Source organism: Prunus persica, chromosome G2 (genome assembly GCF_000346465.2).
Source record: "Prunus persica cultivar Lovell chromosome G2, Prunus_persica_NCBIv2, whole genome shotgun sequence".
NCBI lineage: Eukaryota > Viridiplantae > Streptophyta > Magnoliopsida > Rosales > Rosaceae > Prunus > Prunus persica.
Window position 1 is genome coordinate 8,708,744 of NC_034010.1, and position 72,089 is coordinate 8,780,832.

At 36.4% G+C, this 72,089-nt stretch overlaps 4 protein-coding genes across 5 annotated transcripts; 1 reads left to right on the forward strand and 3 right to left on the reverse strand.

Annotated features, from left to right (window-relative positions):
- On the forward strand, nt 16,087–17,711 carry LOC109947279 (protein FAR1-RELATED SEQUENCE 5-like). Its single transcript, XM_020557210.1, has 2 exons — nt 16,087–17,534; nt 17,618–17,711. Exons 1-2 carry the CDS (start codon nt 16,087–16,089, stop codon nt 17,709–17,711), a joined length of 1,542 nt encoding a protein of 513 aa, XP_020412799.1.
- Nucleotides 29,522–31,548, reverse strand: LOC109947644. The gene is made up of 2 exons (XM_020558304.1): nt 31,335–31,548; nt 29,522–30,080 (listed from the first exon to the last, which is right to left on the reverse strand). Exon 2 carries the CDS (start codon nt 30,075–30,077, stop codon nt 29,688–29,690), a length of 390 nt encoding a protein of 129 aa, XP_020413893.1. The 5' UTR covers nt 30,078–30,080; nt 31,335–31,548; the 3' UTR covers nt 29,522–29,687.
- Nucleotides 33,284–41,197, reverse strand: LOC18786239 (histone-lysine N-methyltransferase, H3 lysine-9 specific SUVH5). Of its 2 annotated transcripts, none has more exons than XR_002270394.1 (2): nt 41,109–41,197; nt 33,284–33,370 (listed from the first exon to the last, which is right to left on the reverse strand). XR_002270394.1 is itself a non-coding variant. In XM_007221127.2 (2 exons), exon 2 carries the CDS (start codon nt 40,349–40,351, stop codon nt 38,813–38,815), a length of 1,539 nt encoding a protein of 512 aa, XP_007221189.2. In that variant the 5' UTR covers nt 40,352–40,386; nt 41,109–41,197; the 3' UTR covers nt 38,766–38,812. The 2 variants fall into 2 exon arrangements, 1 of the variants encoding a protein (XP_007221189.2); XM_007221127.2 differs by lacking the exon at nt 33,284–33,370 and adding an exon at nt 38,766–40,386.
- LOC18787724 lies at nt 47,857–48,252 on the reverse strand. The gene has a single exon (XM_020557211.1). The coding sequence runs from the start codon at nt 48,250–48,252 to the stop codon at nt 47,857–47,859; it is 396 nt and encodes a 131-aa protein (XP_020412800.1).

The following is a 72,089-nucleotide window of genomic DNA, read 5'->3' on the forward strand; positions in this document are numbered from 1 at the left end:
ATTGTTTAACAACGACGGTTATTTAGCGTCGTGGTTTATGAGGGAAAAGATGACGGTGGATTCCACGACCATTGAAAAACCAAATACACGACGGTGATTTACCGTCGTCTTTTTGCTTTTTTGTAGTAGTGAGGGGAAAGAATAGGAGGAGAGTGGGCTGATGCCCTCCTCGTTTTAGATACCTTTTTTAGTTTTTTAGTTTTTTGCGTACAAGGGTATTTTGGAAATTTTTACACATAGGGGTATTTTGGTTATTTTGGCCCAAAATTTAGAAATGATTTCCTACGTGTTCGTTGGGTTGACTACTATCATCCTACCTAAGAATCATACTAGTCTCACTTCAATTTCTTAAATGCCTTTTGAAAAATTCACAAAATGTTACGTAAGAGCATTTTTGTCCAACTTGAAATTAAACACACTTGAATTTATCCAATAGTTTCAATCCAAAATCACTTGTTAAAATACCCATAGTAATTCTTCACAATAATATTATTTTTCACTGAAATATGAAAATCCACCTAGAATTTTTTTCGGGTATTACACTCATAAAGAGAGATTCTATGCGACAAGACAAGAATCGCTATGCATGTTAGATATTTGCCCTAGAAGCCAATATAAAAAAGAATAATTCTAAGGAAATAATATATAATAATCAAAGAGGCAAGAACGTTGCTTTAGATACATAACGTACACAAAGTAACAAGTCGATGGATTAAGATATAAATGAAAAGTTGTATAAAGAAGTTAGATGCACGAGACCTTTCCATACATATGAATATTGTATCCTAAAATGTTCCTGGTCATAGGATCACCAACTGGACAATGGTGACTAGCAAAGACTGGTACACACTATGTCTGCTCAATTGAGAGGATGACTAGTCTCGAGTCATTCATATAGAGACACTGAGACAGATGTGTAGGTGCTCTATAGAAGATGGAGTCCACTGAACCCAATCAACTCTAGAATTCTTGTATGGAAGTCTTACTCACAAGTGTCAAACAAAGAATTCTAAGTTGTGAAAATACAAATTAATTCTTAGACCTAAGACATCATAGTTGTCTTGTGTATATGTTGTTTCTCATTGAGAGCACTATACGGTCGTATCAAAATAATGTGACTCAAAAGTGTTCCTCAGGATTCTTAGTGTCTATGCAAAGACAAGTGAATGTACAACAAGGAATCTCTGCTCTTGGTAAGAAGAGAGAATACTCTAAAGATATGATTCATGAATCTTTGGCCAAAGTATCGGATGTAAATTGAAACAAGAAAGCTTGCAATTTCATCAAATTGAATCATATAATCTAGAGATGTCATATTAGGGATTTTGACATAAGTTTACCATATCCCGAGAATATGACATAGAGTATTGAACTAGAGAAGGATCGAATTGCATTGTAATCACAAACTGACTAGGTTCTCTAAATGAATTCTTTTTAGCTTGGGTAGCCATGACATACTGATAGGTGTCACTCATGGCTTGTGGAAGCCCTGTAAGGACTAATTATAATTAGCCTTCACCAATAGGGAGAATTGTATGGAGGGATACAATTCACACTTGATTCAGAGTGAATCATTCATACCCACTACCTCACTAATTAGAACCTATAAGATCGCACATCGAAAAGGAATTAATTGGGAAATTAAGAAGAGAATGAATGATTTTGTGAATTGGTCAAAGTCAATGTGAAAGTCAAAGGTTGAGGTCAAAAATCAAAGTTTAAAGGTCAAAAGATTGACCCGACACTTGACACGGTCAACTAAGGATGACCAGGACAAACACTCATTAGACAAGTGAGTGATTAAATTAGTTAAGTCACTAAAGTAATTAAATTGATTAGATTAATTTAATTATTCAATTAAAGTTATGAAACTTTAATTAAAAGTCCCATATGACTTGGAAATTCAAAAGGGATTTGACCATATGGACTTAGGCACATATATAACACATTATAGGATTAATGTATTGGACCAAGATAGCACAAAAGATGACACACAAGGGGGGATGCGGCTACACTAGGGCATGAGAGTATTTTTGTCACTCGTATGACAGTTTTTATCCTATAAGTGTGTAGCTATGGTATCCTATCACACTAAAGGGGATTTCAAGTTGGTAAAATTGGAAGAGAGAAAACATCAAGCTCTCTCTCCCTAACCCCTTGAACCGGTCACATCAAGTGAGGGTGCTAGTACCACTCTTCACTTGTTGTCTACTCATTCTCTCATCCTATTCAATCTTTGGTGAGAAGAGCTTTCTGGAGTGCATATCTTTGTACCAATTTGGAGAGCTACAAGGTGGAGAATCAACATCAAAGGGAGAGCCAACAACAAAGGGACCACTCCCTCTACTTGAATACCATTCTTAGTTTCAAGATTCGCTCCAAGGGTATGAACATCTTATCTTTCTCTCAAATAGGATTTAGAGAGTCTTTGGTGCACACCTTCATAGACTTATAAAGATTGGGACTAAATGCGACTTGCATGAATCCATAGTTTATTTAATGCTTCCACTCTCACTTTGATTTCATATTAGATATGGCATGCTAGGAGATTTATACTCTCAAAATTTGGCTGTAGAGTTTTTAGAAATCTCTACACAACACCATTCCCACAATATTCCCTTTAATGCAGGCACCATCAGAAACAAGCATCCCAAGAAAACTGTACCTCTCTTTTTGAGAACTCTGCCCGGCTTAAGTCGTATGCAACTTACATTGATTGCTCTTGTTCACAATTGAACTACTTTCCAGATTTTGCCTATAGGAAAAGTTTACCTACAACACCAATTAAGAAATTATTAAATTTAAAGTCGTTCCTGGACAAGCAAAAAATTAATTTTAAAGTATAGCTATTGGAGGATAAAGCATTGAATTAAAATTATGGATCCTGAGGCTTTGCATCTGAAGAGTATGCATTTTCAAAAGAATCTAACTATTTAGAGGAAGCCACGTCAACTTAAATAATATATTGTGCTTTCGTATTTGTTTTCTCCCAAGCTAATGGTAACAACATTAAAGTCTATACCCTCGCAAGCTCCTCCATCTCCTCTCACATGACATCTCCAAATCAAGGGTGGCGTTGAGGGTGTGGAACTATTGCCACCACACAGGGCCCCTAATTTTTTTTTTTTTTTTACTTATGTATTATTTATATTAATATTTTAAAAGTAGGGTTTTCGACCGAAATGGTCCCCCAACTATTGCTCCAGTATCGTTTTGGTCCATCGTTAAAGTCTCTATTTAGTATAAATAGTCATCCAACTCTCTATTTAGTATCAAGTTGGTCCCACCGTTAAAGTCTGTTAATATGGCCATTAAATTGAGGGGTAAAATGGTCCTCCCACCACCCACCACCCACCACTATCTCTGTCTCCCTCTCTCTTTCCCATCACGAACTTCTCTCCTACCAAAAAATTCTCAAGACCCCACCACCACCTTTCCTCTTTCGGTCTCATTTTTGTCTTCATTTTCTCTTTGTCCCTCGGGAGAAACCCAAAGCCAAAAACCAAAACCAAAACCGGTCCTTGTTTCGTGTCAAATCTCAGCCGTCGGATCCAAGCAAAATCAGTTTCTCTATTTCGATGTTCCCGGCTCGGCTCTTGGCTCTGCTTGCCCTTTTTGCGGTAAGCTTGAGATTCACGGCCATGTAGTTGGCTACGACGGCTGCGAGTACGGCTTTCACCTCACATGCACCGAAATGCACGGTCGCCAAGCCATGAATTTGAAGGAATGGGTATGTAAGGAGTGTACATGCAGTGCTGTTAGGAGCAAGCGTTGGCCGCTTGGAGTTAAGTCCAAGTAGATTCTAGATATCAACGCTTCATTGCTGAATGACATCAACGACATTGAAGAGTTGCGTGATTTGAAGTGGGAAAGAGAGAAAGACCATTTCAATCGCATTTACCTGATCAACGCATCCGTAGTTTTGATCAACGGCCATTAAGAAGGGAGGATATATCTGTTAACAAATTCGTTTGTTAATTTGTAATAATTTTTGCAATATTTTACTTTAATTTTTAATTACTTTTTAACAGAAAAAAAAAACTTTATTAATGTTTTAGTTTATATGGACGGTTTTACCCCTCAATATAGCAACAAAATTGACAGACTTTGACAGTTGGATCAATTTGATTCTAAATGGAGAGTTGGAGGACTATTGAAATGAAAATTTTAGTTCATGGACCAAATTGAGGCTGGAGCAAAAATTGTGGGACCATTTCCGTCAATAACCCTTTAAAAGTATATATATTGAGCACACATGACTTTTACAAAATGTGACGTTTGTTTGTGTTGGTTTGTTGTGTTTGGGTTACATTTAGGGCATGGGTTTGAGGTCCAACTGTGCACATCAATACTTACAATTTTAAGGACAAATCGTCGTCTAATAAAATAAGACGACAATGTTTATGGCTTTCGTCATTTATTTAGTGTCGTCTTGTAATTTATTGTTGTAGTTTATTTAATTTAGTCTTTTTCTGCTAATAAGAGCCTGAGTGTGGAAATACTTAGTATTCTTATCACCTAACTACAACTAGTTAGCCCTTGCCTTTTGAGCATAAAAAGTCTCTTCTTGTTCAAGAAGAAGCTTAAGTTCTTTATTAAGGAAGCTTAAGTTCTTTATTAAGGGAAAGATCTCTATTCAAGAGATAACCAAATCCCCCCTTGGAATCCGTGTCAAATCCCTACTTCCCTTCCGACATCCAAACGACGCCGAGCCCACTAACTAATTTAACCCTCCACCCTGCACAAATAAGAAAAAAGAGGCAAGACATCTAACGAAATTTCGGCAGAGTCTCCCCTAAAAACTGAACATTTTCCAAATTTACTATATAACAACACATTCAATCTTCCCAAATTTTAGCACGCACAAGAAATCCTCTGGCCTTAAAATGTCACCCTTTAATATACGTACCTGCATACATCCATAACAAATTAACCAACTTCTTGCATGCAAGGTCTACACTCCAACCACCGTCAAAAGAAATTCTAAAGTGGCTCAGGCTTCGTTATACATATATAATTCAAACCTCAATCGAGATTCGGGCCCACCAAAACAAAAAAAATTCTAAACCTTATTCTCAAACCACTTCGAGTTTAAGAATCCGTAACCATTAACAAATTCAATGATATATTTTGATGCAATTCAAGCACAACTCACACAGTTTATTCCGTGGTTGCACCTAGGTTAACCTAAGTTCTTACGTACCCTTACTAGGGGATCAAGTCACACATAGTTCTTTTAGTAATGAAATTATTAGCATACAATCCAATAAATCAGTCAAAACCAAGTTTCAAATCGAACCATATTTAAAGATATTAATGCCTATGCAAAGTAGTCTCAATGCACAAACTGAAGAAAATCCCACCGTAAATAACAATATAAAACTCATACTGACTTTCTCCCACCGTTGTTCCCATTATACCTTTATCTTTATACATACACATTTCCCAGATACGCACAACAGAATCCTCAATGCTCGTGCGGCTGGAACTAAATCCCAGGACATGCACGACGGAATCCTCAACGCCCATGCGACTGGAACTAAATCCCCAGACACGCATGACGGAATAAAAATAATCACCAGACACGCCCGTGCGACTAGAACTTAATAAATATAATAAACTCAGATGAACACGTAAGACATTTATAATAATAATCCGATATCTAAATAATCCAATACCAATATCCAAACATCCCTTTTCCACAACCAAATTTGAATTTCAGGCTCGCACAGACAGTAACGTCATTCAATATCAAAACAGGCATCAATTCGCACTATCCTCAAGACCCAATTTATATCACATATAACACTCACCCTTTCCTTTTCCTAATCTTGTACCCATTATCTATATATGTATATATCTACATTACACATCCTACACCATCATCATGTACCAAGGTTAAACAATCTAACACAGGGATCGTTTTAACTGGACCACATGGCAGAATCCTCAATACTCATGTGGCTAGGGAATGAGCAGTCCAACCAAGGGACTATTGCTCCTCAAACATGCAAGGTAGAATCCTCAATACATGTGCGGCTGAATATTCCTTCAATGAGAGCAGACTATCGGTCAAGGCCTTCGGTACACCCGGTCAAGGGTGCCCGGTATCCTGACATACCTCCAAATAGTTACCGCATGTCTAATATATCAAGTATCATTAACAGGGGAGGTATATATCATAGTGCACCTCATGTACCGGGGGAAAACAATCTAACACAGGGATTGTTTTAGTGGACCACATTGCAAAATCCTCAATACTCATGTGCCTAGGGAATGAGCAATCCAACCGGGGGACTATTGCTCCTCAGACACACACGGTAGAATCCTCAATATATATATAGCTGAAACAAGTCTTACTCGAGCAGAATGCCGGTCAAGGCCTACTGCACACCCCGCCAAGGGTGACACGTCGGAAAATCCCTCAACGCACATGTGGTTATCATCCATATCGAACCAAGGAAGGTACATATGATGGTGCAATTCACAAACCCATATTCCAATATTATATATAGCCCCACTTCCCACTCAACATGCAAACCTTTATACATAATAATGATAATGACAATAATAGTAATAAAAACAACAGCAACAAACCATAATAATAATACCAATAATAATAATGACTATATATTCTCTGAAATCCTCATGTCACACTAGAAAAACCGAAACCAATCTGATAACACCTTTTCATAACCTCCTTAACCAAAAAAATTAATTTCCAAATTCATACTAAAATACATATGCCTTATCTTCAGCAATCAATACCAGTAAGATCATATGATACTCTTAAAACCAACATCAAATATGCATACAGTCTCACTAATCCCAATCCGATTAGACCATACTTTCCATAATCTAATAAATAAAAAATAGACCACATTCTCATTCAAATTCATTTATGCATGCAATTTCAATGTTTGGAAATACAATGCTTATTTTATTTTACTTTTTAAACCACGTACCCTCACAATTACAACATACTAAACGACCTCAACCGAGCCGACATAGCCCACTATCCAAGTCAACTAGGCATGCAGGGTCCATGACCTCCAGTTTGCTATCCAACAATTCCTATTGGCCCTTATTAGGAAGTTAAACTCATCATAGGAGTTTCATCACGATCCGACAGTCAGTTTGACCTTGATCGCGGAACTTGGTTAATTAGGCCCACGGGGCCCACGACCTCCAATTACTGATCCGTAAGTTCCTATAAGTCTCACAATGTATATTTAACAAGTTCTGAGTGTTTTCTCGATCGCAGGATTGGACGGTAACCATTTTACATAACCCTAAATTCATTTATCTGGAGTACTCGAGATTTCGATTCTCGATCCACAAGTTCCTACACTATCCTAGAGGTACTGGGAACCATTTATTTTAAAATGGGACCAATCCGACGGTTCGAACCCATCGAACCCAGATATCGCCTCATAGGCATAATATTCGTTCGATAGTCAAATGATATCCAATTTCTAATCTGAGCATACCGTCTTGCTTGGGACAACATGGGGAGTATTTTGGAACTCAATGAACCACCATCAAGTGGCTCATGCGCCGCCACCAGCCACTGGCAATGGTGGGTGGCTTAAGTAAATTTCTGCGATCGGAAAAACTCCAAATCGCAGGCCAATACATATACATTAGAACCACCACACCTAGGGGAACGTGTTTTGGCCTTGGACCCCGGCCAAAAAGTGATCGGAGCTAGCGAAAAAGCACCTCACAATCTGAGAAAAACCTAGGTGTTAGATCAAACTCTAAACACTCCAAATTGATCCTAACCAACCATACCATCAGCTAGAGCACGTTCAGTAGATGAAGAATCATATCTGGATAGGTGAATTTGGCCGCCGGAGTGGCCGGAAATGGCAGAGGAAAATGTCTAAACAACCAGAGCCTTAGAAGCTCCCAGCGCCTCCGTGAGTGGTTGTCGTGGCTGGAAAGTTACCCAAATGACCGCCTGCCCTGGCCAATCATTTTCGTACCGATCCTATCGCCAACGGTGGCCGGACTACACCGATTCCTCGTCAGGAAGTCGAACCAGTCACTGTTTGCACAGTGACTGTATCGAAGGAGGAAGAGAGAGAGAGAGAGAGAGAGAGAGAGAGAGAGAGAGAGAGCTGGGTATTTAAGCGTTTTCAGACCTTTTCTCATTCGTTACAATTCGGTATTAAGCGTGCCGCCAGTCGACGGACTCGTATCGGCGAGCTCTACATAATGGTGCCACTCACTTTCCCAAATTCCTGCCTGAACAAAAAGGGACTAAACTATCTTACTCCCAAGGGCAAAAATGTAATTTCATAATTAAATAATTAAATAAACCCTTAAATTGGATCAGGATGTTACAGTTCTTGAATTGTTTACAACTCATCTTGAACAATCTTAAGTTTATGGAAGAGGTTACCAAAGACCTCTATGTTCCAACCTTTCAAAAGATGTTGAATGGTTCTACAACAAGTACTAATTTTCTGGGCAGAGTTGCGTCAATAGTTTCATCCCAAGCCTTGTTCAATTCGAGGGAATCATGGTAAGATAGCCACATGGCCTCAAAGTTAAAAGCTCTAGGTGTAGAGTTGGAGCTAATAGGGCAAGAGATGCAAATTTGGCCATGATCAGACCGAATGATAGGCAGGTTAGTCAATTCATGATTATGGTAGAGACTTAACCAATTTAGGTTTGCTAAGGTTCAGTCTAATCTCTCATAAATAACATAATTGTCTTTGTGGCCATTGCACGAGGTAAAAGGGACCCCTTGAGCATCTAAAGAGATAACTTCACATATTGATCAATAGCTCCGATTGTATGTAATTTTAATGTATTATTATATTATGTGGGATCCATTTGAAAGAAGCAATAAATATAATTTCTATTTGGAGGTTTTTTTTCACTTCTTTTTGGAGTTGGATAAGTTAGAACAAATATATGGCACATAATAATAAAATAATGGATTGACTTTATTTTACGGATCCCAAGCCGCGACATTTAGTTATTGTGTATTTTGGTACATTTCATAAAATATGGTCTACTCCAATAATCTAATGGTTCATATTATACCACATTAAATTAATAAATTTTGTATTTTTATTCAAAAATTAACGACGTTAACCCTTTTCTGCTTTCAACAACCACCGCATCCATCTTCTCTTTCCTTTTCCTTCTCAAATCTTCTTCTGATGAATGAAAAATTAGAAATCTCCAATCATCACTAAACTCAAATTTCCACCCTCTAAAATACAACTATTCATGTATTTTCAAGACTGAATTTTTTTTTTCCTCCAACCTTGCAGACTCATAATTTGAGTCCACAACTTTATTAAATTGTTTAAGAATGATTAACCCATAATTTTTTTATGTCGTTAATTTTTCCTGACATTATTTTTGTTTCAACATTCGTGATTAATTTTGTGAACATTTTAACCTAAAAAAATTAAAATTCCAAAATATAATAGAATCTCACTTTAAAATAAAAACAAGTAGCTTTTGCAATAAAAAATTAAATTTTTTTTTTTAAAAAAAAACCGCCCAGCTTTTGAAATTCAGCCGTTGGATTCCAACGTCTCTCTCTCTCTCTCTCTCTCTCTCTCTCTCTCTCTCTCTCTCTCTCTCTCTCTCTCTCTCCTGAAGCTGCCATCTATTGCACAAAAGGGATGTTGGCCAGACAGCTTTGTTGTCACGCGGGGCCCACTTCTTTTTCCTCTTCACATGGGCTGAAAAATAGAGCTTTAGGCTCCACACAAATTACCAATTCAAGCAAAACTCGGACTGGAATTCCACCCCAAATTTCACTTTTCTCAAATTTCCACCCCCCAAAAGACTTGAGTTGGAGAAGAATTTTGGACTCAAAACTGAAAATTTGGGTTTCCACCCAAGGTTGGAGATGGTCTTAGAGAAGAAATGTTCAATCTGAGGAGAGCTTTGTGGCTCAGCCCGTGGAAGAGTGGAGCACATGGACCATGAAGAAGGCCTAGGTCGTCACCCATTATAGTTTCATTCTCCTCATCAATGTCATCATTCGCGGAACCTAAGCCACAACTTTCTCAGATTTTCAAACCCATTTGATCTCATTGGGTTGGGTCGGGTGCTTCAAAATCTGAGATGCGTTTTGGGGTATTATCTCTCTAATGACTTATGGCTCAGTACCTATTCATAGAATCTACATATGTATAGGGTTTTGTTCTATATGTTAGGGAGGTATTAGTTTTAGTGATTGGGTTTGTGAAATTTTATGCATACATTGCATAAACTGATGAATGGGTTTGTGGAATTTTCAATGAAGAGTATGCCTTAGTAGTTCAACTACGGAATATATAAAATTTGGGATTTGTGCTTCTTTGTGAACTTCAACGATTGCGACTGTGAGCCTCCACCCAAGTTTAACGATGGCTCTTTGGATATGTACGGAAGCTAGCGGTGGAAGAGGCGGCACCACCGCCTCTAGGTCAGTGCAATGATCACATATAGGCCTATACACCCAACTCTAAAGAACAAAGGGGGGTGTATTCAATTAGGATTTTAGAGCGTTTAAAAAGATTTTGTTTAAATGCCAGCTTTCATAAAACTTGATGGAACTTTATAATTCGTATAGAACTTGATAGACTTTTAGAAGACTTTTGTATAATTTTTTAATAAAACTTTCTTAAGCTTTCATAGAACTTGATAGGCTTTTATTCCAAACTTATGTAGACAGTATATTTCATTTTAAAGAAAGAAACTTGAATTTTTTCAATCAAATTTGTTTTTCAATTAAGCTTTCATAAGAAATATAGTGGCAAATGTATTACAAATTTGAAAGAAAAGTTCAAGAAAAATATTTAACGCTCATTCATTATCCCTGATTCTCATTGTTGTCATTGTGCCCAGCGTCTCTCCATATATCCAAAGCTATACCAACTCTCCATTCATTAGCATTCTGTCGTTGTTGTTCTTGTGTTTGGAAAACTAGTTCAAGATCCCCTTCATTAACCGGTAACGATGAAGATGAAGAAGATTCGTCCTCCAATTCAACAGGAAATTCGTCAGATCTACACTCTTTTCGAAGAAAATTGTGTAGTCCTACACAAGCTAACACTATCTCTGTTTGTGTTGCATATGGGAATGGAGGTGCGGACTTGAAAATTGTAAATCGTGACTTAAATATACCAAATATCCTCTCAATGACATTCCTCAAGGACGAATGACGAAGATTGAACAACTCAACTTCATTTGCAGGTGCACGACCTTGACCACCAAACTCTTGGAAAAGATATCGAACACCTCAAAATGGAGCCAAAAATTGGCGTCGATTTGGAAATCCACAATCCACTAAAAAAAATTTACCTAATAATAGATTACACATATGTTAGTATCCAATGTATGAGCTAATGTAAACTATAAGAAAATTTTGAAAATTTAAAAATACCTTGTGGCACTTTAAGTCCATTCCAATGCTTAACCTAGAGCTGTGACAGAGAAGCTATGAATATTTTTGGTATTCTCTTTTAAAGTACTTTAGCCGACTCTGGTATTGAGAATAGGTTTTGTGACACCTAAGTTTTTTATTAATCTTGGGGAGTATTTTGGTTTCTACAGTTTCCTTGCTTAGCATTCCATTAGCATCACGCCATCCACGGCTTGCAGCATCAACCATGAGTTGCAACAAAATTCTACTCTCTTCCAGAGTCCAAGCATTATAATCTTGTTTGCTCTTCCCTTTTCCATTTACTTGTTGTGTATTTTCAGACATGACACATCTTATGTTGAATGGAAAAAGGACGCAGTAGGAATTTACAGATTTGGCGTCTGAACTCCGATTGGGGTGTATGATACATTTCTAAAAAGGGAATGATACCACGAGTCAAACTCACAGCTATGCTGTGACATATGGTGGATATTGAGCTTTTGAGGTCGTTTAGGCTTCCAAAACAGCATTTAAAAGTTGAAATTTTTGGATTTTCGTTTTTTTAATGTTCTCTATATTTGTCTCAGTTTTTTTGTTCGATTATAGAAAGGTTGTCCATTATTTCAATTTTCTATCTAGTCGTATATAGATATTTCAGAAGAAAAACAAGTAGTAACAAGCATAAACCCAGTAATGAGCATAAACCTAATAACAAGAAAAACACGATGAAGAAAAAATCATGGAAAAAAAAAACCCAATGAGGTATTGATCAAAGAAATAATAGGGAGCATACCTTCACAGATGGAGGAAGGAAGTTGTTCGTCTTCGTAGAGAGAAAAGCTAGGGCAAGAGAAAAACGTCTGATGAAATACTTGGGGGGTAGGTTGGATTTATTTTGGTTTTTGTTATTTATGACTCTCCCCTTAAAACCTACGAAAATTTATCACTTAATGAAATCCTTCAAAATATATGACCTTTTGAATACACCTAGATTTGATTCAACTTTTTTATAATCCTAATTGAATACACCCATATTTGAATGGACTTTTTAAAAGTTCATATAAGTCCGAATTGAATACACCCAGATTTGTAAAACCTCTTTTAAAGTTTGTATAAATCCAAATTGAATACACCTGAATTTTTAAAAGTTCATATAAGTACGAAAAGTTCATATAAGTCCGAATTGAATACACCCAGATTTGTAAAACCTCTTTTAAAGTTTGTATAAATCCAAATTGAATACATCTGAATTTTTAAAATCTTTTTAAACGCTTTATAATCCTAATTGAATACACCCCCCCCCCCAAAAGTTTCACTGGATTCAATCTTTAAGAGCACACTATTTTCTTTGTTTCTGATTCCATCATCTTCGGTTTCTAATTTATTGATCAGTTTCAACATAAGCAAACTTATGAGTTGGGGTAAATTACTCAAATGGTCCTCAAACTTATACTCGATATGCATTTTGGTCCCTCAATTAAATTATTCGTTTAAATGATCCATCAACTCTATATTAATCGCTCTATTGATCATATCGTTACATTATGTTAATGTTGCCATCAAAAGTAAGGTAAAACCGTCCATAACCGTCCTATGTTCCCCAAATAGGTGATAAAGTGGTGATAAAATGGTGAAACATAGGTGATAAAGTGGTGATACATAGGTGATAAAGTGGTGATAAAAGGGTGATACATAGGTCAAAAGTCTTATTTACCCCGACAAATGTAGCATGTGCTGCTCACATGACAAAATTTAACAGAAAATGTAACGGTAGGACCAAAGTGCCGATTAATAAAGAGTTGGTGGACCATTTGAAAGAATAATTTAGTTTAGGGACCAAAATGTAAATCGGGTACAAATTTGAGGACTATTTGAGTAATTTACCCTATGAGTTTTGTGTAAATAAAAGAACTTCTTAGTTCATAAGTGGAGAACGGAATTAAACGAAATTTTGGAAAAGAAAGGCCCAAAACTTATTAATCTTATAAGGTACTAGCCTCTCAGCACGCGCTTCCGCGCTTGCGAGAGGCTTTTTTTTTATTATATAAAATTTAAATTTATTTTAGAATTAAAAAAATAATGAGTAGTTGTGTTCCATAAAAATAGGATCCATTATCTGATTTTAATTTTAATTTTTTTTTTAATATGAAAAGTGTGAATTTACTACACTATCCTCATTTAATTAATAATTTCAATTCTTAATGTTTGCATTAACCAAGGGCATTTTTTGGTATTTTGAATGTTTCACCATTCTTTGCCTTTTGCTTTATATATATAGATATAATATGAATCACTAGATTAATGGAGTGAACTAGATTTTATGAAATGCACCAAAATGCATGATAGCTAAATGCAGAGGCTCATAATCCTCATTTTACAACCTTTAGATTCAGACTCATTAGTAACATGGGCCATAAGGTTTTAATGTAATAAATTTACACTGTAACCCATTAAATTCGAACAATTTACACTAGTTTGACCATTTGTTCTTCAGTTAAATTGATGATGTGGCAAGTGATCTTCAGCTAAATTGATGGTGTGTGATGATGTGTCAAAAAATAGTAAAAAAATTTAAAATTAATATAAAGTCAATTTTTTAAAAATAATTATAAAGAAAAAAAATCCCAAACCCCCACACTACCTCTACTTCTTCTCAGGTTGGTCCATTGATTTTTGACGCCCTGAGCAGATATAAAACTTGAGGCCTTTTATGTTTGAACAAAAATTAAAATAGATAGTTTCAAGCTTAGGTGCTAAGTTTGTTAGTTTATGTAAAAGAGGCCCACTAAATGAAAAGTAAAGAAAAATACACAAAAAGTTTTAGAATAAAGCCCAAAAAGTATGAGTTACACTCAGAAAATGCCTTTTTTTGCTACTATAACTCTTGGGCTAAAATGTTTTATAGGAGGCCCTATTTTTTGGGGGGAGCTTCTATAGTGAGTGGAAAGTTATAAGGGGTGTTTTTGAGGGGTATGTAAGAACCGTTGGATTTCATCCAACGGTGAGTTTTTAAAAGAGGGTGCATGTAGAATCGGGTTGAAATCTAACCCGTTAGAAACCCAACTTCAGTTGAAGATCTTCCCCTCTTTCCCTCCCTGTGAAAAACTCAAGAACACAATCCTCTCTTTTTGAATGTAAAGCAAACCCACAATTAGAAGGATCCAAATCCCCCAAACCTTATAGTCACTCGATTGTCATTAGCTCCTTGGGAGGCCTGCGATCTATGGTATCCTCGGTATTATGAAGAATGGCTCTTACCTAGCTGTTGCCTAGTTTTGATTCTATGGCTCAAGTGAAAACCCCTTCTCTTTTTCATTCAGCTGACAAGATTCCAGATGAAAGCAAAGTAGCATATCTCTTTTTGTAGCTAGACGCTCGAGCAGCAGTTGTTCCTCGATTTTGGTAGAGATGGAGTCTCAAATACCAAAGAGTCTTCTCTAATGTCCACTACATTCTCTCAAGCTGACTGACTTTAGAGCTCCCGATTGATTTTGAGAGGTAAGTTCACTTGCTGGATTGATTTTATTGGGTTTGGTTTATTTTTTGTGAGGGTGGGAAATTCGTCATTTGTGGCATCAATAATGCGTCATTTTTGGAATCAATAATGTGTCATTTCCTTATGAATATTCAATATACTTAGTTGATTGTTTTTGGTGAGGGTGGAAAATTATGAAATGTAGGCAAAAGATCCTAAACTTAGGCTTAATGACATTAGGAGTAAGCATTTGGAGAGGATATTGGATGAAGTTCTGTAATTGGTGGTTTGAATTACATTTGTGTTCTTAGTTGAACATGTTGGTTCTAATGTTATTTTTTCCAGATTATTTCACAAGAGATGACGTAACTATTATTGAATTTTGCTTGCATTTTGTGTAATCAGAAGTTAGGCTATGCGTATTTTGTGTCAATTTGGGCAATGTTTTGTGTAAGTGGAATGCATTGATATGTTGTGATGCAGTAATGGCTGATTAATGAATTAATATTTGCTATACAGTAATATAGAAGTGGATCAATAATATACGTAGATAAAATGTCTGGGGGCTCAGAGAGTGATGAATGTGCAACAGCTAATGGGAGGGTTTATATTCCTGAAGTAAGAAATGAGGAAACACCAGCAGTTGGGATGAAGTTCAACTCGCTTGACCTCGTTTACAATTTCTATAATAGATATGCATTCTTGGCTAGCTTTGGTATTCGACTTCATTCCAGCTTTTGGGGGAAAAATAAGAAAGAGATTTTGAGGAAAGAATTTGTATGTTGCAAACAAGGTGCATACATGAGAGATGAAACTTAGGAGAGAAAAAGACAACGGGGAATAAGTAGATGCAATTGCAAAGCTAAGATTGTGGTTGTGAAGACAAATGGGAGCAAGAAGTATACCATCTCTCTTTTTGCAGAGGGACACAATCATAAGATGACACCCTCAGAAAGAATGCATTTATTGAGATCACACCATCATATTTCAGATTCTACAAAAGTACTCACAAAACAGTTGGGTTCAGTTAATATTCCCATTCATCATAAGGTAAGTATTTTCGAGGTGCAATTCAGAGGAATGGATAAAATTGGTTTTATCAAAAAAGATATCTACAATCTTGAATGTAGTGTGAATGGGAAGCTGAGGAACCACAATGTTGAACTAGTGACCGAGTATTTTATGGCTGAACAGAAAAAAAATGAGGCTTTTTATTTCAAGATTGAGGGAGATGGCCATGACAGGTTTAGTCGATGTTTTTGGGCAGATGCAACTTCTAGACGTTGTTGTATTTGATACCACATTCAACACGAATCGATACGACTTGACATTTGCACCAATGTTGGGAGTTAATAACCATGGTCAGACAATTGTCTTAGCATGCGCATTTTTGAGCAAGGAAACGACTGAGTCGTTTGTTTGGAAGTTTGAGGAGCTTAAGAAAGCCATGCCAGGTGGCGAACCTAAAACGATCATTACAGATCAAGATGCAGCAATGGCCATAGCGATTTCAATAGCCTTCCCGACTACATTTCATCGACTTTGCATATGGCACATCACATCAAAGTTCTCTGTTAAGTTACCACATTCTGCTTATAAGGAGTATTGGCGTGAATTTCAGAAAGCCATATGGGATACTGACAATAAGGATGAGTTTGATGCAAAATGGAATATTGTGGTTACAAAGGCTGGTTTGACTGACCATCCATGGCTAAGCTCAATATTTGATTTAAGGGAATCTTGGGTTCCAGCCTATGCACGACAATTTTTTGCCGCTGGAATGTCAAGCAGCCAAAGAGCAGAAGGTTCTCATGGTTTTTTCAAGCAATACATATCAAGGAGAAATTCGTTGATGGATTTCATAATACGATTTGAGAGGGCACTTTCTCATCAACGTGAAAAAGAGTTAGTTGCTGATCACGTAGATGCATTTGAAGTGGCTCAATGTATTCTACCGATGCCAATGAACAAACAAATGGCTACCTTGTACACAAGGACAATGTTTCAAAAGTTTGAGCAAGAACTAATACAAAGTACAGCATGTTTCCTAGAGCTCAAAACAGAGGATGCTTCTAAAGTTGTCTTTAACGTGAGCGAAAGGAAAAATTGGGAAACAAGAGTGGCAGAAGTCGTATATGTCAAAGATTCTGACCACGCATCGTGTAGCTGCAAAAGATTTGAATTTGTTGGAATTATTTGCAAGCACATCCTAGCATTGTTCAGAAGGGACCAGATTGAATATATGCCCGATAAATATATTTTGAAGAGGTGGAAGAAAACTGCGAAATCTGGATTGGTGTCAGATGCAAATGGCAACGAAATTAAAGACTGTGCAGATCCTGGTCTTTTAATAAAGGGGTGTACAATGTCTCGACTTGCTTCAGATGTGGTTGAGGATGCATTAATGAGTGAAGAAGGATGTGAGCTACTGTCAGAGACTCTAAAAAGTTTGCAGGTGAAGTTGAAGTTGTTGAAGGATGGACCAAGTAATAACGAAGTTGGAGGGTCCAGCTCTCAAACACAATATATGAAAGACCCTAAGAGAGTGAGGTGCAAGGGAAGGTCGAAAGGAGTAACGGGAGCAAAGGAAAAGGCAATGAAGCGAGGGATTAGACACTGTCGAGAGTGTGGACACATTGGTCATGATAGAAGACAATGCCCAAGAAATTTGAACACACCGTAAGATGCTAACACTATTTATAATAACATCTAAAATTTGAATAGGAAAATTTTTTATGTGCTTGTGTTTGATGTTTATGCAGGACATCACCGTCGAACAATGACGAATCAACTCCAATAGATCGTAGTGACCCATTATTCGACGAATTTGACAGGATGCACGGACCAACTGATTGATTTATGTTTCTATTAGACGAAATCAAGTTGTTATGAACATTAATGATCAGGTGAAGTTTTATAGATTCAGTTTTTGATTATTATTGTTTTTTTGTTCATGTCCACCGATGAGGTCTTACTATGTCCACTGGTAATTGAAATGAAAATTTGCTTGGTTTCATTCTTGCATGAAATTTGGACACATGTTAATTTTACGTCTTCTCCCTATTTAGAAATTTTCATAGACATTTGATAAAGTATGAAATTTTGAGTTATGTGAAGAAGCAATGACTTTTACCATGTAAAATGGGTAGTTTAGGGTGAATTATGTTTTAACAGAGATTCATTGATTATACCACAGGCTAATGCAGCATTTCCAGCAGCCAGCAGTTGTTTCCATTAGCAGTAATGATTTCCAGCAGTACCCACTTTTTGGTTCTGGTTATTAGGGGCACGATTTTGTAAACATTTGTAACTGAAGGATACTTGAAGCACTTTGTTGGAACAGAGCGAATAGAAAGCAGCGTGTAAAAAAGAAAAAGTACATTGCAGTTAATTACAATTCAAACGGTTGGAGAATATTAAAGGGTACACTAACTTACATAACTACTCTTAATTCCACACACAAAAGAAAATTTGATTGCAAAACATATTATGTGCTCCCTCTTAGAATACCACGATCTCCCCAACCAACTGAACAACGGTAGCCACAATCACTCGGAAAAAATTGGTCAGCTTCTTCTTAGCAGGTCTCACATGCTTATGGTCACTCATGTCCCTAGTGATATAGACGAAATAAATCTTCAGCAATATTTGGAATTTTATTATATATAAATAAATCATAAACCATTCACTAAACAATGTATAGCACATGTTATGTTACTTATGACTCACGTGTCAGTTTTTTTTGAGAAAAAGTACGCCAGCTCTTTAATGTAAATGGACATGATAATGAGACTTTACTGATTCCCAGCTTGCTGTGATATTCACTGCTTATTGAACAATATTTCAATTTTTGCAAAATTTAATGTTAGACAGAAGGAACACATGATGACTTGCAATACATAGTCCCAATAATTATATATGAAGCAAATGAAACCGATATTTGTGTTTTATTGAAATCAAAATGACATTAAGGGAATATACTTCTAATTTGTGCAATACCACGATCACCCTCAACCAACTGAACAGCGGTAGCCGCAATCACTTAGTCGTATCGGTCGGCTTCTTCCGAGCAGCTTTGACGTGCTTATGCTCATTCATGTCACCACCATCGTCTAGTATCTCTCTCACAGCATCAGGGGACACATAGTTCCAATCATAACTTGTATGAGTAGTTGCCGCAAATGCTCGAAATTTGTCGAATCCTTCGTTGAATGCCAACTTTAGTTCACTATGGTGCTCTTCGCATCGCATATGGTTCATCAAACAACCTTTAATTTCATCATTCATTACTGTATCCAACTCCTCAGCTTTCAGCTTCCTTTTATGACTCAGCTTCAAGTACTTGTTCTTTTGGGAGAACGCTTTATTCACTCTAATGTTAAGATCAGCCAAAATTCCCTCGTCTTCAACACATTTCTCGTGCCATGAATTGATCAGTCTGGAATTATAATCCAGCTTGCCAGTGACTGCATGTATTGCCTCTAATGGATCATCGGAGTCCCCCTCACTCCCAAATGATGTTGAAAAAGGAAGGGGTCGGTGAGTACAATGTGGAAATAGAACCTGCGACTCCAATTTGTCATCTTCGATTGTGTTGTTGGCGCCTGAAGAGGTTGACATGCTTGAATAATCCTCTTTGTTTTGGGAGGATGAGGATTGCATATGCAATTTCGTTTGAGAAAGGGAACATAGGTTTATAGACCAACGTACCAAAGCTTGTGTGTAGTCAACATATGTACTTTTTTTCAATTTTTAAAAAAAGAGGTGTCAGGTTTTGCATTTCAAGCATGTCAACCTCACACTCTCCTTACACCACTGATAGTGGTTGAAAGAACCTCAAGTGAACTCAACCAAACTAGTTAGGATTAAACTTAGATTGTATCAGACCAAAAAATAATTTATACATTGTCAAGCAAATATTTTTTGGCGGGAACCCTTTTATTGGTATTACTATCACCCCTTTCATAGAAATTCTCATTCCACACAAGACTCACTCCTCCACCGAATCTGTCTCCATCTACTAAAACTCTCTCCTCCATAGAAACTCACTCCCCCCATAGAATGGATTTACTAACCAAGTTTGATGTGAGCATAATAAACACCCCTCCAAACAAAGACCGCCTTCGAAACGCAAGTGAGTCACCAGACAAGCAATGTCACATTCCTAGACAGAATGACCATTTTGTTGGAAGTTTTGAGTCAGAAAGAGTTCTTGCTTTTTGGAAGGAGAGGAATCTTCAACTTGGTGATGAAATCCAAAGGGCAAGGGCACGTTTGGAATTTCTTGAAGGCCAAATTGAAGATGACAAAAGGCAGGCCAATCTGGATAGGGCGAAGTTGCAGCGCATGAAGCGTAGACACAAACGACTTCGGAGTGTAGCTGTTCAAAAATACAAGAACTCATCTAATGTAGTGGAGTCAAAGAAGCGTGTGATGCAAGCTGGATTCTACTACTTCCGATCCTATGCAAAACTCGTCGTACCCGGGTTTGATTGGTCATCTATTACCGTTTCCGACGTTAACAAATATACTCAGCAAGGGAAGTAACCATTTTGGTTCTCGTGTTTGAGCAGAGGCAGATCAGTGGAATTGAAATTTTCGTTAAACTCTGCTTCAAACCTATTTTGATGCTTACTACTATGGAAGATTTCAACCTTAATATTTTGATGTCTTTAATTACGATAACACAAGATGCAAAGAGCCCATCTACTTCAGTCATATGTTGCTGCCATGTCCATTTTTTTTTATCACGTATCAGATTTGGACATGGTTGCATCATATGCAATGTTGCCTTTATTTATTATATGTTAGGACAATGTTTATGGAAAAGCATTTGTGTGTGCGTTTGTGACAAGGTTATGGAATTATTATGTACCATTTATATATTGTTTTTTGTACTGGTTCATCTCCTACCATTTATTTCTTTCTTTATATTATATGTTTGTGGAAACCCTCTCAAAGTTAACATATACTGTGAAAAAAAATGCAGACTGAATATATAATCACTCATATACACTAGGACAAATATTCACTAATATTTTAAAATTGCTTCACTTGTGTGAGGTTTTTCAGAAAAAGTATGGCTTTATTTTATTTGATTGGACATGATAGAAAATATATTACTGATTCCCAATGCGGCGTCATATGGACAACTTATTGAATACCTCTGACGTGTTAAAAACTCTAGGTGCAGTTGCATGTAGACAACTTATTGAATACCTCTGACGTGTTGAAAACTCTAGGTGCAGTTGCATGCGGACAGCTTATTGAATACTTCTGAGGTGTTCAAAGCTCTAGGCGTAGTTGCAATGATGGCTTCAAAGCATGTGCAATTATTATATATGTACATTATTATAAGCCACATATTATTTTATATAGGGAAACTAATTCTTGTATTATTACAAATTATATAACGAATATTAAGGAAATATACTTGTTAAAGTGAATTAGGGTTAATAGGAACGTGAGTTATGTAAAAATAATTAGGATTTTTTAATTGCGAAACGGATGATTTATAGGTTCCCCTAGTTTTATAACGTCACAAGGAGGCCGGAGTAATTTTCGGGGCATTTTTAGGATTTTCCTACTATTTATTACCTATTTTCAAAGATTGTTGCACTAAAAAAGCAAAAATAATTGGCAGAGGACACCTGGCGCGATCTGAGCCCATCACCTTTCACCACTTGCACAAGTGTACGTCAATCAACATGGCCACATCCTCGCCTTTTACCCTAAATTATTATTTTATTACTTTTCCTTAGAAAATTCATAACTAAATACAAAAAAATTAGAGAAATGATCCGAAAATTGCTACGAACTCATTGACACTCCATCTCCCTTGCTGAATTCTCCAATTCATTGTTACGCATTTTTAAAAATTATTCCGAACATTAACAGGAGATACTTGTTGAAGTAGTTTATTAAAGTTTAAGTTAACAAACATATATACTTAGGGTTAAGAGGAAAGTGATTTATGTAAAATAATTTAGAATTTTTCATTACGAAACGGATGATTTATAGGTTCCCCTAGTTTTATAACGTCACAAGGAGGCCGGAGTAATTTTCGGGGCATTTTTAGGATTTTTCTACTATTTATTACCTATTTTCAAAGATTTTTGCACTAAAAAAGCAAAAATAATTGGCAGAGGACACCTGGCGCGATCTGAGCCCGTCACCTTTCAGCACTTGCACAAGTGACGTCAGTCAACATGGCCACCTCCTTGCATTTTACCCTAAATTATTATTTTATTACTTTTTCTTGGAAAATTCATAACTAAATACACAAAAATCCCAATAATGTTCCGAAAAGTGCTACAAACTTATTGAGATTTCAGCTTCCTACTGAATTCCCTGTTTCATGGTTATGCTACATTAGTATTTTATTATTATTTATCCTAAATTAATTGAATTATTATGATATTACTTTTTAGGCTGTCCATTTGTTAATTATATTTATTCCAACTTTTGTATTAAATTTTATTCTCCGTGCGAATAGGCCATTTCTGGTGCTAATCGGTTTCTCTCTTCTTCAATTTGTTAATTTTTTAAATTTTTAGGTTGAATGGATGGTTTGAAAAAAAAATGGAAATCTACAAGTCATCCATTGTACAACATCAGGAAAAAATAATTCAACGTCATTCACTCCATATAAGTTTTGCTTAAGAAACGTGTAACCAAATGAGTTGGGATATGGTAAGTGGGAAAATGTCATTCCCAAGCACTGGTGAAAAGACACCTATTTACTCCATGCATGACCTTTTGTTTACCAAATATGAAGATTGCAGTTGTGCAAAATATCTGTGTCAGTAAAATATCATTCCTAGCCGTCTATGATGTCAGTAATAAATCAGCTATATAATATATATTATATATTTATATATAAAACGGTTCATGACAGCACAAACACCAGACAAAATAGATTAAAACCCAACATTTAGACAACATTTGTACAACGTAGCCAACCAACGAGAACTGAAGAGAAGCAAGTCCACAATGCATAAAAATCGCAAACACATACTATAACAAATTAAAAGGGTATGGATTCACTCGCGCAACATACGCACGCATCACCTTGAACCAAAAAATACTCTCACGGTGCTATTTGCATCGATTGCAACAAGTCCAGAAGGCAGGATTTATCTTTTGTTCACTAGGCCAGCCTTAAATAACAAAATACCATTCATTGTTGTTACAAGCGCTGCAGTGATTGAACTTAATCTTCCCATAGTCAAACATATCTACGATATGTCTTGCAACTATTGGTCTGCTTAATCTTCGTGTCAAAGCATCCCTGGTTCCTTTCATATCAATGTTGTTACGTTGATTCAAAGAACACAAGAATTCTAATGCATCCTCTTTTGACTGACCATTTCCGAACATACCAAGTAGTCCAACTACATATGCCGCTTCCATATGGCCTGCCGTGGCTGCAATGCGCATGCCATACAACGCTTCCACGTTACCCTGCCTGAAAAAAACTTGGAATGCTTCTCTACATATCGACTCAGGGTTATCGCAAGCCCTGCATTGTTGCAAGAAATGCTGGACCGCAGGTCTGGCACGATACCAGCTAGGATGGTCTGGGTACTTTGCCATTGAAATGGTGTTCCACACTTGTGGACTGTTTGCCAAACTTTGGAACAATGGGCACACAGATGCCATACGGAAGAGATCTTCCGATGATTGGGTTGCCACGTATAACATCACTTTAAACCAAGCTAACTCCGGGATGAAGGCTTGGGGCATATCCAAATGGAGATGCTTCCTTCTCTTTCCTCCGACTGTAGTGAAATGTTTCGAATTCATTGAAATGTTTTTGGAATGGAACGATTTGAGGAGTGGCAGAGGGGAGAAATCAGAATATTTGGGGTACACGTTTTGTTGTAGCCTCTGTTTATAGTGTTTTGAAAAGGTGTTTTCAGTTGGGGTTTTTTCAAGTTGACCGTTTTTAAAGAAACTAAACCCAACACCCTAAAACTGAATACAAAAGAAGAGAAAACGTCATAACATTGCATAGAGAGTCAGACAGTCAAAAAGTCAATTAATAACCTATTTGCATAGGCATTTTTGGGATTTTCCCGCTATCAAATTCATTGATACAAATGTGATGGATTACTGACTAGTGACAGAAGGTCCCATCATATACTTTTTCATTTTCCCACACCCAACTACCCCTAGTAATGTTATTAAAATGGAACCAATAATGATGGATTCTTATCCAAGTAGTTGCCTTAATGAAATATAAATAAATTAATAAATTTCAAGCTGTGTCCCCTCATTTTTCAGATTAATATTTGGTAGTGAAATATTATATTGCTTTTCAGGGTAAAAGATGTCACAATTTTGACGGTACAGGTGTCCAGATCGTGACCAACCCACCCACACACAGAAAAGAAGGATATAATTCAATTTGGGCAGAGATGAGAGAGAGCTGAGTCAGAAGTTTAGGGTTATGAGTGAAGGGGTATGACTGAGAACTATGATTGAGAAGGTATGAGTCCGAAGAGGTTTCAGTGAGAAGATCTAAGTGAGAAGAGGTACAACTGAGAAGATTGAACATGTCTTCGTCTTCATCTCCCGTTCAGACAAAGAGGTGTCAGTATTGTGGAGCTACAATGGTGCTTCGGGTTTCAAAATCAGACAAAAATCGAGGGAAGCCATTTTGGAAGTGTCTAACCTCCTATGTAAGTTTTCATTTCAAGAATATATATGTGGGTCAAAAAAAACCTATGTCTAACTCTGACAGAATTATTTTGCATATATGATGCCTGCAATTAGGGGGCCACCAGTTGCAATGGATTCGAATGGGTTGATGTAACCTCCGCTGAAGCAGAACATCAAGCTGACACGTATGATGCTACAGTGCTGAATATGCTGAAGTCCATTAAGGACTTGGTAGTAGTTTTATTAGTTGTATCAATTGTCATAATATTTGTTCTTTTAATGAGCAATTAAGTGCACGGTTTCAAAGATTGTGAAAGTTGTCCCGAAAAAGACATGTTGCACGCACCGCCAATGAGTTTTCAAACCCATTTTTTAATATTTGTTCTTGAAATAGGTGGATTGGCATTTAATTTAAACAAAAGCATTTATTTGTTTGAAACCCAGCAAAAACTTTCTGAGACTTACTTTAAAAAAAGAAAATCATACACATACAATAAAATCACAATACAGGGCCAATACGATGCAATAACAAGACAATACAAATTTTTTGAAAATTGCATAATTATTTAGTGTATATAAATTGTTTATTTGCGTATACTTAAAGTTTATTGATTGTTTACTGCATATAAATCGCATGATATGGAATGTTTATTGAAGGTTTATTGATTTTTTACTGCATGTATTTCGCATGTTATTGCTCCGATATTGAATGTTTATTGAAAGTTTATTGATTGTTTACATGTTTATTAAAGGTTTATTGATTATTAAATCCATGTATTTCACATGTTATTGAACCGATATTGAATGTTTATTGATTGTTTACATGTTTATTGATTGTTTACATGTTTATTGATTGTTAACTGTATGTATTTCGCATGTTATTCAACTGATATTGAATGGTGATTGAAGGTTTATTGATTGTTTGCTGCATGTATATCGAATGTTATTGCTCCAATATTGGATGTTTATTGGGGCCACAAGTACCACTCAAGTAAGCTTTAAGGGGGGAAACGGACCTTATTATTCCTTTTAGTAGGAAGAACAACTGTTAAGTTTAATTTCCTATTGAATACCACTTCCTTATGGTTGGTGTAATTGGGTACTGATGTATATTGCATGTCTATTGTCTGTATATTGCATGTCTACTGTGTGTATATTGCATATATATTGTATGTATATTGTTTGTCTGTTGTGTGTATATTGCTTGTGTGTTGCCTGTGTATTGTCGTTTATTTCCTTCGTAAGCAATAAACAATCAATACACATACAATAAATGTAAGATATACACGCAATAGAGAAGCAATATAGATGCAACAGACATGCAATATAGATGCACCAATATACATTACTTTTATGCTACTGAGCTGTCCAAAACCAATATAAAAAAATCAACGAATTTATTAACCAATTATAAAGTAGAGAGGGATTCAAACCCGAAGGGCGGTACGGAACCAATAGGGAGTTTTTTTAGCATTGCACCTGGAGATATTTTTTCGTGTATTTCTATAAAGAGGGCATGGTTGAATAAAACATTGGAGGCGAGGCCATAGCCGCTGATTATGTACCTTATTAAGATGCAACCCATTGCGATTAATGGTGGCTTGCATAAACGATGACATATCACTTTGCAATGATGTCATACACTTAAAAAGCCATTTTTAAATCCCAATTCACATATGCAGTCTTTAAATCCCAATTCAATGCAGTTTGGTTAAGGTTATGTTAATGTCGTGAAGGAGTTAGGCTAATATTACACAGAAGTTTGTTTCATTAAATTTAAAAATACTTTACGGAACCATAGGCACATTCTATGTATGGGAATGACATGTGTTCTAACTTCAAAAACTCATCTGCCTATCCATTTAGATTTGCCTACGTGCAATAGATGTACAGATCCATTTACTTTTCTCCTCACCAAGACTCAGCATCTCCATTTCAGTTTCTTCAATTTTCCTGTCTATGCTCTGCATCCAACTCCATATACATTTTGGACAATATCAGAATAAACGTAGCGTAGTATCACACTAATCAAAATGAAAGCATGCATCCGCTATAATATTTGCCACTATTTTGGTTCTAATTGTTATTGTCCAATAACATAAACCTCAATTTATGTACAAAAATACACTAAGATTGAGAAAGACGAAGAAGAATAGAGGAGCAGAGGTAGAATTCGAAAAGGACCCGTAGGTCTCTATTGTGTATTTACATGAGTTTGAAATTCGACATTCCCAAAACCTATTTAATCATCATGTACCTAAACCAAGTTCAACCCATATCATGGCATGTAAGCATCTCCCCGTGTTATCTCTGCAGCCAATTTCAACCGAAAAAAGGGCATGTTCTGCGAGGTGCAAGTAGCTAACGGAAGCTCAGCGCTCAAAAGCTCAATGTACTTCAACACGAACATGCCACAATCGCCTCTGAAGCAAAACAAGAACTCGATCAATTCAACTAATGACGTTCTAACGTAATTGACAATTTAAAGTAATAAAGTAAAATAACAAGTTGTGCTTACTGATTAGACTGTTGTGGAACATCCACACGCTCTATTGGCCACGGACACCATCAATCTCGGCTGCAATTGTTTGCGTAAACACCTTCTTCATAAAAGTCGATGGTGTTGAGAAGATTTGGAATCGTAATTGAAAGCTGGGCGAGTTCTTCCTTTAAGATCTCATCTGGAATAAGTGAAACCTTTGAATCGTACACATTGATTTCACACAAAACCAGATCAATCATTAGAGCCACCCAATGCTTGTACTTCGTCAACATACAAGGGACATACACCTTATATGCGTTCTGCCAATCCATCCCACACGCCGGAACCTTGCCATTTACAACATTCAGTAAACTGTTTCTAATTTTCCACCCAACCTGCTTTTTTTTATTATTATTATCCGCAAAGCAAGTACGAATGTGATTCTGTCAAATAGAAAACAATGAATGGTTAAACACCTCCACAAAGCAAGTATGGATAATTTGTAATTATTAACAGCACTTGGTGACGGCCCATGACATACCATAAAAAATACATCGGTCATTGTCCAATATTTCTACTTCCTCCAACTCTTGTTGTCGCTTCCGGATGAGATACAACCCCAAATCAATGTGCTGCAACATGTTTTTCTTGTCAATCTCATAATCTATGTACATTAAAACAAATGCATAATCAATTAAACTTACATCTCCTTTCAGCCAACCATCAGCTTTGACGAGGGAAGCGAAGAATTCAATATCAGCTTCCACGTTGCCAAATTGCATCACCAAACTATGAATATAAAAAAGTTTTAGAACACAACAATTAACAAATATATACACTCATGCCTTCTATCTCAAAAAACAAGGGACTTACTTTCGGTTATGGCGCCATTCCCAACAAAGTTTTAGCAATTTCACCAGATCATCATGCGGAATCGCCTTCATTGGGTCTAACGTCTGAAGTCCGGTTGTCTCTGCCAGAGTTTTTGGAACCAATTCACTACCTTCAATGATCTTCCACATAGGAATGATCATCTTCCTCTTCCGTAATTGGACCCCTTGTTCCACACCTTTACCTTTATCATTCAACCAAACGTTCAACTGAGATAGCACAGTTGTAGGTAGATCCAAATCAATGTCCCTGACAGTAAACTCAACATTTGTCCCCTCCGTGCTCTCGCCAATGTCATCGCCAAGCAACATAACTTCATTATCTTCTTTCTCACATTGGTTTCTTTGCACTTCCTTTTCCTCACTTGTTTGTCTTTTCACTTCCTTGCCCTCCCTTCTTTTTCTTTGCGGATCCTCTCCCTCACTGCTTTTTCTTTGCAGTTCCTCTCCCTTACTGCTTTTTCTTTTCACTTCTTCTCCCTCACTGCTCTTTCTTTGCGCTTCCTCTCCCTTGCTGCTTTTTATTTTCACTTGCTCTCCTTCACTTCTTTTCCTTTGAGCTTCCTCTACCTCACTTGGTTTTCCTTGCACTTCACCCCCTTCAATCCCCTCCTCTTCCTTTTCCTCTCCCTCATTTCTATTACTTGGCCCTTCACCCTCTTCAATCCCTTCATCTTCCTTTTCCTCTCCGTCATTTCTGTTACTTGGCCCTTCATCCCATTGAATGTCATCCATTTCCTCAATTCCCTTAAATAATATAAGATGAGAGAACGATTTGTCCTCTCTTTCAATAAAGCTAGGTCCCTCCTTACTTCCTTCTCAAATTGAGGACCTAAACAGTGGTCCAAAAGTTTTTCCATCCGTATGACCTTTAACTCAAGGACGTCTTTTTCCCGCTTTACTTGAAACAACTCGGACCTCAACAAGCTTACCACCTTGTTCAACTCATCAAGGTCAGCACATGAAGAAGGAATTGACTCTGCCGAGACAACAGCAGGGCGATCCTGTGGCCAACTCCAATATGGTTGTCTCATTTCCTCTTCACTCGGACATAGCGCCCGCAACTGAACTGACTGTTTCAGAATACAGACAAGAGTCATATTCAATCATTCTACTTCATAATTTCATTGAATCTTATAAATTGTTCTAAGGGCTGCAAACCAAACCTCTGTGCTCTGAAAAAAATAATTGTTCAACTTTCTCATCTCGGGAACAGACGTAGTAGTTCTCCATCGCAAAATACGCGGGACAGCTGTCGGATCAACAACCTTGCAGTAATTCAGGTCCGCCATTCTAGGAATTAATTCATATACCCAAATCTACACAATTTACAAGACAAAAGTCATTATTTAAGTTTTAAAGTCCACAAAACATAATTGACATGAACATTATTACCATGTACCTGCAAAGCATACGTGAAACCTTTAAAACTCCATCCACCCCTTTGCGTTTCACCATGCTTATCCTTGTTGCCCTTCTCATTTCTCCAACTTGTTCCCGTTACCTTACTTTTCCCCTTCCCTCTTCCCTCTTCATTTTTAGAGCTTTTCACATACTTTGTTGTTGCAGAAAATAGACTGTCTTGGGTTTTGTCAAAGGACACTGAACCCCACGGATACTTGTTGAACGCATCCAAGTCCTCTACAAGGGTCAGGTAATTTAGATTGATGTTCAAATGTTTGTCCCTTCCCAAAACCACTAACTCAGCAAAGTAAACAAGAGCTAGCTTGTAGATGTCATCTTCCTCTGTGCACCTCAGAAATGCTTCTTCTAAGGCATTACATGTAATTCCTTCGTCTATAAAATATCTTTTCTGAAGTCTAATTTCATCACTCTCTCCACTGGAAACTTCAGGCACTTCCCCAAAACGAAGCCTGTGATCAAACAGAAATCCTGACGAGTGAACTGAGCAACGTCACACCCTATTAAGAAACTCAGTCCATCCAAGTCTTTCACACCCTGCCCCGCTACTCTACGCAACACAACCCCATGCACAATCTGCCCGCTAAACTGAATCTTATCTATATTCAGAAGATGGCCAAAGCATGATGTCTTGAATTGTTCTAATTGTTCCGCACTCAACTTCACTCGAATTGCAGCTAGAGATGAATTTGCATGTGAGCAGTTGTTCACCCGTGACGAATATGCCTCTGACTCTGGCCATACCAGCTCCACGTTGGATCCCATTTCCTGAAATACGAGATGAAATAACGTGAACACATATACTACCACGTATTTGCACAATCACATTGGTATTTACACAACTAGTCAACCAGGCACATTACAAATTTTACAAAGTACATGAGCATAGGGATTACTGATCACAAGCTTTAACATCATCAAAGCAATATGACAAATTTTGTGCAAATACCTGTTAATGCAATGATTATGTGAATTACAAACAATTTCATGTGTTTTATTTATGGATCCAAACTCTAATCAATGGTTGATGCATGAGTGAGTGTGAGTGCAATCTAGGCAAGTTCTGCACTTCACACACATGACAATTATTGTCATCTCATACACAACACAAAATAAATAAATCAGAAATATAGTGGAAGGAAGCAAAGCAAAGCATCTATTATGCTATCTGCTTGCTAAGCAATTGCCACAGCCTTCTTTCTTTCTAGCTTTTTCTTCAGTCAGCCACAATCGTCATAGATCAACCTTTATTTCAAATGCTTTGCACTTTTATTCATGAGTTTATTATTATCTGTTCTCATTTCTCATAGGCAAATTTAGTAACAAATGAAATAATATTTATTTCAAAAAATATATAAATTCTAGCGCCAGAGAGGTACTCTGCACTCTGCACTGCTTCAAATGTGGAAGGTTTTCAGGGCCTCCTCCAATTCAACACCATTATCTTATTCATATCATTACTAACATGTTATTCAGATGTTATTGACATGTGATTCACTTGATTTTCATTCGTTTTTTAACTTATACCCAAGCAAAAATTAACATGCAATTGAAGCACAAAGAAGAGATGCCAAATCCAACAACATTGATGATACAAATTGGGGAAAACCGTTACTCTAACCATAAACTCAAATTCCATAAATTACTCATCAAATGCTTTGCACTTCTATTCATGAGTTTATTATTATTATCTGTTCTAATGTTTCTCAGGCAAATTTAGTAACAAAGGAAATCATATTTATTTCAAAAAATATATATATTCTAGCGCCAGAGAGATAATCTGCACTATGCACTGCTTCAAATGTGGAAGGTTTTGAGGGCCTCCTCCAATTCAACACCATTATTGACATGTTATGCACTTGTTATTGACTTGATTTTCATTCTTTTTTTAACATATACCAAAGCAAAAATTAACATGCAACTGAAGCACAAAGAAGAGATGCCAAATCCAACAAAATTGATGGTACAAATTGGGGAAAACCATTACTCTAACCCTAAACTCAAATTCCATAAATTACTCACCAAATGCTGGTTATTGAACAATCGCAAGGTGTCTGTGCGGGGTCTTTGTGTTGCTTTGCTCCACAAATGGAACCTACCACTTCCAACGAATACGGCTTCTCTCCTTCCCCTTCCACTGGTTCGCCCCTTCACTGTTTCGGAATCCACACCTTTGCCCCTTCTACTCAAAATAAATACTTTTTCAGGGTCTGGAGAACGGAGTGGCTTCAACCGTTGCCTTCAACCGTTTCTCAGAGCTATGGGTTTTAGGGAGATGAGTTGTTTCTGTTCAAACTTCGAACTTGCCTCTTCTTCTTCTTTTTCGGACGTGCTTGCCTCTTCTTCTTTTTCGGACGTGCTGGATATTCAATTCGGGTTTGGGTTCCTCACCTACCCGATTTTAAAACTTTATCTCAATTCTCCCCAGCCCTTGGATTGATCTGATGGCTATAAAGTGAACCCCTTATAACTTACCCCTTATAACTTTCCACTCATTATAGTCTGACCTTTTTTTGGGGGCCTTATTTCGTCACCCAACTCGCACACTTCGTGGGCCGGGCCTCTTCTCCCCTCTTCATTCTCTCTCCCTCTTTCTCTCTTGCTCGCCTTCTTTCTCTTCCCTCTCCACCCTCCGATCACTTTCAAACCCATCTGCTCCTCCCTCAAAACCCAAAATACACAAAGCCTCCACCAGTACATACGCCTCTAATCTGTAGTGTCAACTTGTAACGGACAAGACTGATTCCAAATGAAAGTACGAATCTTGAGAGGTACCTTCAGACACCAAATACTCCAGATTGTGGTCCTCCCGAGTGCTGCATTCCCCTTCACCAAGCCATTATTTATGTGCATTAATTTAAAGTGAGTGAAGAATTCCAAGACCTTTTTCTAATATTGGGAAAAGAAATATCACTAGGCTAAGAACAATTTCGGGAACTATACTTTCACCTCTCATTATGATGACTTCCGATTTTATAATTTTTTTTTTTTCTCATGAACATAGATAACTTCAGGCAGGCTGCAAAATGATATATTCTCTTAAATTAGTTCTTTCTAGTTAACGTCCATTTTAAAAAAGAAGAAAAAAAAAACTCTAGATAAATTATTACCATGTTATAAAATAGGACTAACACAACACACGACTGACCCCAAATGCTCAATCCAACGGATCAAAGAACACAAAAACATTGCCCATGCTATAGTGCTGCACCTGGTTTAATTTGAATGTCTCAACTAATAACTCTAACTTCCAATTTTGTTACCCATCTAATTCTTCATATTTTAATATTTCACCTTATTATCAAAATACCCCTGCATTTATCTCTAAACTGAAATATAACACAGCAACAGATCATTAAGCTTTTAAGTACATACCTGCAAAATTCCAACAATAAAAAGGAGCATAACTGAAACCCATCAGTTCCACAGTAAGACCCGTTTGGTTGGCTCGATGGGTTCTGGTTGTGGAATTTTACAAAATAACAGGCCTCCAATTAAGAGGGTTTCTCATAACAGAATCTGGGAAATTTTAGATATTTATTTTCCCCAAACCATATAACTGAAGTATAGGGTTGTCCCAAGCATATCTTATACATATCTGAGGTGGATATGTCTGGAAAAAAAAAAAAAAAAACCATCTGGTGAAATGTTCATTAAATTTGTGTAAACAGAAATAAGTAAATAATTAGAATATGGGGCAGACTCTACACACACTCACCAAAGCAAACTTGAACTTTTTCAATTCATATTCCTCAAACTTCCATTGGCCTTTTACATCTATCATTCCATCGTCTAATCTTTGATAAAATGATCAGAGATCAGACATAACAGCGAAAAAAATACGTCTAGTAAAATTGTTTAAAAGAAACGAAAGATTTTAACCCCAAACTACAACGAAAAACATATGCGCATATGGAACTAATATTTGTCTGCAGAAACTGCTTGCTTCTAGAAAACCAAAATGTCAAAAAACGTCCATCCAAACTATAGCACAAGAGCATTCCTCCAGATGGTTTGTGGAAGAGGAGCTTCTGCGATGGTAGTGCCACTTGAATCACCTGCATCAAGCAGGAGCATTACCGAGTAATAAAAATTTAAGTCAAAAATGGGAGAACCATGTTCCATAATACAACCTATACAGTATAAAAGATAACATCACCTTTCTTTTACACATAAAAAGCTTCTGCTGATGATAAACTCAAAAGATAAAGTTCAAATGATAAATTTATACACAATTAGTTCTATTAATTTGACACCTAACTGAACTAAAATTTTTAACTAACTTTTGAAAATGCATGATCTGGAAGAGAACTATAAATGTCCCACTTGGAGCTCTCGATTCCATGGCGCAGCTCAACAAAGCAACTGCACCGTCCTACCTATTTCAAGTTTGAGATTAGGCCGAGGGCGTTGCGCTCCCGATGCCTCTAATCATTGGCTTTACCCAATAGAACTCGTTCATGGGCTCTAGCTATCCTGAGGGAAACTTCGGAGGGAACCATCTACTAGACTGTTCGATTAATCTTTCGCCCCTATACCCAAGTTAGACAAACGATTTGCACGTCAGTATCGCTACGAGCCTCCACCAAAGTTTTCTCTAGCTTCGCCCGGCTTGATCATAGTTCACCATCTTTCGGGTACCGACATGCATGCTCTCACTCAAACCCTTCTTAGAAGATCAAGGTCAGTCGGCGGTGCAACCCTCAAGGGGATCCTGCCAGGCAGCTTCCTTATGCCTTGCAAGTTTAATCGCCCATTGACTCGCACACATGTCAGACTCCTTAGTCCATGTTTCAAAACAGATCGAATGGGGAGCCCACAGGCCGATGCCAAGAGCACGTAGATGCCGAGGCATGCCAAGACGAAGCATGCTGGCTACCTTGATCACATCGACGGCATCTCCTTGAGCATATCAACAGCCAGACCATTGGCAGCTGCAATCTGCATCGGTAAACGCCCCGAGCCGATCAGTGAACCAACTTGTGACCTTTCCGCATCTTACAGGGGGATATCGCCAGCCCTCATCCGTTTCCCTCCCGATAATTTCAAGTACTCTCTGACTCTCTTTTCAAAGTCTTTTTCATCTTTCTCTCACGGTACTTATTTGATATCGGTCTCTCACCCGTATTTAGCTTTGGAAAAAATTTACAGCCCGATTGGGGCTGCATTCCCAAACAATCTGACTCACTGACAGCACCTCGTTGTGCAACATGGTCCGGGCACAACGAGTCTCTCACCCTATCTCATGCCACCTTCCAGTGGACTTAGGTCTTTTCCACCACTGACGATGCTTCTCCAAACTACAATTTGAACACCATGGCGCCAGATTCTCAAGTTGGCTATTCTCGATTCGCTCGCCGTTACTAGGGGAATCCTTGTAAGTTTTTTTTTTCCTCCGCTTATTGATATGCTTAAATTCAGCGGATACTGGCTGACCTGGGGTCGAGTTGAAAACAAAGCCAGAGCCAAGCATTTTTTCGAGCCCTCAATGCACAATGACCGCACAAGGCAGGCAACCGAAGTTTCACAACCACCAATTATTGTGGCATGTGTCGTTGAGGACTTTGTATTTATGCCAACCGCGCAACGAAGTGTACGGGAGGCCATCATCCACCCCTTGCAATCCCGAGGGAGTAGTGGGAGGGGGGTAATGACATGTGATGACTAGGCAGGCGTGCCCTCGGCCCAATGGCTTCGGGCTCAACTTACGTTCAAAGACACGATGGTTCAAGGAGTTCTGCAATTCACACCAAGTATCGCATTTCTCTATGTTCTTCATTGATGCGAGGGCCGAGATATTCGCTGTCAAGAGTCATTTTGACATATTTGCAGATGATGATGCCGCTCGTGCACACCATTTCTGGGGCAACAGTGACGCGCTCTCTCATTCAAGTTCCTTGGTGCAATTCTTTTGACATCATCCTCTAGTTGCTTTTGAAAGCTGCTTTCACAAGAAGGGGAGAAGAGCCTTTAAGGAATATTTTCAGTTCCCATAATTCCATCATTAATTTTTTTAAATGACATCGTCTACCACCATAACCATCACCTCCACCTCCACCACCAATACCACCACCACAACCACCATCACCACTCACTTCCACCACCCACATGTCACCCCTTGATCCGAATTTAAGAACATTTACGAATAAGGCTGTGTCATATCGTAGTAATAAGAGTAAATTCCTATAACCATGATATGATGAGAAATAGAGCCAAACATCATATCTATTTATTCATTGTCCACAATTACAATAGTTTTACATTAAAATGTACCAAATAGTTTTGACACTGCTTTTTATACTAACACCACTTTTAAAATATTATTTACCAAACATGGATAGCAATCCCAAACAGGCTCAAAGGGCCCGTTGGGACTCCTTCTATAGAAAACACTTATGCTGAAGAACATGCTATAGGTGATTCTCCAAAAAGTATTTTTGAGGCCCATGTTAACTTTAAAATTGTTATGCCAAACATAATTAGCAACACTTTTAGAACTTTCAAAAGCACTCCCAACTACACCTTAAATATTGTTTAATTTCTCTAATATTTTGCAAGGGTGATATTTGAATGATGACCTAACAGATGAACAATTCGTATCAAAATATGACATTCTTGAGTGGGCCCAAACCAGTAGTCCGCCTCATTAACTTATTACTAATTGTTTAGTACCTGAGCACTTCTAATATATATAAAATATGTATAAATATATACACATAAATTTCTTTCAATAATACAAGCCTTCGCAACATTTGACAGGACCCGCCCCGAATTCCTCAGAATCAGTGATGAATCCTGTAATATTTCAGACATCAGTTTGATGTCGGGCCCACTTACTAACCTCATAGCCTCTTTTCCAAAATAAGGAAAAGAGGGACGAGTCTTTCTGCTGGAATTTCAGCAGAGTTGTCCCTGAAAAATGGACATTTTCCAAATTTTTCAACCTGTTAAAACACAATTATAAACCCAACCAGCAGCATGCAGAACAAAAAATTGTGAGTAGGGTCTCGGCTTGGCCGCTCAATTTCAAGTCTATCTACTGCCTAGGGGGCGCAAGGCAGAAAATTGTGAGTAGACAAAAATAAAGTTTTGTTATAATTGAAAACAACATATAATAACCCCACCGTTTGGAAAACGATGCATAAAACGTGCATTCATAACCGATATAGATATATATAACAAAATCAAAACCAAGGTGAAATCCATATCTTGTAATGATATACTAATATCCATCCCATTCAAAACCTTTCCCATTTTCCCCCAACCACTCTCTTGAAACGCACACCCGTTGGCACGGCAAGCGAGGAAAGATCCTCACCGACAAATAAGAATGAAAATATAGGTACACATGTATATATATATATATATAAGTATGACCACTACCAAACTTGTATCGGAAAAACAATCCAACCGGGGGATTGTTTGAAGAATCCTCAATTGACCATGTGGCTAAGGAATGAGCCGTCCAATTTGGGGACTGGGCTCACCAGCACGTACAACAGAATCCTCAATACTCATATGCCTGTGACAAGTCCTACTCGCTCAGACTAACCCCACTAAGGGTCTACAAAACACCCCGTCAAGGGTGCCCAGGGTCTGACATATTCAAGTATCCCAAAACCATACATTCCAAAACCGGGGAGATACATAGGGTTGTGCTAATAGCACTCTAAACTAACATAAACCACAACCCACTCTCATTCCATAATCTCTTTCCTAACAATCCCATATACCCAACACATGTTCGAGTATAGATAATATTTTTTTATTTTTTAAAAAAAGCATATATCCATTCAACATAAATCACAATCCACAAATATTCGAATATAATTCCAACACTTTCATAATCATCTTATATTTCAACTTCAAAATATATAATAACTCAAAATCAAAGGACTCAATATGCATATTTTTCCATCCTTGAAAATAATGAATGTTATTTAAAAACAAAGTCCATTCACAGATAATCCCAAGCTACTTGACCCTGAGAGGGTCCGGCCTGTTGAGCACGGGGTGCTTGAGTACCTATTTAAAAATAAGAGGGCTAGATTAAAATAAAATACTTCGAACGAGAACTTTAAAATAAATTCCTAGTTTTTCCTGGGATTCCAAGTGTGTGAACGACGAACGAGAAGTTCCTAAGGTCCAACGTGTTTCGAATGGTGGAATAACTTGAAAGATGCTCAGTCAACCGAGCAGTTAAACTTCCCAAATTTGGTCAATCGGGCAATCGGGGCCCACGACCTACAATTTCCGATCCGAAACGGTTCAAAGAAACTTAGCAAGTTTGGTCCAGATCATGCAGTCGGATCACTCTCGATCGTACGATCGGACGGTCACCGTTTTACGCAAACTTTAAGTTATTAAATTAGAGCATCCGGGACTCCGATTATTGATCCATAATTCCTACACGATCCAAGAGGTACTTATATTGACATATTTGAAAATGGAGTCGATCCAACGGTCCGAATATATCGAACTCGAATAATGCCTAATATGCATAAATCCAATCGATCGTCAAACGATAACCAAATTCAAATCCGAGCATACTGTCATGCTCAGGAAGACATGGGGATCATTTTAGGACCAAATGGGCCACTTAAACATGGGCCACGCACCACCACACTTGCCAGCAACACATGGGTGTCCTGAGAAAATTCCTGCGACCAGAAAATTCTCGAATCACCCAACAATACATCTACCTACGTGATCAGGAAAACGAGTGGAGCAACTTTTGTTCTTAGGCCACAGCCAAAAAGTGACCGGAACTTATCGAAAACTGGAGCCGAAAATCAACTGAAGCTTTAAGTTGTAAAACGAGTTTCAAAACTTCAAAATCAATCCTAACCAACCCAACCATCATCTAGATCACGTTGAAAGGATGAGAAAGCATACCTAGATCGACAAAAATGGTGGCCGAAATCGTCGGAAAAGACGACGGAAATATTGGGTAAAAACCGGCAGTTTTTCTGTGTTTTTCGAAGGCTTGGCTATCGGCTGTGGTGGGGGATGGGGTGGGATGAAGAGAGGGAAGTGAGGTCATCATTTTGGTGCCAGACTCGTCACTTGGGGTGGCCAGATGTGGTGTTTGCCGACTAAAACGTGGCCAGCTATAAAGAAAGGGGGTTTCGCGAGAGAGAGAGAGGGAGTTATCGAGGAGAGAGAGAGAGAGAGAGTGAGAGATCTAAGTTTTAAAAATCCAACTTTGAAATATTTACGATTGTGCCACTATACTTCCGTTGATCTTAACTTTTTCGTTACAACTCCGATTTGAGCCCAATACGTGTTTACGAACTTATATCGACGCGCTCTATGCAACGGTGTAATTAATTTCTCCAAAATCCTACCGAATTAAAAAGTGACCAAAATGACCCTACTCCGAGGACAAAATTGTAATTTCATAATTAAATAAATTTATTAATAAATGAATAAAGAAAAATTGGGTTAGGATGTTACAACATCCCATCATGATAACAAACTTTCATCTTGAAATTGCCATCTTATGGGACAATCTTACGTACTCTAGAACTATAATCATAAGTTAGCTCTTGATTAGGTGGAATGCTCTTCTTAGCGAATAACATCATGTGTGGGATTCTCACATCATCATGATCACAAAGGATACTTTGGGCAAACAAATTAGGAGAACAACTATGATTGACAAATCTTCCCACATTCCCATGTTGTGTGGCATCAATGACAAAACCATCCCCGAAGAAATTTGGTAACATAGGAAAAGAGACATGTTGAGAAGCATCTCGCAAAGCATGGTCAACAAATTTACCGTTTGTCCAAAAGATATTCTCATCACTTCCCCTTCTTTGTTTAACTTCTTTCTCTTGAAGAATTTCTCCTACGTACTCACATATGAAACTTCCACATGGAATATATGATCGTGGTCTAACACCCCATCCTTTTGATTTAGTCCTAAAGACTTCAAGTTTAAACTGAATCCCATGTTGACAAATTCTATTTTTGCAAGAAGAAGACTTACATGTAGTACTGCAGTTGTAAATAAGGGATTTCCTATCTGTTATTGTGTTGTTGGATGAAAAAACCCCTCCAGTGTTCATTACACAAGGATATGACTTGCATTCTAAGCATCCATGAAGGCAATCACAACCCCTTTGTTTTGTTGCCTTGAAGAAATTTGGATAAATCACATAGCTCGTGTACTTGAAAGCTGGATGACTCTCGCTATCTATTGCATTGACCACACGAATAGGCATCATCTCTTTCCCTTCAGAGATATCATTTTTACAAACAATATCCTTTGACACCATAGGCTTTTTCAACTGTTTTGAAACTTTTTCCCATGTGATTATTGGTTGCCTCGGTATCCTTTTCAACAAATATTTAAACACAAGTTTGCCGAATTCCCCTCTTTCTTGCCAAAAATGCTCGACTTTGTAGAGACCATCGTAAACATAAGTTGTGAAAGAGCGTTTCTTAGCACATGTACCCACCTCAAAATGTTTAACGGCGCGAATTACCCTTACATGAGTTCGTACTTCCATGCTATTCTTTAGTGCAAGGTTTCCACGTTCAAGTGTTTGATCCTTTGGCTTTTTACATTCAACCCTAGGATTTCCACCTTCTCCTGAATAAGTCAAGATATCAGGAGATCCTACATGGTTAGCGTAACGGCCAGAATTAACAATGCTTGTTGCCAAAATTTTCCCATCCTTCTTCATATACTCAATACCACTCCGAAAGTTATGATGGAGGCCAGCAACAGTTAGTTCAGCCCTGTTACGAAACTTGTCACCAACCTCAACTCCTAGAATCGGTCCTAATTGTTTCCTCATGTTAACCAATTTTCCTTTCTTTCTCAGATGCATTACTGCTTCAATATCAGGCCTCCAACAATCTAGTTTGTTGTCTTCACTACCATGTTTTTGACGGAGCTTAGTTAATGTCTCTCGATATTCATCCAAAGCCTCCTTGACATTATGAATGATTCCATCTCTGTCATCAACTCTCGTCCTCTTTTTGTTGGGAAGAAGGCCGACTTTTCGTATCTCAAGTGTTTTGTCCATAAAGAGCTAAGATTCAAAAGTATTGCAGGAACGCCCTACATAGAAAGTATAAAGTAGAAACGGACCCAACATCAACTATGCTAATCTAAAAAGCATTGCATATGCACCATAACTGGTGGAACACGTAATTGAAAATTTTACTTCCAAGCAAAGTAATTAAAGTGCTCTCTGGAAATTAACAATCGGAAACCAAGGTCCACAAGGAAACAAATTACCACATTTGTTCCTCTTTCTTAATTGAGAGGCAACCGCTTATTAATTATTCTTTATGAGTGCTCAATTTACATAAATTTTGAACCACAAAAATATCAAGATACATAGATGACCAATTACTCTTTTATTTCCCTAACAGTTTGTAAAGATAACCCTTGACCTGAGTCCGATACAATTAGATAGTTCAGATCAGAGAGACGATTCTCAAGTCAAGTGAAGACCTAAACTTACGGATTTGTTTAAAACCTTCATCAATATTATAATATTTACCAGTCACAATGATATATTTTAAACCCCCAAATTACCCGTCACAAGCAGAGTCATATACGAAAATCCAGAAGAAACAAACCACTTTTGGTTTGAAACCCAAGTTTAAATAAGTGATTTATGATACGAAACAAAAGAAAAACTATACCTCTGCAAATTTATAATGCAAGAATATCACAAACTTTGACAGCAAAATAAATACCTATATTTCACATCTAAAAAGAACATATGAAGAAGAAATAGTGGTACAAATATAACTTCGAAAGAATAAAAATACCTGGTAAAGTAGAAACTAGAAATCGTGGTGCAGTCTCTCGTTCTCTCTCCTTGTTTATGTTTTGAAAGTCTTGGTAACTCTATGTCTTTTTCTGGTTTTGTGCTCCTCTGTTTCGTCTGTTCCGCTTCTGTTTGCCTCGGTTTATATATTGGCCTTCGAAGAGTGTAGGGTTTCTTAATTCCCAAGTTTAGAAGGATTCCTTGGAACTCACGACTTTCCTGAATTTACCACTAGGAAAAGTTTACCAGCAAATTGCCACGTGGATATTTCTGATCTAGTCAAATTCTACAGGAATTAGGCATCATATAGATCCTGTTTAATTTTAAAAAAATAATAAAATAATATGAAATTTGTCATTTTGGTGGAGTTCTTTACTATGTGTCAACTTGCCCTATAAGTCATCCAAATTTAATATTTTATATTTGACATCTCGCTTTGAGATGCTCTAAATAAAAGTTATTAGGTTAGTCAAATAGTAAGGGGAAGACTAGTTAATGATCATCCATTAGATATGTTAGTGAATTAAATATTTTTGTTTTAAAATTGTGTTGTAAATACAATTTTCCTGTTATTAGATTCCCTGCCGCTGGTTTTCTCTTTAGTTTTATGACATGGCACACAACTTAACAGGAGTTTAATTATGTTAATTCTCTTTTAGCCCTTTTTTAAGTTAAAATAATTAAATATATTAGAATTCCTGCCATTAGAACTCGAGCCGACTCAATTGTGTCAACAACCCCACCCGCCGGCGCAACTCAACCCCTCTCCTCCTATCGTCGGCAAGCCTCTTCTCTCTGTTTCCCTTCCCTTTTTATCTCTCTCGTTCTCCCCCTTGATGCTAGATCAAGATCTATTTCAAAATGGTTATAGAAGTCGCTTGGGCCAATTAAAGAGTGAAATCCCAAATAAGAACCTAGATTGCTCTCATTCTTCTTCATATCGAAAATTAACATCCCCCAATCTGATCAAAATCAAACAAAGTTTAAGCTTTGCATATTGTTTTATATGGATCCACAAACAAGATTAAAACATGCTCTTCTGATTTCTTCTTTAAAAGAGAGAGGGAGATCGAGAAGAAATCAGAGAAATCATGGGAGAGAGAAGGGGGACAAAGGTAGAAAAAAGAGGCTTTGCCGGCCGCAGGAAGGGAGGGGGTTGTCGCCGACTGGGTGAGTGGCTGACAGAATTGACTAGTTTGGGGTTGCTAATGGAAGAGTGCATAAAGAAAGAAATAAAAAGTTTTCTTTTCAACGTTTGTGTCATTGTTCAATTGGATTTAACCGTCGTTATATCTCTGTTAAGTATGAAGACGTGGAAAAATATTAAGAAATAAATAGGAGGGTACAGGGAAATTCGGCATAGGAAAATTGAACTCGCTATTTTTTTGGTTTTTGTTTTTTTAGAAATTCTAGGATTGCATTCATAATTCAGTTAAAAAAGTTACTAGTTATAAATGATCATTATAATAACGGAGCAATCTAACATCAAAATTAAGATAATCTGGTGTGCCTCCACTGACGATCATGTAGGCCCAACTAAGATTGCAATATCAAAATAATCAAAAAGAGATAAAGCTTGAAAAAAATCAAGTCATAACAATACAAATAAAACTCTCACAAAGAAGAAATGAAAAGCTCTTACAAAGGAGAGATGAAAAGCTCTCTCAAAATGAGAGGTGAAAAGCTCTCCCAAAAGGAGAGGTGAAAACTACACAGAGAACCCAAAGAGTATGTCTGACTTATTCTGAACATAAAGGAATTGCAAAAAGGATGGCGGAGATCTGACGCCGAAACGCAAGTAGAGATCCGACGACGAGATGCTGCCTGTGATGGTTGGAGGAAACTCATAACAAAATAAAGACAAATAGGGAAAACTTTTTGTCTCTGGAAATGATGTGGGAGAAGAGAGGGAGGAAGAACAGTGACTTCCTCCTTCCCCCTTAAAGTGAAAACGACTCTAAAAAGTTTTTGGGGAGAGAGAGGACTAGGGTTTGGGAGGAAAATTGAGCTCACTCTAAATACTATATATTACAATAAAAGCTATTGGGTTACCCACATGGTAAGGGAAAGACTAGTTAATGATTTATACTCTCAGTCATCCATTAGATATGTCAGTGAATTAAATATTTTTGTTTTAAAATTGTGTTGTACATACGATGTAAATGAATGAAAATTTAGCTTCCATGCATTTTCAGTCACATATCTTTGAAACCAAACTGCCAGTGTCCATCTAGACACTATGAAGTGGCTCTTCTAAGAGTCACAACAGTCACACCTCTCACCCTGTTTTAGAACTAGAACGTAGAGATTGTTGATACATTTGACAAATTAAAAATACATTTTGTAAAAAGGCGCCCTACAATTTTACTAAACCAGAGTCTTTACTTGACTACACATGGTATTTTTATCTTTAGGTGATCTATATTTTCTAATTCATGGTTTACTTCTTCTTTTGGTTTGGAGTGCCCCTTCCTTAGCCCATGATCTGATCACTATATTTTAAGAGATAAAATTTAGTAAACCACGAGTCTTGACCGGTTTCGACTTTTTCTACCGCAAACTTACTTGCATTAGACATTATGTTTGCTTATCTGTGTGTAGGCATTCAATTTAATCTGAATTGCATTAATTATTTTTTTAATTTTATGTGCTACTAAGATATACTGATTAAATCCTATTTTCCCGACAAATTTAACTTAGACAAGAGGAGATCTTGTTACAGTCTTTTTAAGTTAAATTTGTCGGGAAAATAGGATTTAATTGGTAATTTAACTTAAAGGTTATTAATAATTATTTTTTGGGTAATTGTATCTTTTGTACAATTAAATCCCCTAAAATGAAAAATTAGTATATAGTGATAAATAAATAAAACCTTAATAATAAACATATGGTAAATGGCCTATTTTCTTTCCATTTTCCCCTTTTGTTTGCAACCCTATAAACCCCGACCCGGACCTCCGTTGTCCTCTGCCACCATTAGCCACGCCACCCACTGACCACCATCTCCGACCATCCCCACCACATAATGTCATGTGACATCATTTTCATTTAATTTAATTAAAAAATAATAATATGCAACTTATAAGACATGAACCCATGACCTCAACTTTACAGAAGGTGGCACTTAACCACACAAAGCTAGGCTTTACTTTATTCTTATTAAGGCCTTCTGCCTTTATATATAGATGTTTAGTTTTTTTTAGTATTTATATTATATTCTTGACCATCAACTTAAATATTTTTTTTTATGTCTACACAAATAATCATTTTCTATTATCAAATTGGATGACAACTTAAATAGTTGTTACCAAATAAAAAAATAGTTGTTCACTAATTAATTTTTTTATTTTTAAAGATAAACGTAAAAAAAATTACACATTGTGCGCTGTTTCTAAAAATACTAATACTAGAGTAAAAAATAAGGGAGACTTTGGAAAACCTAAATTTACTAAAAAATAATTGGACATTGCATTGTTGTTTCTATTTTACAAGCCTAAAAATACAAATATAAGAGTAAGAAAAAAAAAATGCACATTACGTTGCAGTTTCTATTTTCTAAACCTAAACAATACCAATAGATGTTGTGGTGGTTTAATTTTTTTTTTCCGACATATAAGTTGCACATGATGCGCTCTCTATTTCTTATGTTTACCTTTGGCAGATTATAGTGTGATTAGGCAGACTCGAACTACAAAGGCACACATAAAGTGATAAGGAAATAAAGCTTCCAAGTGACAAGTTCCGTATAATATGTGACAATTAACTTGTTAATTTCAGTGTGTTAAATTTTGAATGTAATTTGCAAAGTAGTTTCAATATGATTTTTCTAGATCGTTCATATTTGTATCTAATTGTTCTATTTAGTGGATGTTGAGTTTCAATTTGTTATTTTGACATTATTTATTTTTAATTGTCCAGGATGCTTTTTTACTTTTATTTTTTTATATTATTAATATTGTTTTTGACGGCTACAAGGCGTCAACAAAGAACACGTAAGTGTCAGGAATTATAATTCTTGATGGAAACAAAGGTTCACTGATAGTTTTTTGATTGGTTTGTGACGCTTTTTAGTTGTCAACGCACATTCCTTGACGACTAATAACCCGTCAAGTTTGAGGGTACCTTTTATTGACACTGGCACTCTTGACGCTTCTTGACCAGTCAAGAAATGGTTATGTTGACCCTTTTTAGCTGTCAACAAAGTGTGTTTTTCTTGTAGTGAATATATGAGGTAAGCTTATATTCTATAATCCTAAAAATATCAATATAATAGTAACATAAAAACACACAATGCGTTGCAATATCTATTTTATAAAACTAAAAAAATACAAATGCAATTTCTATTATATAAGCCTAAAAATGCCAATATTAGAATAACTTTAAAATACACATTATTATAGTTTCTATTTCTATAGAATTGGTTTTTGTTTTTGTTGACATCATTGATATATACATTGTTTTGTTATAGAGTAGTAGTTTATTGTTGTTGTTGTTTTTTTTTTTTTTTACATAATTGATATGTACATTTTCTATTATATAAACCTAAAAAAATACCAATATAATATAAATAAGGGTTCAAAACTTATAAATTTTTGTAACTTTAAATTGATCTATTAATGTATAACTCTAGAGCATCAGGAATTTGGTACAACTCGTGCTTGAATCGGTGTTGAAATGAATAAATTTTTTTTTTAAAGAAACCTTTGACTGTTAATATAAATATTATGTAATTGTAATAATATCATAAAAACAAGGTTTGCGTAGTAATTTGTGATTGAGGCTTCCTCCTTCAGGGTCAAGGTTCGAGTCCCTTCAAGTACACAAAATTTTCTATTTTTTAAGGGTGAATAAAGGCTAGTGGTGGGGTAGCGACAACTAGCCGGCAATGGGTCATCAGACATGTGGCATAGAGTGATTGACTTCAAATAAATTTCTTAAAATATAGAAGGATTGGCAATGCGTGTAATTTTGAGGTTTTTTATATTAAATTATTGTAAAATTGGATAGTATATTTTAGACATTAGCTTAGCCAAGTTGACTATAACATATGCGCTCCTTACTCTGCACCCAAGTTCGAATCCCCAAAATGATGGGATTGATAGTGAAAGGACTCCAAAATGATAGGATTAGTAAAGTTACTCGTTTGACTAATTATTTTGTTAATGGGAATTGATTAATTAATTTCTTATATATGAACATTTTTTTTTTGGCTCTTCAGTTAAAAAGATGGAATTGAATTTGCTGGCCCACTCTTTTTTATAATTTTTTTTTATAACCCTTTCACTCTCATAAAAAAAAAAAAAAAAAAACCCTAACTACAGCCACTCGCCGCTTTTCTCACCTTTGTCTTCTTCCTTTTTTTTTCCGTTAGTTAATTCACTCGCTACTTACAATCAATCACTTGAATTGTCACTTTATCTGATAATCCGCTTGTGGCTTACAATCAATCATTCCACTTGTTTCACAACAAGCATCCATTAACTCTTTGATGGATATGACATCCTTTAGGTGATCTAGGATGTCCCACAAGTTTACCTTTCAAACTATAAAGTTCTAAACTTTATAACAATTTCAATCTCATTACCGTTCAATTGGACTTATCAAATATTTTGTTATCCTTGGGGTTACGACGTAAGGAGGAATTTTGATGACTTATCATAAAAGATTTATACTTTATTATCCTTTGTGATAAAGATCATCGATTGAGATATCTTGTAAAGAAAACTCTTTATCTCTTAAGAGGTATCTTGTTTAAGCATTAACCCTTCATAACAATTAAAAAAGTGTTGATGCCCTCTAAATGATTTCCCTTTTCTTTGCTTTCTTGAAATCCTAAATCTCTTGGATTTCAGACTTAGTAAAGTCCAACCGTGAGCGATCAATGGTGAATGCTATAAAAAGACAATGGATACCATTCCATTCATTATCTTATACAACTCATGTGATCTCCATTCTAGTTCATAAATTAGATTGTTTGGATTTCTCAATTTCTAGATGCAACTCATAGGTAAGAATTGGAACCTTTAAAGAACCACACATTGCTTATCCTATGAATATTATCTTGATTGTGAAATCTAAACCTTTTAGAAATCAATCTTGTATTAGATTTATCATATCTCAATATTCTAAACAATTAATGTAAGAACAATTTCATACATTCGTCTCATAAAGCATATAGATATCAAACTTCATATTACCATAACACGAATAGTCATATATAAAGCAAACTAGTGGTTATGTCATACAATCCATAAAACTATCTTCTAAAACATGAAGATAGCAAGTAAGTTCTTTATACATGCCAAAAACCAAATAAACTAAATAAGCTCATAAGTTCTAAAGATATCCATAAACAAATAAAGGCTTTCTTGACGATTCCGAATCCGAGCAATCTTCATCTCTATGAGCTTACTACTTGTTCTTAGTCTATGCAACAACATGACCTACAATAGATCATTGTTTATTAGACTCAAGTAAGGTATAAATATTTGCTTAGAACTTTAGTGACAGATTAAACTATACCTTCAGCTCAGTTGTCCTTCAAGTTAGCTAAGGAAGCTCGACAATTCCTTTTCCAGTGTCCGTCTTTCCGACAATAGAAACACTATCCTTTCACCTCTTTTCCTTCTTCCTGTTTCTTCTTGACGCCTCCCTTGGGTTTGAGTTTAGGGTTCCGTTTCTTCTTCTTGCTAACATTGAATTTGTCTTTACCCTTATTATTGGGCTTAGCAGAAGAAGTTGAACCCTTCTCAAAAACAGCAATGGTCCCATCCGTCTTTCTCTCTTGAAGGTCTTTTAGCATTCACACACATGTTCAGCAACTCTGAGAGAGGGTGCTCTATCTTCCCCATGTTGTAGTTCATAACAAAATGGGAGAAGGAATCAGAAAGGGACTCAAGGAAGATGTTGGTGGCCAAGTTGCGGTCTGGTGGACTATTAAGACTTTCCAACTGCTCAGTGAGTCCTATCATCTTCAATCTATGTTGGTGGACTAGGGCTCCCTTAACCATCTTGGTCTTCAAAAGCTCACATACGGCGCTGAAGCGTCTGTTGCGTGTACCTTTTCTATAAAGCTCTTGGAGATGGGATATCATGTCAGCAGCATACATCATATGCTCATGCTGTTTCTGGAGCTCCTCATTCATCTAAGCCAAAATGTAGCACTTGGCCTGACAGTCATCATCCACGTGCTTGTCATACTTAGCACATACTTCCTGAGAAGCATCTTCAGCAGGGGGCTCTATGTCAGAAGCTTGCTCTAGTACATACACAATCTTCTCGATAGTCATGAATATTTTGAGATTACGGTACCATGTTGGAAAATTATGTCCCTCTAGACAATATTTGTCTAGGAGTTTGGCAAATGCGTTCCCAGACATATCTACAAATACATATAGCTGAGTGTTAAATTGATTTTAGATTTACCATTGACTCGGGTCTTTAAGTCAAAAGGTAACCCCTACTATTTTTGGCAAATTCTCATATCCCTCAAGATGGAATATGAGATTTTTGGCTAAAACTCTTAGTGGGATAGGAGGCTCCCTATTATCTGGATCACCGCACCATAATAGGATCTAAGGATACTTCGAATAATAAAGAGAAGGCACGCTTGCCTCTTCATATCTTGATGTGATTACCCATTCATTTGGCCTCTAGCAAATGTGAACCCCCAAATGTTATGGTGAAGTCCCATTTTACTAGTTAAGTCTTAGCTTACCATGCTTCCTTAGTGTAGGAATCAAACGTGAAACTTCATCATATTAGAATGTTGGCCTATACTTTTTCCTACCTTTGCAACATCAAATGGATGAAATGGATCCCTCCTAAACATGCGTTGTTGCTGTCAACTTCCCCATGTTTGAGGCAAGCCTTCACAAGTGTCATGCTCATTTGGAATCCGTCATGGTGGAAGGCCACGCAAAGGACATCAAGAATGTCTTTTGTTTATCGACTTAATGTTATCAATTGATTGAGGGAGTTTTGGGTCACATTTTTTATCTTGTTAAACACTTTAATCGTTTTGACAACATATTGTCCTAGGACAACTATTACTCCATTTAAACATATTTATAGTTACACTATACTCCCACTATTTTGTTTCAAAAACTCAAATCAATTTCATAAAACTATTTTATCTTGAAAATAGGAATATGTGTCACTATTAACGAAATACATTTTGCATTTCTTAAGTATGGTTAAATAGTGGTTAAATAGTTGTCTATAGGCTCATGGATGATTATGGACTTTTCATTTTCAATTCAACATCGAGCCAAGATGTTGAATCTAGGTCTTTGGTGGGTGATTGATTTTATTACGCATTTTAACTTCTTTAAAACATTCATGGTTGAAGGGCATTGGACCCAAGACTATTATCAAAGTCTCTAACTAATCTTCTTTCTCCTTTGTCTCCTTGGGCTTCGTTCTTCCTAATCTCTATAGAAGACTCAAGTCTCAATGGACCTTGAGGGAATTGTGGGGGATAGAAACTACATAAGAGAATGAGAGAGGAGAAGCATGCAAGCTTCTATTTAATTTACAAACCAATTGCTAATTTAAGCAACCTCAAAAACAAAATTAGTTACAATCCATCCATTCAATCAAAACCCATTCATCTAATGAATTAATGCCCAATCACATAGCTCAATTTGATTTTTGGGGCCTTAAGTCCATAATCATCCTTATTCCAATCATTTAATCAAATTAAACAATAAAGGATATGATACATTAAACAATTGAGACTTTAGAACCTATAGGCTTATTTATAATGGAACATTTAAATCAAAAATAAAATTTTAATGTTTCACCAAAAAGACAAAAACAGTTTTGTTTTTAGTGTATTAGGGAAAATTTGCAATTTCAAAAGTTATGGGCCAAAATCAAAAATACTACATTTTTAATTTGGACCCAACATTTTTGTGTTATTGCATGAAGACCCAAAATGGGTCTCCCTAAGGTGTCTGCCGAAATTTGCAAGGGGAGGGGAGGTTTTGTATGTGTGGTCTCACTTGTCATGATATTCCAAATTGTATCCATAAAGCATCTTTATTCTCATTGGCCAATTTCAAAAGATGAAATGGCAATGGGAGACACAAGGTACAACCATATGGCCCTTGTCACAAAATGTTTTTGAGTAACATATGTAACCATCATATCTCATACAATTCCATGAATTAAAAAGCAATATTCTCTAGGGATCAACAAGATCTTTTCATGAAAAGCTCAAGAACATAAAAAACATTCTTATTCTTTCAAAACCTTTTTATAAAATCATATAAAATCCTAAAATCTTGGGAAAATCTTATTTGTGTTTAGAATTTCAAGACAAACACAACAATTATATTAGATAAGCATGAAAAACGCACAAGACCAAAAAGCCCAATGATGCAACCACCCCCTTCTCCATTTTGAAAAATCTCGTTCATGCAACATCCAAAATTCCAAGTATCAAGCATACATGTGAGTCAATCATGAAAGATATGACATGTTATAACATTTATAACCATGAAACTAAGCCCATATTCTTTCTAAGACTCAAAAGGGTGCACCTTTTCATATTCGTCACTCGCCAACAGTAAAAAAAATTCGAATTCGTGCGCTGACGCCATCCAGCCTTCAATGCTGACGTCACATCCCTTAGGCAGGAGAACGGGCTGATTTTGCCTTGGGCCTTAACTAGGTTGGTGGTCCCCACGCTTTGCCCTGGCTGCATTTGTGTGCTGAAAGAGCCTTCGTTGACCTAGGCCCCCTCTTGCCCGGGTGGGGGCGCAGTGCTGGGAATGCTCTTAGATATCTTAATGGGTTATGTGCACCTAGGCTATTGCAAAGCCCAATTTATTCATTATTTTTTGCATTTTGCATTTTTTATTGGTATTTACATAGGTATGTGTCTTTTAAAGGTATGTAGAACCTCAAAGGGAAAAGTCTATCATTTCCATTTTTTTCATATTCGTGCATGTTTTTTTATTTTTTTATACTCGAAAACCCTCAATACTTAAAGCCATGACATCTTCTCGTTAGAACATAGTAAACTATACCTAACACACTTTTTCAATGATATATACAGTTATTGGCATGCCAATACTTACGTCAAGCACTTCGCAGTTGAAACACAAAATAAATGCAACTAACACACATGTTATATCTATTCTTTACTATTTCAAAAAGTTGTCAATGGGTTGGTTATTACCACCTTTTGTAGAAAATTCACATCACAAATTTTAATTTCTTAGACTAAAGCTGTGTTGAATTTAATTTGGCTGACGACTAATGCAGTCCATATAACGATGCTCTATCAATTAGAATTCATAAACTAGCAATCTCGTTCAATGACTTTGATTGATGAATATTCAGTCATTCAACAAATTGCTTGGACATTTGAAATATATGTAAGCAAGTAAAGTGGCCATGGCCAATAAAGAAAGAAGAGGCAAAAAACTAATACAGCCTAGAAGAACAACCACACAGAGAACTATGAGATGACCTAAGATTATATTCCCTCCAAAGTCGATCAACCAGATCCTTATTTCTATAAGCACCAAATCATCCTTATTTCCGTTCTGGTTTTTGGTAAACAACAGTTATATGTTGTTGTTGCTGGTAGTCCGCACACTCAACGACAACCTGGAGCGCCTGGCGGATTTATACATTTGTATAGTCTAAGGTCAATAATCTTCATCTTCGAAAACTTCGAAAACTCCGTATGATCTCTCTCTGCAATGAGAATACAAAACTTTATTAATAACTAATCATGCAAAATAATTGATCGATGTACACATACATATACACGGCTCTCTAAAGAGTGGTTTCTTTTGTTTTCAGAAAATGGGAATCCCTTGTGACGCCTTGAATAATCTAAACTATTTTTAGTCTCTATATAACTATTTGGGAAAGAGACTAACTGGTTTCTGAAAATTGGGAAACTCTGGCAAACACGACTTTGGATGAGAACAACAGCAATAGGATGAAGAGACTCATGTAAACAGCGTTGGCCTTGGGAACCATTTTTTATGATAGCCAGGTATAAGTTCTCCTCCTCCCTTCTAAATCCCACACCCCCACCTTATATTATATATAATGCCAGTAAACACCACACAGGGAAAATAAAGTCAAAGTCTTTGCGTGTTTCACAAGCCAAGGTCAAGGGATTTCGGAACAGTGGATCCGCTCCCTCGATATTAGCCTTGCAACCTAAATTCATGAACTCGGTCTTTCATCAAATAGTTTAATCGGGGTGATCCCAAAGGACTTTGAGAGATCGACTACTTTCTTTGGTGAATTTGAAGTTGAATGGCAATCAACTTTGGCGTCCTATAGCCATATGCATTTGGATAATTAATTGATATTGAATATTTTGATGTTAATGAATATACGTTCACAACTTTGTCCTAAATAAAATATAACAGATAATGAATGGTTCAATTACTAATATCACTGAGGCCTTTTATGATAAAACTCCATATCTATTAGACTCTGTAGGTGGTTAAGTTAATGTTGCTAGTAGTAGGTCATTGATCTGTCTCTCTGAAATTTGATATTAGAGCAGGTTGATTTACTAGGCCTCAATCACTGGGCTTTTATCCTTATTCTTATTCAATATATGGTGTTTACATAATGGGCTTGAATGTTTACCCTTACCCAATACACGATTTTGGGCTTGAATATTTGACTCCGATGTGACCTTGGCTCCGCTCTGATACCATTTTAAATTTCAGAGAGAATTTCAAAGAGACGGGTAGTAGCCCACTACTAACAACATCAATATTATCCCTAATTTAATCACCTACATTTTCTAGTAGGTGTGAGTTTTATCACAACGGCTCTTAGTGTTTTTAAGAGTGGTATCATTCATTATATGTTGTATTTCATTCAGTCAAATTTTTGATATGGAACTTAATATTCTTCATCAAACTGTACTAAGAACATATTAATGTGTTGTATTTTCAGGATAACACCAAAATGGTTAGACCATATTATATAATTCATTACCACCTCTGACGAAAAATTCACATCCCAAATTTTTATTTCTTGTAATAAAGCTTGTGCTGAATTGTTTTTGGCTGACGGCTGACGGCTGACGCAGTCCATATGCAATCCATGCATTTGAAAATCTTAACGTTCAATGAGCTGAATTGATGAATTCAGTCATTATTCAATTGCTTGGACATTTGAAATATGGAAAAGTACTAACACATGCGACTACTTAATATGTCCTCTGGATTGGACATTTGAATATGTTCCACTCAACTATATATTGTATTTAATTTAAGTTTCCGATGTGATGTTTTACTTCTTCAACATCGAGAAACAAAGACAGTTAAAAACAACATTGAGAAACAAATAATTTTCATGAAGAAACCTACGATAACCCTAAAACCAAGCCTCTCTAGTGGAGTGGCACTAAAAAAAAAGGTGGCACCTTCTTTGCTCTTTTTTAGTGACTAAAACTTTTAGTAACTCTCATAACAATCACCAAAATTGGTGACAAAATAGTAATTGTTGCCACTTTTTTTTTTGTAGTGTTGGTGGGGGGTGGAGGTGGAGTAGATCTAATACGGCTTTTTGGTTTCTTCTTTTTCTTCTGGTGTTGTAGGTTGTCGGGTTAATTTTTCAACCACTTTTTGGATGGTATTGTTTGATGTAGATTGCCGATGGGATCAGAAAACTTCTACAGTTTACTTCTTTTTTTCTTTTTTTCGGTAAAGATCATGAGGTGACCCGAAGGGTGGGATTAATTCCTGCTCAGGGATCGGCTTGCCCCTGGCCACAAAGTGCTTCCAACAAGTTTCGAGCCATTGAGGCACTAGGTAGCTCATCAGCCGCACCACACCTTGTGGTTATCTTCTTCTTTTTTTCTTTTGCATGTTTTTCAAATTTTTTTATAAAATTTTACTTAGGGGTAAGGTTGGAAGAAAAGTCCAACTTTGAAAAAAAAAATTTAATTTTCTTCTTGAAAAGGACACGTGGCAGATTTTGTGTAGAAATATCACCAACTGACGTGGTGATATATACCTTATCACTCTATAATTTCTCCAACCTTTGGCCCTATAGCTTTGAGTAGAGGTATACAATATGATTTTGATTTTGGTTGGGTTCGTCTGTATCGGTTTAACTAAAGATGGTAGAAATCCTCAACGAGTTTGGTCCCCGGTCCTCATGGGGGGCTATTTCGAGGGAAGATCGGGTACGGGGATTCCCCCAATGTTAACGATAAGGAAGCAAATTTGCATCTTCCTTAATGTTGTTTGAATCACTCATCATTTTCTGAACCTCCATTTATTTGAGGACTTAAAGCCAATTAACCTGCTTATAGTGTGAAGACAGTGTTTTGGTCAAAGTTGTGTGCTTGACTGACAAAGATGAATTTGTCACTTTTGGGTGGAGAACAAAAAGGTTGCGACTATCATCTCATAATTGTCTTCAATTGCGTCAGACACTACTACATTTTACATTTTGCGCGACGAAGAGAATTTCGTCATGCAAAATACATTGTAGTCGTACAATTTTAACGCGACAGAAACTTCATCGCGCAGAATCCGTCGCGCAAAGATCGTGAAGAAAGACTTTGCGTGACCAAATTTTTTCATTGGTCGCGCAAAGTGACTTTGCGGGACGAAAAAATATTGGTCGTGCAAAGTAACTTTGCGCGACGAAAAAATATTGGTCGCACAAAACTTTGCGCGACGAAAAAATATTGGTCTTACAAAACTTTGCGCGATGAAATTGGTCGCGCAAAGGTTTGCGCGACGAAAAATATTTGTTGCGCAAAGTTTTGCGCGACGAAACACATTGGTCGCGTAAAGGTTTGCGCGACGAAACGCATTAGTCGCGCAAAGGTTTGCGTGACGAAAAATATTTGTCGCGCAAAGTCTCAAAAAAATTTATAAAAAATAAAAAATTCTCGCGTCCTATTTTTGGTACCCGCCTACATTTTTAGAGTTTTGCGCGATGAATACTAACGTCGCGCAAATATTTGCGCGACTAAATATTTTTTGTGTTTTTAAATTTTTTTAATTAAAATAAACTAATTTAATAGTTTGCTCTACAAAATATTTTGTCGCGCAAGGTTTTTGACTTTCTGTTTTATTATTTCTTTAATATTAATTTATTTATATTAGTTTATTCAAATTTTTACTTTTTAAATTTAATTTAATTGTAAGATTTTTTTTTTAAATCACTTTAATTTAAGTTGATATTAATTTTTTCGAATTTTTACTTTTTAAATTTAATTTAATTGTAAGATTTTTCTTAATTACTTTAATTTAAATTGACATATTCAAAATAAAATTACATATGAAAAATAGTGATCAAATTATCCAATAAATATATATATAATATTCAAAATGTACACATAAATTAACAAAGTACAATAATAAAATCCTAATACAAGAGTATTGTGGTGGTAGTGGTGGATGATATGTTTTGGTAGCTTCCTAATCCTCAACTTTAGCCATCAAAGTCTTGATGATTACCTACAAAAAAATAAATATGGTCAAATAACAACAACAAGAAAAAAAAGAATGCATAATCTCCCCTAAAATTGTTATACCACAAATCCAACCCAAACTCCAATCTCTCCCCTTTACTCAACCCCAAACCCCACACAAACTCAAAACTAACTCCAAAAACACATATTAATGAAAAAAATTTAAAATTTGGAGAGAATATACCTTTTGGCAAGATTGAGAGTGAGTGAGAATGAGAGGGAGAAGTGAGTGTGAGAGAATTAGATAAGATAGTGATAGAGAGATGAGAGAGTGAGAGATAGTAAAAAGATAGATGAGAGAGTGAGTGAGAGTGAGAGATAGTGAAGAGAGATATGAGAGATAGTGAAGAGAGATATGAGAGATTAAGTGAGAGGAGTGAGTGTGAGAGAAAAGGTGGAATTTGGGGAGAGGGAAAGAGAGAGGAGAGGTAAGAGTAGAGAAACACATTGAGAAAATGGTGGAGGAGTTATTTTGGTTTTAAAAATCGTATCACTTTGCGCGACGAAAAATATTGTTGGTCGCGCAAAGTCTTGCGCGACGAAACATATTGGTCTCGCAAAGTTTTGCTCGACGAATATAGGAATATTGGTTGCACAAAGTCTAAAAAAATTATTTTTTTTAAAAAAAATTTCCCGCATCCCATTTTTGGTTCCCGCCAAAATTTAACTTTGCGCGACGAAAAACACATATTGGTCGCGCAAAGTATAAAAAAAATTATTTTTTTATAAAAAAAATTCCCGCATCCCATTTTTCGTACCGCCAAAATTTAACTTTGCGCGACGAATATAGGAATATTGGTCGCGCAAAGTCTAAAAAAAATTCCCACATCCCATTTTTGGTACCCGCCAAAATTTTTAAATTTTTGCGCGACGAAAAGTACATATTGGTCACGCAAAGTCTAAAACAATTATATAAAATAAGTCCCGCGTCCCATTTTTGGTACCCGCCCAAATTTTTGCGCGACGAAAAATATATATTGGTCGCGCAAAGTTTTGAGCGACAAAAAATATTGGTCGCGCAAAGTCTAAAGTTTTTTTTTTATTTTAAAAACCCGCGTCCCATTTTTGTTACTCGCACAAATTTTTTGAGTTTTGCACCACGAACTGTTGGTCGCGCAAACTTTTAAGAGCCGAAAAATTGGTTCGTAGCACAATATTTATAAAAATAATTGTTTTGAATAAGAAAAAATTAAAAAGAAATTATTTTGTGATTTAAAATATAATTAAGGTGAAAGCTACTTAATAAATGTATATACTATTCAATTTCTTAAGTGTTATACGTACAAAATAAATAAATTTAAAACTACTTAATAAATAAATAAATATATATATATATACGCACACACCATTCAACGATCCAACCGTAAGACTTGTTTGTATATACTTCAAGATCGTATACCCCAAAAATCGCAAAAAACAAATATTCAGAGATCTAGTAACGCGACAAAACTTTTCGATAGTTATAAATGAAAAATCACGATTTAACGGTTATTTTAACTCCGATTTTGATGATTTTTTTACAGGTACACTCCTTGACCCTATATGAATACAATGACTGAATTTGATCTTCAATTTAAAACATTTGCACTAGTGGATACCACAAAATCTTATGTTATATTAACGAAAGTATAAATAAACTCTTAATTGTTAGTGAATATATTGTTTTGATGGCATATGCATTCTACGAAACTAGTTTCAACGATCCAACCGTCAAACTTGTTTTTTTATACTTCGAGATCATATACGCCAAAAATCGGAAAAAATAAACATTCAGAGATCAAGTAAAGGGACAAAACTTTTCAACAGTTATAAATGAAAAATCATGATTTAACAGTTATTTTAACTCTGATTTTGATGATTTTTTACAGCTACACTCCTTGACCCTATATGAATACAATGACTGAATTTGATCTTCAATTTAAAATATTTACACTAGTGGATACCACAAAATCTTATGTTATATTTAACGAAAATATAAATAAACTCTTAATTGTTAGTGAATATATTATTTTGATGGCATACACATTCTACGAAACTAGTTTTAACAATCCAACCGCCAAACTTGTTTGTTTATACTTCGAGATCATGTACGCCAAAAATCGGAAAAAATAAGCATTCATAGATCAAGTAACGGGACAAAACTTTTCGACGGTTATAAATGAAAAATCATGATTTAACGGTTATTTTAACTCCGATGTTGATGATTTTTTACAGCTACACTCCTTGACCCTATATGAATACAATGACTGAATTTGATCTTCAATTTAAAATATTTACACTAGTGGATACCACAAAATCTTATGTTATATTTAACGAAAGTATAAATAAACTCTTAATTGTTAGTGAATATATTGTTTTGATGGCATATGCATACAAAAAAACTAGTTTCAACGATCCAACCGTCAAACTTGTTTGTTTATACTTCAAGATCATATACGCTAAAAATCAGAAAAAATAAACATTCAGAGATCAAGTAATGGGACAAAACTCTTCGATGGTTATAATGAAAAATCACGATTTAACGGTTATTTTAACTCCGATTTTGATGATTTTTTAAAGCTACACTCCTTGACCCTATATGAATACAATGAACTAATTCGATCGTCAATTTAAAATATACATTTTCTAACAAAAACCCAATCCGAACAATAATAATATATTTTTCTAACAAAAATCCGATCCGATCTAAAATAATAAATTTAAAGCTACTTAATAAATATATATACCGTTTAATTTCTTAAGTGTTATGCATACAAAATAAAGAACAAAAATAAATTGGTTTAGGTGACAAAATGTTTGGATTACGTCATGCAAAGATTTTAAAAAATAATTTTTTTATTTTATTTATTTTTATAAGGACTTTGCGCGACGAAGTTTACTTTTCATCGCGCAAAGTCACTTTGAGCGACGAATTATTTTTCGTCACGCAAAATTGGTCGCGCAAGACTTTGAGCGACGATGTATTGTCATCGCGCAAAAGTTTGTCGCGCGAAGTGACTTTGGCGACGAATTATTTTTCGTCGCTCAAAATTTAGTCGCGCAAGACTTTGAGTGACGAATTTTCAAGTTTCGTCGCGCAAAGTGACTTTGAGCGACGAATAGTTTTTCGTCGCGCAAAATTTGGTCACGCAAGGGGTTTTTTTTACTAGTGAGATGTTTGGACTAAGTGAAAGAGAAATAAAATAATGTGACGTATTGGTTTTGAAAATGTTTGCTAAATTAAAGGAAGAGAAGTCATTGAAGGGAACAATTTTGACTAAATTTGCAATTTATTAGTTGTGGCGATTATGTAAACCGCAACCCTATGTTTATTTCCTATATGAGAGAGTGAGAAACTGATTTTCGGTTTGTCAAATTTTCAGGGCATGTAATGTAGACACTTTAAAAAATTTATTATATATTACTAATTTAGGTATTATAATAAGTAGATGACGAACTTATTATAGTATAATATTAGTAAACTAGCAACATCACGCGATGATAACACCGTCTTACTAGTATTACCTTATTATAAACTGTTTGAACCAAGTCTCATGCATGTGGTTAATGTCATTCATCACCCCATGCATTCACGTCCAATGTTCATGCTTAAATTGTACAAAGAAATCCTTAAGTTAAGGCTCAATAATTGGATTTCGTATATAAAATTATTTATTCATGTATATACACATGCATGTAACCGAAGAATAAAATCTTTCATCTGGAAAAATTAACTTGATTAGGATCTTTACAGAAAGGTCAACCTGTTAGATACATTTTAGCGACTTTTTTATCTAAACCTATAAACATTACTTATAGGTTCATACATAGATTGCATTTCCTTTAATTGGCATGCCAATTCTGATTTGGCATCCAAGATGTTAACTATTCTGTCAATTTCATCAATTAAATTCAACAACAAAATTCAAAATTTGCATTACATTTATGGAGAAATGTAAGACAAGGTGTAGGAAATACTTAAAAGTCTCTTATCCAAATTAAAAAATTGCATTAAATTTATGGAGAAATGTAAGACAATGACTTTGACTGAGATGTAGGAAAGACTTCAAAGTCTTCTCCCATCTATGATTCAAAATTTTCATTTAATTTAAGGGTAATTACACTTTTAGTCACTGAGATTATGGTCGAATTTAAATTTGGCCACCAAAATTTCAAAATTTCAATTTTGGTCACTTGGGTTAGCATCGTCAGCAAATCAAACGAGCCCCTAAAGTCATGGTATAAAAGGCGCTTTTGTCAAAAGCTCGTCCCAAACGAACCCTAAAGTCAAGGTATTTGCACGTTTCAAACCACCTTCCTTTCGTCAATTTTCCAATGTGGTACATTTAGTCAAAAACAAAATATGAACATTGTCAAGCATCCAAGTTGCTAATTATCAATTTCTTCTAACAAAAGCGAAATGTATCAATTTCATGAAAATTCAACAAGAAAATTCAGTTGCATTTAAATGCATGAATAAATGCAAGACATTGACAAGACATTGACTTTAACTTAGGTGTAGAAAATTGATCTTTCTCCAGATCGTTTAGTCGGGATAGTCCCTGTTGACGTGAATCTCTTAATTAATCAAGGAGATTTACTTCCTTGATTAATTAAGGGATTTACTTTCCTATTTTTATATAGTTGATAAATCATTGTATAATTAGGAGATACTTTCCTAATTCTTTACTGTATCTAATTCCTTGTATAACACCCTGTAAACTCTTATATATACCTCCTTGTTGAGAAAAATAAAGTTAATCTAAAGTATTCAAACCATATTCATATTTTAGCAGTCCCAAGGGACTTTGGGAGATCGACATTTTTGGTGAATTTGAAGTTGAATGGCAATCAACTTTGGCATCCTATACCCTATGAATTTGGATATCATTAACTGATATTGAATATCTTGATCTTTCCACCGACGAATTCGATGAGTCAATTCCAGACTTTTTTTTCTTTTCAATAACCCTTGAACAACTCATTTTGATCTGAATTGCGTGTGCCATATGTATATTGTAGTCATTTGAGTGCTTCTTTTCATATAAACTTTAGCATGTGTATTGTTGATTTTTGTATCAAAGTAGCTGGTGTAACCAGATTATCCTTTTTATTACCACCTTTTTTTAGAAAATTCACATCACATTTTAATTTCTAGAACTAAACCTTGTGCAGAATTTAACCTACTACAAAATTGTAAAACCACGACACAAAATAGACGATGGTGGAAACAGCACGTTGTTAGTCTTCCTTACATCAAGTCCTTTAATGAGAAAAATATCCCCACTAAAGCCAGACCAATTCAAATGAGTCAAGAATTAATGGAATTGTGTTAAACCGAGATTACCGAATTGCTTGAAAAAAGAATAATACGTAAAAGTAAGTCACCTTGGTCTTGTCCTGCCTTCTATGTCCAGAAAAATGCTGAATTAGAACACGGAGTCCCAAGATTAGTCATTAACTACAAGTCACTTAATACTGTCCTAGAATGGATTAGATATCCAATCCTTAATAAAAGAGATTTAATTAACAGGTTAGAAAAGTCAGTCATCTTTTCTAAGTTTGATATGAAGAGTGGATTTTGGCAAATTCAAATTTATGAGTCGGATCGGTACAAAACTGCTTTTGTTACTCCTTTTGGTCATTATGAGTGGAATGTTATGCCCTTTGACCTTAAGAATGCGCCTAGTGAATTTCAAAATGTAACACCCCGACTCCAAATTTAACCCTTATTTAAATTATTTAATTATTTAAGAGAAATTACAAATTTACCCTTGAGATAAGGGCATTTTGGTCATATTCTTAACCGGAGAGAATTTGGGGCAGTGACTAGTATTTTTGGATAGGTCGTACTGAGACGAGTTCATAGACACGTAGTGGGCTCGAATTGGAGTTGTAACGAGAGAGATATGGTCAAAAGAAACCCAGTGGCACAATCGTAATTATTTCAAAATGGGATTTTTATAAAAATCAGATTTCTCTCTCTCTCTCTCTCTCTCTCTCTCTCTCTCTCTCTCTCTCTCTCTCTGTCTCTGTCTCTGTCTCTGTCTCCTCGTATCTCCGGCCACCAGCCGCGGCTGCAGACGGGACTGGTGCCAAAAGTACCGGCTCGGCCTCGGCGTCACGACCCAGCCCTCCCCCGACATCGGCCGCCACTCCAGCCACCAGAAAAAGGCGATTTTCGTCCGGTTTTCGCCCGAACTTCGCCGGCTCTGATCTCCCTCCTCCGGCCGTCATTTCTGGCGATCAAGGTATGGAAATTCATCCCTTCTGCATGCTCTAGCTGATGGTTGGGTAGGATTGGATCGATTCTTAGCGTAGCCAATTCGATTTTCGAATTGAAATTCGGCCGGTTTTGGGATTGTGATTCCGGCCACTTTCGGTCAGTTTTTGGGGTAGGTCCAAGAACAAAAGTTGCTCCAAATAGGGTGTTATACCTAGGGTAGGAGTTTGGAGCCGTGGTTTTGAGATTTTCCGGCGAAGTTTTATCGCTTCGGGCACCCACGCGCTGCCGGAGAGTGCGGCGGCGCGTGGGCACTTTATAAAAAGTGGCACTATGTCTCGATGAGATCCTTAGGTTGTCACGAGTGCGTAGGATTTCGCGGATCTCAATTCGGACGTCGTTTGACTATCGAACGGACGATCGCATATTGCGCGTTATCCGGGTTCGATAGGGTAGGACCGTTGGATGGTCCCAAATTTAATATATGTTAATCTAGGTATTTCTAGGATCGTGTAGGAATTCACAGATTGTGAATCGGAGCCCCGGATGTTCCGAATAAATAATTTTAAGTTTATATTTTATTTTAACCGTCAGATCGTGCGATTGTGGGCGATCCGACCGCCCGATCTGAACCAAATTTGCAGGACGAGTGTCCTATACCTTATAGAACCCATAGGAACTTTCGGATCGGAATATGGAGGTCGTGGGCTCTGCAGGTCCGTTTGACCAGGGTTAGGATAGTTTGACCCTTGGTTGACCGTGAGTCTCCCGGAGTAATCTCACCTTTCCAGGGGGGATTATAGGGTGCTAGACCATTGTGGAGGGTTACACAATATTAGAATTTATATACATTTATATATGTTTGTATAAGGATACAAAGGAGTCTAGAGGTGTCAGTTTGGAGTGCTATACGCACTACCTTAGGTACCTCCCCGGATTTTGGTTACACTACAAGTACCATCAAGTGAAAGTTAGGTCTCACGTGGCGTAGGTTATCCAGCGTGCGGACAGGCCCCATAAGTGGCGTTGGTTGTACCGGCGTATGGGGAGATTTGTGATATGATGTGCAGGTCTCGCGTGGCGTAGGTTATCCGGCGTTGAGACAGGCCCCATACGTGGCGTTGGTTATACCGGCGTATGGGGAGATATTATGATAGCATGGCATGGTCGCACGTGGCGTAGGTTATCCGGCGTGTTGACAGGCCCCATACGTGGCGTTGGTTGTACCGGCATATGGGGAGATTATGTGAAATACAGAGAAATGAAATAAGGTATCGCCTATATGTGGAATTGGGTTTTATGGAAGAACTACGTGTGGCTTGATCCCTCAAGGAGGGTACGTAGGCAGCCTAAGGTTATTAGGTGCAGCCGCAGACTAAATGTTAGTCATAATTTATATTTGAATTGTTTGCCTTGTTTAAGACATGAATTGTTTTGTTAGCGGGTTTGGTAGTAGTTAAGAATTATTGGAAGGCCGAAGGCCGTTTGTGTGAATTGCATGAAATTATATTGTGCATGCTGCTAGTTGTGGATATTAAATGTGTTTTATGCAGGTTGAAATTTTGGGAAATGTCCAAATTATAGGGGAGACTCTGCCGAAATTTTGGCAGGAAGTCTCGATCTTTAGTAAGTGGGCCTGGCATCGGGGTGATGTCAGGAATTCCAAAGGGTTCGCCTCGGGTTTTGAGAAATTTGGGGCGGGTAATGAATGAGATTTTTAATCCTTATAGTCATTTCTCCATTGTCTATATTGATGATGTGCTTATCTTTTCTCAATCGATAGAGCAGCACTGGAAACATCTGCATAAGTTCTTACAGATAATTTCTAGTCATGATCCCTTCCAGGATATTGCTCTGACTAATCCTCCAGTTGCCTCTTACCATAAGACGTCTCCATACATGATCAAGAGTAATAGTCACCTGTTCATAATTGAGTCAAAATATAACTCCATTGCCAACCCAATCACCATTGCCAAATCTTACTTTCCACCAAATAGTCATTTCATTCCCCCAGCACCATTTAAAAATCTAAAGTATTACCGAGACATCCTCTATGAGACCCATTCCATCACCATTAAACCAATCAAAGACAGAGATAATCCCCACATCATCCTCTATCATTCCCTTTACATCCATCAAATAATCAGTGAGAATGAGTGGAGCAGTCATCCCTATGATCTCAAAGTTCTCCAATCAGAACTTCAATATAGTTACTATGATTATATCGAAGCATGGTATTCTATCTTGCTTCACCAATCAGTTGATTTTAGTCATTCATGGTTCCTAAATTTTAATAGCAAATTCAAGAGTCCTTTCCCTTACTGGTTCAATCAAATGGTGGGAATGATACCAGGATGACAATATGAATGTATAGGCACTGAGATTATAGAACAGATGTAATTTATGCATGAAGCAAATTAATGAATAGATGAAAATAGATGCAATTAAAATAAGCATTACGTAAAGTACTCAAATATTATTGATAACTTGATAACTTGCAGAATGCAAAACACTTACAAAGATCCTAGTTTCACCACTTAGTTCTTCAGAGCATTGATACTGATAGAACTTTGAAACTGAGAAAATTATAGTGTACTAAATTACATTCCACTGAGAACTGAGGCAAAGGCCTTCTTAAATAAGCAAATAAAATGAAATTTTTGATGAGCTGGTAACTTTGGATGCTTTTGGAAAGTAACTGTAGAAGCATGCGAAAGCTTTTGCTTTTACTGAGTGCTGCAACTTTTACTTTGTCGTGGAATCTCATAAAAGGAACACGGGCTATCAGACTGTTGAAGCACGGGTCCAGATGCTTTTTCTCAGGGCTCATGATGTTGGGCAACTTTAATCATCTCCGAGGTCAAGAGGACTAAAATCATAGGGGTCTTGACCATCAGGAGGGTAATCACTCCACTGCATTTTGGGGGCAGGAGTCTTTTGACTGGATGACTTTGGTTGACTGGTAGATGACTGTGACTTAGGAGTGGCATCACTAACATCATCTTCATTCATTTGTGAAGCTTGCAACATTAACTGACGAGCAATTTCCTGCAATTCGGACTTGCATTTTCCCTCGATTGGGAGAGAAGAATGTGAAGTATCAGGGGATGTCTTTTTCTCAGGCTGAGGATTCCTGACTGGAGGGAAATAAGCATAAATATAATCTGCAATACGCTCAAGTTTAAATTTATCTCACCATTTGATTGAGAACTGGCGAGATAGGACTCTGGTTTCCCAATTAACCTGATATGACCATTTGAGGATCGAAGGAACTTTGTACTTGGCAACAAAATGGAGAAGGTTTGGGAAGAACAGCTCAGATTCTTTGAACTTATTTTTATTAGTAAAATAATTGACTAAATCTTGCATTGGAAGGGGGAAGAGGTCAATGACTGGACCATGTTTTTCCCACCAGTGATTGAACGAGTAAGGGAAAGGACTCTTGAATTTGCTATCAAAATTTAGGAACCATGAATGACTAAAATCAACTGACTGTTTAAGCAAGATAGAATACCATGCTTCAATATAATCATAGTAACTATATTGAAGTTCTGATTGGAGCTTTGAGATCATAGGGATGACTGCTCCACTCATTCTCACTAATTATTTGATGGATGTAAAGGGAATGATAGAGGATGATGTGAGGATTATCTCTGTCTTTGATTGGTTTAATGGTGATGGAATGGGTCTCATGAATGATGTCTCGGTAATACTTTAGATTTTTAAATGGTGCTGGGGGAATGAAATGACTATTTGGTGGAAAGTAAGATTTGGCAATGGTGATTGGGTTGGCAATGGAGTTATATTTTGACTCAATTATGAACAGGTGACTATTACTCTTGATCATGTATGGAGACGTCTTATGGTAAGAGGCAACTGGAGGTCATAGCAATATTCTGGAAGGGATCATGACTAGAAATTAAGGCAGACTGAAAACTGGGGCAAATCGGGCTGACTGTGGCTCCTAGGTTGGCAAATCTGTTACTAATATGAATGGGAGAACATCTTGGGAAAGGGACGATCTGGGAAGACGACTCATGTTTGGTTTGACTCATTGATGGAGGGAGGACTCAGAGTGACTAGGGATGACTGGGTTAACTAGATTGACCAATTTGACTCTTTTGCTTATCTTTTTCTTTTCTTCCTTCTGCCATTGTTTTCCCTGCAGAAATTCTCTGGTAAGAAAATCAGGAATAGAATTCTCACTTCCTCTCATATACTCAATATCAAAATCAAATATACTCAAAACCATCTTGCAAATATTTGTTTGGATGCAATATTTTGAACATCTTTTTCTAATACATGCTTAGCAGACTTACAATCAACTCTGATTAAAAACTTTTGATTTAATAAATCCGACTGAAATTTATTAATGCATAATACAATAGATAATATCTCTTTCTTAATAGTACTATAATTATTTTGAGACTGTGACCAAGTGCTAGAATGGAAGCGAATAATTTGCTCAGATTGACTAGAATTAACCCTTTGTTTGAGGATACCTCCATAACCAATGTTAGAGGCATCAGTTTCAACTATCTTGAACGCACCACCAGAAGGGATACCAAGACAAGGAAGTGTCTTAATATGAGTTTTGATCTCTTTGACTATATCAGTATGAATAGATGACCAAGGTGGAGGATAATTTTGAAGGCGATCAAATAAAGGCTTACATTGTTTTCTCAAATTCTTATAGAAATCATAAACATAATTTAGAAATCCTAGAAATCTCTGGAGTTGACTTTTGTCTAGGATTTGATCAGAAAACTTGTCAGCAAACTGGATAACTCGATCTATGGGGCTAATCTGTGACTGGCAGATGTTAAACCCAAGAAATCTCACATTAGTTTGGAATAGCTTAATTTTCTTAGCAGAAACAACTAATCCATTTTGTTTGACTATCTGTAAGAACTTATGCAGATGTTTCCAGTGCTGCTCTATCGATTGAGAAAAGATAAGCACATCATCAATATAGACAATGGAGAAGTGACTATAAGGATTAAAAATCTCATTCATTATATTTTGAAATTCACTGGGCGCATTCTTAAGACCAAAGGGCATAACATTCCACTCATAATGACCAAAAGGGTTAAGAAAAGCAGTTTTGTATCGATCCGACTCATGAATTTGAATTTGCCAAAATCCACTCTTCATATCAAACTTAGAAAAGATGACTGACTTTTCTAACCTGTTAATTAAATCTCTTTTATTAGGGATTGGATATCTAATCCATTCTAGGACAGTATTAAGTGGCTTGTAGTTAATGACTAATCTTGGGACTCCACGTTCTAATTCAACATTTTTCTGGACATAGAAGGCAGGACAAGACCAAGGTGACTTACTTTTACGTATTATTCTTTTTTCAAGCAATTTAGTAATCTCGGTTTTACACAATTCCATTAATTCTTGACTCATTTGAATTGGTCTGGTTTTAGTGGGGATATTTTTCTCATTAAAGGACTTGATGTAAGGAAGACGAACAACGTGCTGTTTTCTATGCCAAAAGGCGTTGGGCAACTCAGAACAGACTTCTCTTTGTAGTTTTTCCTCAAATTGTTGGATTTGTGACTGTAAAGACTCATGACTAATTTGTTGCTCAATTCTTTTAGATTTAACTTCTTCCTGGAGAAACCTTAGTTGTTTATCTTTATTTTGAATAACTCTGACTGTTTTGGTAATTGCATTTTTCTGTAATTCTTTTAAATTTTGTTACTCGGGTTTACTCAGAAACTCAAACTTAACTTCTTCTCCTAGACATGTGGAAATAACACCATCGTGTTCAACCTGGTAAGGGTATAAAAGGGCAATAAAGGGTAACCCTAGTATGACTTCATCAGTAATGTTCTTACCTAAGACGAAAGAGGTCTTGAAACAAATTTTGTTTTGGCAAACATGGGCTTTAGGGATCTCATAATTTAGTTGGATTGACTTTCCTGAGGCTGTACTTAATGATTCTTTTGACTTTTTATAATACTTAGTTGGGATTAGACCTTCTTGGATGCAGTTAAGGTCGGCTCCTAAATCAAAGAGGGCAACTATGTTTAACTCAAAGCTTTTGACAAATATAGTGACTCGGGCATACCATTTTCTAAAATTTACATGTTTAATTAAACTGACGACTTGATCCTGATTGGAGGATTCTTCGTCTGAATCAGTGGGACTCTCATGTGTAGACTTGGAGGTTTTATTTTCTAATAGATTAATCAAATCTTGTTTTATCTCATAATTTCATTTTGTAACTTTTGACTTATTTGTCTCAACTCATTGATTTCTTTTTTGACTAACTTCACCTCTAGTTGTAAATCCTGTCAAGTGACTTCCTTCTTTTTATTAAATTTTTCTAAGGTTGTGTTCAAACTTATTTTCTGGGAGGTAGACTGTTTTGGCTCTTCTTGACTAATGATTTCTTAATTTCTTTAAATACTCAGATTTTAACTATGGATTTTTGACTTTACTTATTAAATCAATTAATAATTCTTCCTGTTCTTCCTGTTTGGTAAGGACATTAATTGATTTGGGCTTACAGCAATTATCTTGGCAACCAAATTGAATTCTGGGTGAACTAGGTTGTGACTCAGCAGAATATATCTCAGAGGATTCAGTGTGACTAACCATGGTTTCATTTTCACTCGACTTAGAATTTCTTAACTCAAGGACTTTAATCAATTTGTCTTTTTCCTCATCCGTGATTTTTAATTGTCTAATTGTGTCTTTAACTTTGCAATTATTAGCATAGTGACCAAACTTTTGACATTTATAGCATTTCACTTTTCTCTTGTCGGTTCTTTTTTTAAAAGTGAATATTCTTATATTTGTTGCGACTCTTTTTCCCATTTTTCTTAGGAGAGAATCTCTTTTTACTATAAAAGTTTTTGTCCTCATTATTATGTTGGAATGACTGTCTTCTTCGTGAATAATGGCGTTTTTTACTAAACTGTCGGTTGTGGTGATTGGACTTATTCTTTCTAGACGGAGGAATAGACATTAGTCCATACTGTTCGCAGAAATTTCCTAACTCATATTTAGCAGAATTTCTTTCAGACTGGATTTGTTTACCAATTTTCATATCAACACACATTCTCATACCGACTTGGTTAATTGTGCTAATTATATTTCCGTATGTTAAACTATCCCAATCAATATGACCTTGTTCATTACTAAGGGTTGATCGGATCTTATGGGCGGATAAATTTGGCAGACCATTAACAAATTTCTCTTTCCAAAATGGTTGATTACTATCATCTCTGATCATGACTCTAGAGATAAACACATCTTTATACCACCTAAAATTAGATAACTTAGGGTATCTTAAATTACTCAATTGATCATGTATTCTAGCAGTAGTGTTACTGGGTGTTCCAATGAAATGAACGACTATTGTGTAAAGCAAGGTATTAACTCTATCCTCAATGCCTTGACCTATTTGTTCATTGAAAATAGGAAGACCATCCTCATTAAGCTTGACTGCATGAATTATTTGTTGTTTAGACTCATGGGTTAAATGTTTATCCCACCAAGAACGAAGAGTTCCGGTGAAACCAGTTTCTAACAAGGGAACAATTTCAGACTACCTGAAACTGTGGTTGGTGATGTAACTATTGGCTACCATGGACATATGTTGAAGCTTATTAAGGATTTCTTGTTCAGCAAGGCTATCAATATTCCATTCATATAACTTATCAGAAGAGACAGAAAACTGACTTTGAGTATTTCGTTCTTCAAATTGTATATCAGGAGGTATTGGCTTAGGATACCAGTTTTTTGTGAGGCTAGTTGGGTTGACTCTATTTGTTAATCTTTGGACTTGAGGATTATTTTCTAGCTCAAGATTTCTAAACGCATTTTCAATTTTAGAAATATTGCTAGTTTGTGTCCATACTGGTAATTCATTCAGACTCAGAAGAGTTATGGAAAGCAAATGGTGACTCAGAGGATCCTATGACTTTAATGCTTGTTTCGATCTTTTCTTTATCTTTTCTTTTGATTGGTGGTAATTCTTCTAACATTTTTTTAATTTTTGTTATTGTTTCTTTTGTCTTAAAAGTTAGACTCGACTTTAAATCCTGGAAAGTAACTAAATGTTTCTGATCATGTGGCTTAGGTGCAATTTCTCTTGGTAATAATTTGTCAACTTTTGTCTCTATCTTATCTAATTGTTTACCTATGATAATCAGACTCTGGTTGGTTTAGTTATTTTGCTCAATTATCATTTTATTTTCTAAATTAGGGATCTTAAAAGGACTGGCAATTATTTTTGATTTTTGGTGCTGAATAACGACAGATTCGACAGGTGGATGACTAGCAAGGACCTCAGTGTGATCTATTTTTTGCCATTTTTCCTGGGTTAAAGTTTTTAACTCATTAGGCAAATAACGGTTCTCTACAAAAAAAGGAAAGGCTAGCACCCATCTTCTCCTCAAGGTTCCTTATTCTCCTATTCTCCTCTATCCTTGGTGAAGATTCTTTGGGAAGGCACAACACCATTGTGTCTATTAAGAGAGCAAAGTGAAGAATCAACATCTAAGGGACTAATCCTTCTACTTGAACACTGTCCTTGGTTTCAAGATTCGTTCCAAGGGTATGTCTCCTTTCTACCATCTGTTTAATATATGATATTAGTGTCAATGATGCAAGTTTGCATAAGCCTAGAAAGATAAGGACCAAAACTGAGACTTGTATGAATCTCTAGGTTTTATTCTTGCTTCCGCTTTATTTGATTTCATATTAGATATGTATATGCTAGATGATTTATTTTCTCATAGCTTTATGGAATTTTAGAAATCCCTACACAATAAATTCCCTTCAGCACCAAAGGAGATGTCCTCTATTTCACCACACCAAATGCAAAGGGAGGTGGAGAGGAGATCAACCAAGAGGATAGAGGTGCTAGACTCCCACTTGGTGGACTGATTTTTGGCAAGAAATGAAGGGAGAGAATTCTGACCTTCAACACATATACCTAAAAGCTTAGGAGGCCAATACCCTAACTTGGAAATGTCATAGTGTGGCTTAAACAGATGAGACGCACAACTGGAGAAACATCTCCCCTATGGCCGACCATGGGTAGTGGGAGTTCTCTTGGGTCCCATGAATTTGTGTTGTTATACAACACTTATTCTTGGGCCCAATAGGTGTTTGGGCATTTTTCCTTTCCCTTCGACTATAATGAGTGGAAAGTTATAAGGGGTAAGTTATAAGGGGTTCACTTTATAGCCATCAGATCAATCCAAGGGCTGGGGAGAATTGAGATAAAGTTTCACAATTGGGTAGGTGAGGAACCCAAACCCAAATTGAATATCCAGCACGTCCAAAAAGAAGAAGAAGAGGGAAACACGTCCGAAAAAGAAGAAGAAGAGGCAAGTTCGAAGTTTGAACAGAAAGAACTCATCTCTCTAAAACCCAGAGGTCTGAGATACCCAATGAAGGCAACGGCTAACGACAGTTGAAGGCAACGATTCGCGACTCCATTCTCCAGACCCTGAAAAAGTATTTATTTGGAGTAGAAGGGGCAAAGGTGTGGATTCCAAATCAGTGAAGGGGCGAAGCAGTGGAAGGGGAAGGGGAGAAGCTGTATTCTTTGGAAGTGGTAGGTTCCATTTGTGGAGCAAAGAAACAGAAAGACCCCACACAGACACCTTGCAATAACCAGCATTTGGTGAGTAATTTATGGAATTTGAGTTTAGGGTTAGAGTAATGGTTTTCCCCAATTTGTACCATAAATTTTGTTGGATTTGGCATCTCTTCGTTGTGCTTCAGTTGCATGTTAATTTTTGCTTAGGTATATGTTAAAAAAAGAATGAAAATCAAGTCAATAACAAGTGAATAACATGTCAATAATGATATGAATAAGATAATGGTGTTGAATTGGAGGAGGCCCTCAAAACCTTCCACATTTGAAGCAATGCATAGTGCAGATGAAGAAGAGGCGCTAGAATATATATATATATATTTTATGAAGTAAATATGATTTCCTTTGTTACTAAATTTGCCTGAGAAACATTTGAACAGATAATAATAAACTCATGAATAGAACTGCAAAGCATTTGATGAGTAATGTAAGGAATTTGAGTTTAGGGTCAGAGTAATGGTTTTCCCCAATTTGTACCATCAATGTTATTGGATTTGGCATCTCTTATTTGTGCTTCAATTGCATGTTAATTTTTGCTTGGGTATATGTTAAAAAACGAATGAAAATAAAGTCAATCACATGTCAATAACATCTCAAAACCTTCCACATTTGAAGCAGTGCAGAGTGAAGAGTACCTCTCTGCCACTAGAATTTATATATTTTGTGAAAT

Bases quoted from the DNA above. Each gene is read 5' to 3' on its own strand.
- LOC109947279 (XM_020557210.1), top strand. From the start codon at position 16,087: ATGGCCATGACAGGTTTAGTCGATGTTTTTGGGCAGATGCAACTTCTA. The intron at 17,535-17,617 runs GTAAGATGCTAA...ATGTTTATGCAG, and splicing joins CCAAGAAATTTGAACACACC to GACATCACCGTCGAACAATG.
- LOC18787724 (XM_020557211.1), bottom strand. From the start codon at position 48,252: ATGAATGAGGAGCTCCAGAAACAGCATGAGCATATGATGTATGCTGCT.
- LOC18786239 (XM_007221127.2), bottom strand. From the start codon at position 40,351: ATGGACAAAACACTTGAGATACGAAAAGTCGGCCTTCTTCCCAACAAA.
- LOC109947644 (XM_020558304.1), bottom strand. From the start codon at position 30,077: ATGGGATCCAACGTGGAGCTGGTATGGCCAGAGTCAGAGGCATATTCG.